Source organism: Eubalaena glacialis, chromosome 20 (assembly GCF_028564815.1).
Source record: "Eubalaena glacialis isolate mEubGla1 chromosome 20, mEubGla1.1.hap2.+ XY, whole genome shotgun sequence".
Lineage (NCBI taxonomy): Eukaryota > Metazoa > Chordata > Mammalia > Artiodactyla > Balaenidae > Eubalaena > Eubalaena glacialis.
This window is the reverse complement of record NC_083735.1, coordinates 17,767,602-17,835,196: the sequence shown is the minus strand read 5'-3', so window position 1 is coordinate 17,835,196 and position 67,595 is coordinate 17,767,602. Positions and strand designations below refer to the sequence as shown.

Genomic DNA, 67,595 nt, shown 5'->3' with positions numbered 1-67,595 from the left:
GTGGCTGCACCAATTTACATTCCCACCAACAGTCCTGGAGGGTTCCCTTTATCTCCACACCCTCTCCAGAATTTATTATTTGTAGGCTTTTTGATAATGGTCATTCTGACCAGTGTGAGGTGGTACCTCATTGTAGCTTTGATTTGCATTTCTCTAATAATTAGCAATGTTTGCATCTTTTCATGTGCCCCTGTTGGCCATCTATATGTCTTCGGAGAAATGTGTATTTAGGTTCTTCTACCCATTTATTTTGTTTTTTGGATATTGAGTTGTGTGAGCTGTTTGTGTATTTTGGAAATTAAGCCCTTGTCGGTCACATCATTTGCAGATATTTCCTCCCAGTGCATAGGCTGTCTTTTCGTTTTATGGTTTCCTTTGCTGTGCAAAAGCTTTTATGTTTGATTAGGTCCCATTTGTTTATTTTTGGTTTTACTTTTTTTGCCTTGGGAGACGGATCTGAGAAAATATTGCTACTATGTATGTCTGGGAGTGTTTTGCCTATGTTCCCTTCTAGGAGTTTTATGGTGTTATGTCTTATATTTAGGTCTTTAAACCGTTTTGAGTTTATTTTTATATATTGTGTGAGGGAGTGTTCTAATTTCACTGTCCAGCTTTCCCAACACTAGGTGCTGAAGAGACTGTCTTTTCTCCATTGTATATTCTTGCCTCTTTTGTTGAAGATTAATTGGCTGTAGGTGTGTGGGTTTATTTTTGAGCCTTTTTTTTAACCCAGTGCTGGCTCTTCCTGAGGAGAGCTAATAGGCTTTTTTAAGAGCAGAAAAATGCATGTAACAGGCTCTACAGAGACAAGAGAATTCTGTCCTCTTCTAAATAGCGCCGAAGTCTAGCTTCAAGCTCCAGGATCACTGACTCTAGCAGCCCTTGCCTGAAGCAGTGATGGAATAAATCCTCTTGGATGTTGACCTCCTCCTCCTGTGGCACAGTCGTCACTAGAGAGGGGGTGTGTGGCAAGGAGTGGAAGCTGAGGAAGGAAATGGGAGGGAGGGTTCTTTGTTTAATGTCTTTAATGTCTACAAAGACAGAGACTGTGCCTTTTCTTTTTTGCCCAACATGGTATCCCCAATACCTAGCAGACCACCCATGTTGTTGAATGTGCTCCCAGGTATATTTTTAACCTTATTTGAGTGATTATTGTGAACGCTATACAATTTGCTAAGTTTTTACGTCGGTATACACCCATGATACTCTTACCACAGTCAAGATAATAAACGTATCTATCATCCCCCAAAGTTTCCTGAGGCCTTTTGGGAATCCTTCCCTCTCACCTCTGCCCTACTTCACCTCATCTCCAGGTAACCACTGATTTGCTGTCACTATTGATTAGCTTGCGTTTTCTAGAAATTTATATATATGCAGCTGCACAGCTATGTCTTTGGCTTTCTTTACTCAGCATACTATTTTGAGATTCATGTTGTAGCATGTATCCATAGTTCATTCCTTTGAATTGCTGAATAATATTACATTGTATGGACATACTGAAACTGCTAGGTGGTGTTCTGGGGGACTCCGAGGAGCTCCAGTTCTTTATGTCTCAGCACAGAAAGAATTCAGCGAGACAAAGTGATACATAAGAAGTGACTTATTAGAATAGGATGCTTGTGAGGCTTACAAGCAGGCGGGCAAGAGGGTGCCATGCTCTGAGAACTTAGTGGGCTACGGTTTTATAATCAAAGGAAAAGTGGGGAGAGAGAAAAGACCACCTTCTTCCTCATTCTTGAGTAGACGTCTAGCTTCCATCGTCAGCTCCTCCACCACGTCGGGTGGAATTTCCTTGTCCCTACATAGTCAAGCCGAGCAAAAAGATAGTAACATATACTTAAATATGGTAAATCATCTTAGGTTTTAGTATAATGTCACCTTTTCCTCATATTTTGTTTTTAGTGTGCGCAGAAGAGCATGTGCTAGGCATCATTTAACTTACTGAGCTCACTGGGCAGGATGTGGGTCTCTTGCCACCGTTGTTGTATTGTTTTGGGGCCTGTCTCATGCTTCTATTGCATGGTTTTGTTGCTAAGCAACCCTGCTTTCTTGAGTGATCATTAACTTACAGGGGTCTCCCATACTTTACTTACAGTCCCCTAGTGGGATTAACTCTTCAATTACCTAATTTGTCCCTTTACTCTGTCCCTATCAATAACACCATTGTTTATCCATTAATCTGTTGGTGCACATTGGATTGTTTCTGGTTTGGATTTCCCAATGTGGCTGTACCATTTTACATGACTCCTCCATTACACACCGAGGGTTCCACTTCACTTGCTCCACATCCCAGCCAACACTTGGTATTATCAGTCTTTGCAATTTTTAGACATTCTAATACATATGTAGTGGTATCTCATTATGGTTTGACTTGCGTATCCCTAGTAACTAATGATCTTGAACATCTCATGTACACATTTGCCATCCATATGTTGTCTTTGAAGTGTCTTCAAATATTTTGTCTATTTTTAAAATTGGGTTGTTGGATTTCTTATTTTTGAGTTGTAAGAGTTGTTTATATATTCTAAAGTCCTTTATTAGATCAATGATCTGCAAATCTTTCCTGAGCCTTTTTATTCTTTTTTCAGTGCCTATTAAAGAAGTTCTCAATTTTGATGGAAGCTGATTTACTATTTTCTCTTATGCATCATGCATGTAGTACCATATCTAAGAAATTTTTCCGTAACCCAAAGTCACATAGATTTTTCTCCTGTTTTCTTCTAGAGGTTTTATAGCTTTAGATTTTTACATTTAGGTCACTGATTATCATTTTGAATTAATTTTTGTATACGGGGGGCGAAATGGATCAATGTTCATTTTCTGATTAGTATCCAATTGTTCCCATTCCATTTGTTAAAAATACTGTCCCTTTTCTACTGAATTGCATGTGCACCTACTGAATGAATGTTCGCTCAGCTCATTTCCTTGTCGAGCTGCAGGAAGTAAGGAGGATATAGAAAAGGGAGCCAGACCTGTTTGTACTTAGGATAAAATGTAATCATGATAAAAGCAGTACCTTGAAAGCCTTCCGAGCAGCAGAGCACCACTTAAGTATTGCCTTTATGAATAAGGCCAAGGACCACTCCAGCCTGGTTCTATCTATCTCTGAGCAGACACTGTGGAAGGACAGAATAGAATCTTTTTCTTATTCCAGTGCTGGATAAGTTGTTGTCCCCAAAGGCTTCTGCAATTCAGTGACTCAGTAGCCAGAAGGGTTGAATGTTAGGTAAGTGGTGTTTCCAGAATGACTTGATTTACGAAATGGTAATTGTAGAGCCCTGGATACACCACTCAGTGTTGAACTTGTTGACTTCAATGTGAAGTTTTTCAGTTACAAGCTGTTGATTCTGTCTAGGTGGAAAATACTGTCTTGGAACACAGGGCCAAGAGTCACAATTCCTTGATTTCTTCCCACCCTTTCAGATCAGATTTTCCAGGTTTAGAGGGTCCTCCATCGGGTTTTCCTTCTCCTTTTTTCAGTTGCTCTGACACAGGCACATGTTATCAGTACTCATAGTGGACCCTTCGTCAAATTGGAGTTGTAGCCCACCTGACCCCATCTCCCCAGGAATGTCTTTGCAGGATGCCCCAGGGATTCTCTGAAAATGAATCTGGCAATGGAAATAGAGTAACTGTACTCACTCTTACAAATGTGTTGTTCACCGATGTCATTTGACAACAATTACTGTTTTGAGTGTCTTGGGAAAAGGCATTCTCCCCACTGTTGGTGGAAGTGTATAAAGATTCAAACATTCTGGCAGGCGCTTTGGTAGTAGCATACAAAATAAGTGTGCACCTAAACACATCTTTATTATCTGCTCTGTAAACTTTCACATACTCGAAATATGTTCACTGTAGCATTACTTACAATTGCAAAACCATGAAAACAAACTAAATGTCCACAAAATGTATTTTAGAATCCTACAAAGCATTTTAAAAGTATGATGAAAATTGATAGTGACATGGAAAGCGATTCATACTGCTAAATGAAAAACAAAAATAAGCATAGGACATAGCACAGAGTATGTGTGAGGGGTTACCTCCCAGGAGAGGAGTGGAATTAGGGTGAAATAAAGAGACTTTTGTTTTTTCATTAAAAAAAAATTTTTTTTAACCAAAGGGAATAAATTACTATATTGTTTGTATATTTAAAAAAATATTAAAATAACCTAGCCCACTGGCTTCTGTACAGAAGCCATCAAGTAGCTTAGAGGTATAACTGATAAAAAGTAGGTCTGATACAAATTTAATGTGGTATTCTCTGCACACAGACAAAATCCTTTATTTTACTATACCTAGGTTACATAACTTTATTAATAAAATTTTAAAATTACTGTTAAGTAAACCTTGTGGCAGTATCTAAAGCAGAACATGAAAAACATTCCTTCTAAATCAATTTGTCATTAATGTCACTTGATAAAAATTGCACCTTCCTGTTTTTCTATGCTAAACTCTAAAATATTAACTCTGTAAAATACTGTTGTTCAGTGCTGAAAGTTTTAAATTTGTTTTAATTTGAAGGGCAAAAAAGTTGCTCTGTAGGAAAACTAATGGAATTGTCAAAAATAAAATTATAAAAAATTCTTCAGTAAAAGTTACACTTCTGTTTTCTAACTAACTTGGCAAAGCTGAAACTGGTTATTTAAAAATTTTTTTCAAAGTATTTTACACAAAATGATACACCAAAGGATAATTGCTTTGGTTAAAATTCTAATAAACGACTTGAAAATTTTATTAGCTCTTCTCTGTGTTTTTAGTGCTGAATTTGTCACTTTTAAGTAGCTTAGTTGAAAAAAGAAAAAAGTTAAAAGCGCTTGTACTCAACTCTTGAAATCTAGGATCTAGCTGGATAGCCTATCAATTCTATGATTTTAAAAAAAGAAAAAAAAATAGGAGCTATAATCTCTTCTCCTAAACAAACAAGCACTTAATGATTTAAAAAAAATCCATCATATTAGCTCTTGGCATATTGAGAGCTTAAGGAGATGAAGATTGATAGAAAAATATTTTCAGTATCAGATTATTTTGGCCATGGCAGATTTTCAACGTGAAAATGATTTGAAAAATATAAATTTTTACCTGGTTGCTAAGACAGCGGTATTGTTCAGTACATACTGATTTGTTATAGATTCCCTTATTCCACCTAGCAACTGTAAATTAATAGGAAAAAATACATAATACTGAAAATCTATTTTCTACAGTCAAGACGATAAACTTAATTCTCTACGGATAATGACAGGGCAAGCCAATCATTAGGTGTTTGTTAGGTACACAAGGAAATATTTATTTTCAGTAACTAAGATGCAAAGTCTTACTTATTCTATTTGGCGATAATGGTTCATTGTACCTGAGTATGTGAAGAACAGAAACTGTTATTAACAACTGTTATTAACATCAAGTTTTTTCTCCTTGGTCATTGCTCCTGGGGGTAATGAGATTTCACTCACCCACACACACCTGGGCATGCATGGTCTTGCAAGTTGACGTGTTAGACTCTACCCATCTCTTACCATAATATTTTGAAATAATGCTCTCACCCCAGTCTCATGTCTGTCTGTATGTGGGAGTTGAAATTGTTTGTTTAGCCCAGTGGGCTCCTGTAGAGCATAACCTGAATTGATTATGTTTTCCTGAGACTGAAATAGGGTTGGCATTGAACTCAGGTGCTACATGTTTTCAAAATTAAACAAATTTACTGTCAGTGTGTAAGATATACATATGTATTATACACATGTTATCTGTGTATAAAAATAACGTCCATTTGCAACTGACAGGCTATTTGGAGGCATCCGAGCTAGCTGCCCATGACTGCTTTAACGATGCGCATGCTTTCTGCAAATTAGTGTGTCATCATTATTTTGAAATACTTATTAAGAAAACTTTTGATTAGATTCACCCATGCATGTCTGTGAATAAAGAAAACTACAACGGTTCTGACGTCTCCAACAGCACCTGGAGGTCGGCTGCTACCTAACTGCCTCCTAACCTGAGATGCAGTTTAAATCTGGATTCATAAAGCTAGAAGAAACCTTGGAGAAAACTGGGGTTAAACCCTCACTTGACAGAGGCAGACCTGAGGGTGTTGGAAGGCTTGGTGGCTTGTCCCAGGGCACGCAGCCGCGATGAAAGGCCTCCGGGTTCACTTTCCATCCAGAGCTCTGTGATGGTGCTTTCCAACCTTTTCGCATGCCATGGCGCACACAGAAAATGACAGTGTTTTAAGACACACTGAGGTAAACTGGAGGGGACGAGGGACTTCATGAAAAATTCATGACATTTTCTATTAAAAAGTTATGAAACGTGTAAATTACAGAAGATTTTTTAAAAAATTAATCGAATCTTGTTTTCAACACAAATCCTCTTGTAATTCTCCTTGCTTCACTGAGATAATACTAGCGTCACTGCAGTCGCACCGCCTGTCGGGGGGAGAAGCTGCCTCTGGACACACACATTCGGTTGATAACCACTGAGTTAGGGTTAGTCATGTAAGACTGTGACCATTTAGTCTTAAGTTGAATAACCCACCTCCATAACCCTTGTAATGTTAATTCAAATATTACATTCAGCTCGGATTTCTCCATAACCCCACCCTCAAACCAACACGTGAGGTACACACTCAGCCAGCACACATGACTGCTGACTGACACTTCTTCCAATGACTTTACTGAATGTCACGAATACAGCTGACATTATACAGAAATGAAGTAGCTACAGTCTTGCCCAACTGGCATACATTTCAAAACTGTGAAGGTCTGAAAGGTTAACAAGTCCTATCAGCACTTCTCATAGATTCCTGAAAAACATTCTTAGTAACTGTACTTAGTTTAAAAAAAAATACATATTTGATCAGAAGGAAAAACTAAAAATCTATTAAATGAATGATACTTATGAGAGTTTAAAATAACAGTTCACCTCCCATTTTCCACTAGTCTTTGACCTGCTTATTTACTATTGATTCATAGAACCCGGGACTGTTTTTGAAATTTATTTAATAACTTCCTGGGGTTAGTGGGTGGTAGGTTAATTATGAAAAAGGAAACACTTCAATTCTGAGTATAAAAGACTGCCTTGCATACCGGTTACTTCAAGAACCCCAGAAAGTACTTCTATTCAGAGTCAAAAGCCCATGTGCTGCCCATGAAGAGAAACATAGAGCGGAATGCCTGTCTCATCCCCCTCCAATCAAAATTAGTGAAACACACTGCTGTCAGAGACAGCAAAAACAATGGTATATTAATTTTAATAGAGCCAGGAAGAAAAGACAAAAACATACAAATATGTAGATAAAAGTGAAACACTGAATAATGTGGACTATTTAACTATTATACAGATGTACAGGATTCTGTGCTCACAGAGAATCTTGCTTTATTCCATGGGGGTGGGTCCCACAATAGTTTTAATTGCCCATCCCCATCCCCAAATGAATCAGACTGAAATGAATCACTGTAAATTCTGGATGACTGTTGCACTTCACTAAAAGGAGTTATCTGTATATAAGAAAAATCAACCATTACGGCAAAAATAGCCTGTGAATTGTAAACATACCAAGCAGCACAAGCTCACACCTCAAAGAGAACCTGCCCTGAGTCTCAGTCTTTGGAAGGAGATCAGACAGCTGTACTTCTCAGCCCCGTGTGAGCTCCCATCTTGATGTCATACAGGGCGCATCCTACAGGCCAGGTGTGTGCTCACCAACCTATACAGGGGTCTGGGCAGTCCCGCAGGTATGTTTCAAACTGGCCTTTGGTGACGTCTATCAAGGCTGTGTATACCGTCAGCTGAAAGAAAAGTTATTTTTACTTTAAGGATGTCTTCAGTTCTAAGATGACCTGCCTCATATTAGCATTTCTTGTGGAATTGCTTATGAAGTTTCTTAACATTAAATAATTAGTATATAATATATATGTGAAAAGACACAAAATAAGTATCATATAATATAAAGATCCAAATATTAATAAGTCAATAACAACTAAAACAACGGACTTCAGTAGAACCATTATTCCAGGTCATGATATAAACAGGCGTGGGAGAGAATCTTCAGTTCTGTACAAGGTCTTAATTCTGAGCAGTATACTGCTTCACCACCAAAGCTTTAAGACTCACTTAACCCTCCTCAATGCACAATTTACAGAGACTAACGGTGTACTATGGAGTCTAAACAGTTTAGCTTTGGCTATCCTTATCCTGAAAGCATTTCTCACGCAGTGAGGGAAACTATGCAGGCATGCAGAAGGCACACACCCAACTCCCACAGAATGTGTAAGTAACCCAGCTGTGAGCTCACACGCAGATGGTGTGGGCAAAATGAGAAGTATGGCGGGGCCAGTGGGCATAAGGAAGGCTTCCCTCAGGGGCCAGGTTCTCAGTCACATGCCAATGAACAGGACAGTTTGTTCTGGCAGAGGTGATGGAAGCACACTGATTTTAGGGAGGGTTTAGGAAAAGGACCAAGGAAAAGAAGAGAAGGAACAAATGGGGAAAATCAGAGGAATCAGAAATACACAAGAAGGGGCTACTGGCTATTGGCAAATTGGATGATTAGGACACTTTTGCATATTTTAGCTATAGAGAAGGGATAAGATAAAAGGATGTAATAACGTTTAAGAGAAACCCTAATCCACTAAGAAAGAAAGCTGTCTGAAAACATACTTCAGACTTTGTCAAGTATCAGGTGCAGCATACAACATTCGATTCCCCGCAGACGGAGAAGTCAAGACTGACATGCTAGACTCAGTCCAAATGCCATGTAAGTAAAGCTGGAAATAACACTCTGACCAAACTGGATTATCAAGCTGCAGTGACCAACTTCTTTGTCACATTCCAAGAGTTACGGTTTTGGTCACACAAAAACATTTTAAAAAGCAGCCTTAAGCTGAACATGACTTGGGATTCTAGCTCTGATTAATCCAAGACAACAGGGAAAGGTAAAACATGGGATCAAATTCTTTTCCTAAAAGCAAATTAATTAGTTAATTATTAAAAAAAATACCTTGTTGAGGACAGGTTTTGTTGACAGGACATCGTACATGGTTGCAAATGAGATATTCTAAAACACAAAAATAGTTCTTTTCAGTACATTAAATACAGATGTTGGCAGCCTTATCCACACAAGTGGGTCATTAGACCAAGACATTCTTCAATCAACCTCCCCCCTCCCCCATAAAAGAATTTCCCTTGGGGTCACTGTTACAGGTGATGATTTAATATATCACATTTTCTTTCTTTCTCTTCCTCCCCCCTTGAATTCTTGCCATTCAACTCCACAGAGTGGTGTCCAGCATTAACTAAGAAACGAAAAAGTACGGCAAAATTTTGCTCTTTACATTAAAAACAAAACAGAAACTCGGTTGGGACTGTCCAGAGACACTGACTAACAGGAGGTTTATAAGTTCTTCAAAGGCCCATGAAAAATGCCAGAATGGAGATAACCTTTAATAGTCACCATTTCTTTCTGTATATGACACTGTGAATGTACCTCTTGGGTTGTCCGGTTTAGACACATCTTTGCAGGTGTTCTGCGATCATCAAGGAAGAAGGGATTTTTCCAACGGTCATAATTTGTTTGTACCACATACCATATACCCTGCTTGGGGTCGAGTCTAGATACAAAAAGAGAGATTCCTCCTAGGTTTCATGCCTTAAACCTGTACATACGTCAGCCTATGCTTTACTGTCTGCTTATTTTGCTTTAACAAATGTACTTACTCATATATATCCAAAGACTGTACTCTGTCTCGTGTAATCACACAACCCTCCCCAGACTTGTTGCCTCCCAGGATAAAGTATGCTGGGGCCAATATCTTGGTTTTGGTCAATATAGTCTTGGCTTCTTCATAACTATATAGAAACATTTGAAACAAAGGAAACATTTTTAGTTGACTTGGAATGGGAATTTTTTAGCTGTGGAAACGAAGGGGAAACAAATATCTGAGGAACACATTTTTTTTAAAAAGGATAGTGAACAATGGCTCAGGAAGAAACAATCCCTGACTCCTATGTGGTGAAACACTGAGATCTGAAATGTTCCCTCTAACCTGAAGGACAAAAAAAACGGTCTCAAGAGATCACCTTTCACCCTTACAGTGTATACCTTTCACTCAACAACAGAACTAGGAAAAATAATATAAATTTATATATATATATATATATATATAAAAAATAGGTGGTCACAAAGCACCAAGCTGATCTCCCTGTGCTATGCAGCTGCTTCCCAACAGCTATCTATTTTACATTTGGTAGTGTATATGTGTCCATGCCACTCTCTGACTTCGTCCCAGCTTACCCTTCACCCTCCCCGTGTCCACAAGTCCATTCTCTACGTCTGTGTCTTTATTCCCGTCCTGCCCCTAGGTTCTGCAGAACCATTTGATTTTAGATTCCATATATATGTGTTACCATACAGTATTTGTTTTTCTCTTTCTGACTTACTTCACTCTGTATGACAGACTCTAGGTCCATCCACCTCACTACAAATAACTCAATTTCGTTTCTTTTTACGGCTGAGTAATATTCCATTGTATATATGTGCCACATCTTCTTTATCCATTCATCTGCTGATGGACACTTAGGTTGCTTCCATGTCCTGGCTATTGTAAATAGTGCTGCAATGAACACTGTGGTACATAACTCTTTGCATTACGGTTTTCTCAGGGTATATGCCCAGTGGTATTGCTGGGTCATATGGTAGTTCTATTTTTAGTTTTTTAAGGAACCTCCATACTGTTCCCCATAGTGGCTGCAACAATTTACATATCCACCAGCAGTGGAGGGTTCCCACTTTTCTCCACACCCTCTCCAGTATTTTATTGTTTGTAGATTTTTTGATGATGGCCATTCTGACCAGTGTGAGGTGATACCTCACTGTAGTTTGGATTTGCATTTCTCTAATGATTAGTGATGTTGAGCATCCTTTCATGTGTTTGTTGGCAATCTGTGTATCTTCTTTGGAGAAATGTCTATTTAGGTCTTCTGCCCATTTTTAGATGGGGTTGTTTTTTTTTTTTGATATTGAGCTGCATGAGCTGATTGTATATTTTGGAGATTAATCCTTTGTCAGTTGCTTCGTTTGCAAATATTTTCTCCCATTCTGAGGGTTGTCTTTTAGTCTTGTTTATGGTTTCCTTTGCTGTGCAAAAGCTTTTAAGTTTCATTAGGTCCCATTTGTTTATTTTTGTTTTTATTTCCATTTCTCTAGGAGGTGGGTCAGAAAGGATCTTGCTGTGATTTATGTCACAGAGTGTTCTGCCTATGTTTTCCTCTAAGACTTTTATAGTGTCTGGCCTTACATTTAGGTCTTTAATCCATTTTGAGTTTATTTTTGTGTATGGTATTATTAGGAAGTGTTCTAATTTCATTCTTTTATATGTAGTTGTCCAGTTTTCCCAGCACCACTTATTGAAGAGGCTGTCTTTTCTCCATTGTATATTCTTGCCTCCTTTATCAAAGATAAGGTGACCATATGTGCCTGGGGGTATTATGATTTAAATGAAGATTTTATTATACAAATTTTTCTTTTCTGTATGGGTGGGGATTTTTTTTTTACACCAAGAAAAATTCATAGATGCCCTTCATAGGGGCACTATCCCCAGAACTTTTTAAATAAATCATTTCATTTTCTTGCTATAAACACACACACACAAAACATGAAGAACTCCATGAGTGTCAAAGGTTCACCTAAGAAATTCTGAAACAGTTCCTCAGTGGAAGATAAAGCTGGGAAATATTTTAATATGAGTAATTTAAAATAAACTATATTAAAAGGATCATACAGCATGATGCAAAGATGGTTCAGCATCCACAAATCAATTTGATACACCCATTAACAAAATGAAGGATAAAAATATGATCATCTTAATAGATGCAGAAAAAGCATTTGACAAAATTCAACGTCCATTTATTCAATATCTCAAAAAAGTGGGTATAAAGGAAACATACCTCAACATAATAAAGGCCATATATGACAAGCCCACAGTTAACATCATACTCAGCAGTGAAAAGCTAAAAGCTTTTTCTCTAAGATTAGGAACAAGACAAAGTTGCCCACTCTTGCCATTTTTATTCAATACAGTATTGGCAGTATTAGCCAGAGTAATCAGGCAAGAAAAAGAAATAAAAGGTATCCAAATCAGAAAGGAAGAATTGAAATTGTCACTATCTGCAGATGACATAATACTCTATATAGAAATCCCTAAAGACTCCACCAAAAAAACTGTTAGGAATAATAAATTCAGTAAAGTTGCAGGACACAAAATCAGTATACAAAAATCAGTTGTGGTTCCATACACTAATAACGAACTATCAGAAAGAGAAATTAAGAAAACAATCCCATTTACAATTACATTAAAAAGAATAAAATAGGGCTTCCCTGGTGGCACAGTGGTTAAGAATCCACCTGCCAACGCAGGGGACATGGGTTCGATCCCTGATCCGGGAAGATCCCACATGCCGCGGAGCAACTAAGCCCATATGTCACAACTACAATTACTGAGCCTGCACTCTAGAGCCCACAGAGCCACAACTACTGAGCCCACGAGCCACAACTACTGAGCCCACGTGCCACAACTACTGAAGCCCGTGCCTAGAGCCTGTGCTCCGCAACAAGAGAAGCCACTGCAATGAGAAGCCCGCCCACCGCAACTAGAGAAAGCCCACACACAGCAACGAAGACCCAATGCTGCCAAAAATAAATAAATAAAATAAATTTATATATATAAAAAAAAAATCTCTATAAAAAAGAATAAAATACACGGGAATAAATTTAACCAAGGAGGTGAAAGACCTGTACACTGAGAACTATAAGGCACTGTTGAAAGAAGCAGAAGAAGACACAAATGAACAGAAAGATACTCCACTGTCATGGGCTGGAAGAATTAATGTTAAAATGTCCAAACTACCCAAAACAATCTACAGGTTCACAGCAATCCCTATCAAAATTCCAAAGGCATTTTTCACAGAATTAGAACAATCCTAAAATTTGTGTGTAATCACAAAAGGCCCTGAATAGCCAAAGCAATCTTGAAAAAGAAGAATAATTATATTCCACACTGTATTACAAAGCTATAGTAATCAAAACAATGGTACTGGCATAAAAACAGACACACAGATCAACGGAACAGAATAGAGAGCCCATAATTAATTTATGAAAAAAGAACCAAGAATATACATTGGAGAAGGACAGTCTCTTCAATAAATGGTGTTTGGGAAACTGGACAGCTACATGCAAAAGAATGAAACCAAACCACTATCTTACACCATACACAAAAATCAAAATGGATTAAAGACTTAAATGTAAGACCTGAAATCATAAAACTCCTAAAGGAGAACACATGCAATAAGCTTCTTGACACTGGTCTTGGCAATGAGTTTTTGGATTTGACACCAAAACAAAGGCAACAAAGACAAAAATAAGTGGGAATACCTCAAACTAAAAAGCTTCTAAACAAATAAAACCATCAACAAAATGAAAAGGCAACCCAGTGAATAGAAGAAAATATTTGCAAATCATATATCTGATAAGGGGTTAATATCCATAATATATCTGGAATTCATACCACTCAATAGCAAAAAAAAAGACAACCTGATTAAAAAATGGACAGAGGATCCGAATTGACATTTTTCCAAAGATTGCCAACAGGTGCATGAGAAGGTGGGAAATGCAAATCAAAGCCACGATAAGGTATCATCTCACATGTCAGACGGGCTATTATCAAAGAGACAAGTGGTAACAAGTGTTGGCCAGGGTGTGGAGAAAAGGGAACCCTTGTGCACTGTTTGTGGGAATGTAAATTGGTGCAGCCACTATGAAACCACGAGTATGGAGGTTCCTCAAAAAGCTAAAACCACCATTACCACCACCACCAATCCCACTTCTAAGTATTTATCTGAAGGACATGAAAACACTAACTCAGAAAGATGTCTGCAGCCCCACATTTACCGCGGCACTATTTACACTAAGCCAAGTTATGGAAACAACCTAAGTGTCCATCTAAGGACGAACGGATAAAGAAGATGTGGTACGTATACACAGAGTATTACTTAGCCAAAAAAAAAGAATGAAATCTTACCATTTGTGACAACATGGATGGACCTTGAGAGCATTTTGCTAAATGAAATAAATCAGAGAAAGACAAATACCATGTGATCACACTTATAAGTGGAATCAAAAAACAAACAAAGGAATTCATAGATACAGAGAACAAACTGGTGGTTGACTGGGGGCGGGTGGTGACAGGTGGGCAAAATGGGTGAAGGGTCAAAAGGTACCAACTTCCAGTTATAAAATAAGTATAAGTCCTGGGGATGTCATGTATATCATAGTGACTACAGTTAATAATACTGTACTGCATATTTGAAAGTTGCAAAGAAAGGAAATCTTAAAAGTTCTCATCAAAAGGAAAAAGAAATGTGTAACTATATGTGGTGATGGATGTTAACTAGACTTATTGTGGTGATCATTATGCCATATATACAAGTATCTAAACATCTTGCAGTACATCTTAAACTAATATGTCAATCGTATCTCAAGAAAAAAATAAAATAACAAATATTAAATCTGATAATAAAGCAATCAGATTACCTTGTGCTGTTTTCCAGAACTGATCTAATGATGAACCCTATCCACTTGGCATCTTTCTTTCCCAAAATCCATTCTATGACACCTGGAAGAGATCAAACACACACAGTGTCACAGGTCCTAGAAGAGATTAAACTATTAACCAGAAGGCACAGTCTAGCCCTCCTCTTAAAACAGCTATGAAATTCCCATTTTATTTAAGAACTCTCTACTCACCCATAAAACCGCCATTTGTACTGAAACGCTCATTGAGCGTAAGACTAAATAGTCCCTGAAAAGAAAACAAAGCAACGTCAGAAACCTCAACCATCCTGTTTAAGGCCCTCTCACTGTGCTATTTTACACTGTTATATCAGGTCCTGGATTGGGGAATTGAGCCGGGGTGAGGGGAGAAAAATCAAAACCATGATACTATCACCTTCTATTAACAGAGCTTTTTTAGAAGTTCAAAGCATTTTTCACATGTACTGTGTGAGGTAAGTAGGTGGGATGTTGTTGGCCACAATTTTCTGACCAGGAAACTTAAGTGCAGAGACTTAATGACTAACTTGCTTGAGGGGCAGACCCATGGCCAGATTCCAGATTTACACTCCCAGCCCTTGAGACCCACCACATGCTTTATCTCCACAAAAGGCTCCAAAACCTCCACTTCCTACTCTTCTCTACCACGTGAGCTCAAACCTAAGAAGGAAGGTAACAACAAGTACAATGCGATGAACTCGGGCTTCATATTCTTTTTAGGTCTTCATTTCCTTAGACTCCACCTTTCTCAGAGAGCTACCTGTAAAATCATGTAACAATAGATTCCTTACTGGTTTGAATCCTGTTAACATGCCCACATAGCCAGCAAAGCCTGCCGCCTTGAAGACAGTTTTATTGTTTCTTTGGAAGTCCAAATTCACTGTTAAAGGTTTTAGTTCCTCAGTTACGACCCAGGTATTATTATTTACATTCCACCTACAAAAGACAAATTTCAGTGACATTTAATAACTATGATAATAATGATGAATATGATAACGATGGTCAGGCATTACACCATGTGCTTTATCTACCTAATCCCTAATGATCAATCCTCACAAGGAGTTTTCAATATGGGTAGTTTTAGCCTCCATTTTCCACATGATAAAACTGAGGCTCAGAGAAGTTAAGTAACTCCCCCAACATGACACAGCCTATATTAGCAAACCCCAGGTTAGTATTTAGGTCTCTAATTACAAAGCCCTGTTATATTTTTTTCAGAAAGGTCAAGAAGACACATGAAATAGAATGCTACTCTTCCTTCTAAGCAATAAACTAGACGTGCATCTAGGGCCTTCAAGCATGCTCCAGATTTCTGTTCACTGGGTGCACCTCAGCTACAAACTCTCAAATAACTGAATAAGAGTGTGCCCACCTGGTCTCAAAACTAAGGAATCTAGGATCTCTACTTCTGGTCATATTCTGGGAATGACTTGGGACTTACTTTTCATCAGTGTACTACAACCTACTCTTCTTAGGGACTGAGACACACCACATTTTTTACTTACCCAAGAAATACTCCAAAATCCATGTTTCGCGCATGTAGTAGATGACCTAATTCAAAGTAAGCAGAAGAGACATGTAACAGCAATTATGACAGTATGATTGATTCTAAACCAAAGCTGGGCACTTAATTTTGGTTAAGTGATATTCCCAACTGTTCAATCCAACAATAAGAATTAAGCAGCATCTAATATCATAGGCTGTAACAAGATGAAACTGCTGTCCCTGTCACATTGGCCAGATTCCCCCCCCAGTACCTGAGAGCACAGGGTTCCAGAAAACTGAGACTGGAATATGGGACAAGGGTAGGTGGTCATTTTGTGGTTCACTATGACACAGTCCTACTCAGACACAGCTATCTCAGCCTCATCTAATGCAACTTACCAACATGCTTCCCTTCAGGGATTGTCACCTACAGCTATACCCAGAGTACAGGTCAAAAATAAGAGTGAATCAGGGTAAATCATCCTGTGCCTTGTACACTGGGGACTTGTCAGGAAAAACATGGAAAAGTGAGCACAGGGTCCCTTGGCTGGAAATGATGGGAGAAAGTCTGTCCTGCCCCTGTGAGTACTTATATCAAATCATAAATAGGGGTATAAGTAGACTATGAAGAATAGTAAGAATGTTTATAATCCTGAAACACTTCTTCCAAGAGTTTTGCATACCTGAATTAAACTTTAATTGGCATTACAGTGGTCTTAAAATAAGAATAGCTTTCAATTCACTTTCAAAAACTTACCAAGGTCTGTAAAACCATATGCAACATGCACATGGTATTTACATAGTAAGCCTGTATTTTACAAGTTCTAATTTCATTTATTTAAAGATTTTTCTTCTACTTTGTACTTTGTACCACCCACCTTCCCTCAGCACACATTTATTTACCTTCTTTGTCTTCTGTTATTATTGAAGTACAAATGGTAAAAAATTCATAGAAAATATTGAATGAAATAATCTCTCCTATGAGAAAAGACAGGAAAATTTTGGTCAATATATAGAACCATGACATTGTTAGAAAATTCTTTTTTAAGAAAAGGTTGAAATATCATCGCCGTGTGAGTTTTTGCCTGGGCATACGTAAGTGTCCGCAGACAGTCTGAGTGAGTCTGAATGGCTGGTTGGGTGGAGGTGTCTCACTAGCCTGTACTCTCTGCAGATTCAAGATAAAACGAGTCCCCAGAGAAGCAGCTATTGGACAAGCTGAACCTCTGGGCATGTTGGAATTATACGGCAACATAATGTTCACATTTTTCGTCAATATGCTTCATTTTAGTTTTCTTTGGAGGGCTCAAATATGATAATTTAATACATCTGGGTCTTGGTTGGATGCCGAAAATGTATTTTGCCCAGGTTTTAAGAGTGTGACTAATATTTCTAAGGTGAGAAAAGAGACAATAAAATAAGTGTTGAGCTTATCAAGAAATTCCATTGTAAAACATTTTAATTTTTGAACATTTTTCCTAACCTGTACAATAATAATACCACTCAGCCTTTAATTTGAAGGTATACAACATACTTTTTCTCTGTTCCATTTCATGTTAACATGTTAAGCTTAATATGTTTTTTTCCCACCCTAATGTTTATTTTATTTCCATTTGATTTCTATTTTGGTGAAATTCCACTCTTATTTTATTATGACTCATCTGTTAACCTTCTCAATCCATTTTTCTCTTGAGATATTTATACGTGGTATTCATTTGCTAGAGTCCTTTACATAATAAAGGAATTAAAGACATTTCTCATATAGACTGAAAAAATATATTTCTAGTATGTTAATTATCTTTTTAAAGAAGCAAAAACAAAAAAAATCTAGCCACTTTTGTTGATAAATACTATTGATTTTTAGAAATTCTCAGTCACCTCTTGTAAAACCAAGGTATATAGAGTTTACTTAAAGTAACAACTCTATTGATTTGATGGCTTAAAAATAAAACTTTGGGGCGGCAGAAAAAGTCTTTTTCATTAAATTAAGTGCTATAAATTGGAAATGGAAATTTTAAAAATAGCTTCCAAAAACATCAATACTTAAGGATATGATGAATATGAAGAATATGATAAATGATATAACAAAGGATCTGATGAATGAATGATATGCAAGACCTCTTCTCTGAAAATAAAAAATACTGCTCAGAGAAATCAATAACCTAAATAAATGCTGAAATCTCATATACCAAGTTTGTGGCTTGGAAAACTCAGTATTATAATCCCACTGAAAATATCAGTAGGCTCTTTTGTCAAGTTGATTCTAAAATTTATGTGGAAATGCAAAGGGTCTAGAATACCTAAGAGAATTTTAAAGAAAAAAAGTCAGAAAACTTACACTACCTAATATTAAGACTTACTATAAAGCTTTAGTAATTGCAGTAGCATGGTATTGGTGTAAGGAAAGACAAACAGACAAATGAAACTAGGTGGAAAGTCCCCAAATAGAATCAGATACATGCAATCATGTGATTTATATCAAAGGCACCACTGCAATTTACTGAGGGAATGATAGTCTTTTTAATAAATGGTGTTGTCAATTGGAAAAAACTTGAACCTTGATCCCTAACTCATACCATATGCAAAAGTTAACTCAAGATACACAATGGGCCTATATGTAAAAAGTAAACAAAAAACATACAGAAGAAAACATAGAAGAATATGTTTGGGGGTAGGCAAAGATCACTTAAATGGGCATAAAAAGCACTACCCATCAAAAAATTGAAAAATTGGACTGCATTAAAATTAAGAATTTCTGTTCATTAAAAGACACCAATAAGAAAATAAATGCAAGCTACAGTGTGGGAGAAGATGTTCGGCATACATATATCTGACAAAGGACCTGTATCAGTATACATATAAAGAATTCCTTCAAACCAATAAAAATGGGCATTAGATTTAACAAGCACAATGAAGGAAGGAGGGAGGGAGGAAGGCAAGAAGAAAGGAAGGAAGAAAGGAAAAGGTCAATAAACTGTTCAATCTCATTAGTCATCAGGGAAATGCAAATTATACAATAATGGGTGAATATAACACACTCGACAAAATGGCCCAAATAAAAAAGACTGAGACTATCATGCGGAGAATTAGCAAGCGGAGAAAACGAAAACTCTTGTACTAGGTTGACTGTCAGTGGGTACAATCACTTTGGAAAACTGGCTGGCAGAGTGTACAAGGCTAAACATATAGCTACCCTATGACCCAGGACATAGCGCAGAGAAATGAGTGCGTATGCCTATCAAAGGACATGTACAAGAGTGCTCATAACTGCTTTATTCTTAATATTCCAAATCTGGAAACAACAAATATCCTATTCATACAACAGCCTACTACCTATAATGATAAGTGCAAGAAACCAGACAACAGTTCATACTGTTCAGCTCTATTTGTAAGACGTTCAAGAGGCAAAATTAATCTACAGTGAAGTCAGAAGAGTGGTTAACAGGGGACTCAGAACTGTGCGAAAGTGCAGGATGGAGCATGCTGGATTGCTGGAATTTATTTCTGTATCTTGTTCTGAGTTGTGATTACATGCATGTATGCGTTTAAAAAACTCTACTGCGCTGTATACTTAAGATCTGTGCACTTTATTGTATGTATACCATACCTCAATAAAAAAAATTTTAAGTACTTTATTCAATTTTTTAAAAGCCGCGAAGTGAACTTTACCTAAAGGTATTTCAGTAACTGCTGCAATCCCCTTCATTTCCTCCTCGAAAGGCCCAGGAAAGTTGCCAAGTAGACCAGGCTGAAAAACAAATACATTAACAGTCATTCAGCCCAAAGCGTGGCTTTGAGATTTGGTTCTTTTACATATAATTTGTACTAGCTATTGCTGCCATAATAGGTGATCAAAGCTTACTTTTGAAAGCACTTTCACATCATGTATTTCTAAAAGATTCTACGTAATACTCAATATTGGGTCCCTATAACTCTTGCTTGTGTACCCCATAAACTCATCTCAAGTACTAGGCAGAGACCTATGATTCTCAGATTGTTTTTTCCTGCCTTATAGTTCACCCTATTCTCTAGAGAGATGAACTGGAGTAATTCCACTTGGATGTCCTAACATGGCTCACAACACAGGAACATCACAACAAGCCCTCCTCATCTCTGCTCAAACTTGCCCTCCAGCCATTAGCATCACTCCCTCATTACTGCTGTCCTTCCTTAACCGTGGTTTCGCTTTCTGAGGTTTCAGTTACCCGTGGTCAACCACAGCCCAAAAATATTAAATGGAAAATCCCAGAAGTACGCAATTCATGAGTTCTAAATTGCATGCCATTCTGAGTAGCACGATGAAATCTCCTGCCATCCTACCCTGCCCCACCTGGGGTCCCCAGCCACTGACGCTGTCTGCTCCTGACATTCAACCATCAGCTTTGTCATGGCTTGATGATCCAGGATCACCAGAAGCAGATGCTCCTCCTTCTGAAGTAATGTCACGTCACTAGTAGCCTAATGGTACGTCACAATGCCCACTTCATTCACCCCACTTCATCTCATCATGTAAACATTTAATCATCTCACATCGTCACAAGAAGAAGGGTGAGTACAGGACAGTACGATAGCTTGAGAGAGAGAGCACATTCACATGACTTTTATTACACTGTACTGTTATAATTGTTCTATTTTATTATTAGTTGTTGTTAATCTCCTACTGTGCCTAATTTAAAAATTAAACTTACAGGTGTGTATTTATAGGAAAAAAATAAAGTACACTTAGGGTTCAGTACTATCTACGGTTTCAGGCATCCACTGGGGGTCTTGGAATGTATCTCCCAAGGATGAGGGGTACTAGTGTACTATTCCCTTCCCACACTCATAGCAACAAATCTGTATTCTAGTGATTCACAAAACATTTGTCACGGTTAACAGCCAATCTTAGGCTGAGATGCATTACCACATCCTGTTAGCAAACACTGGACGCATGAGCAAATTCAATGGTGGACATACATACATTTTTTTTGCATGGTTTGATTTACATACATCATTAAGCGATTACCAAAATAAGTTCAATGAACATCCATCATCTCAAATATAAAATTTTTAAAAAAAGAAAAAAATTTTTTTCTTGTGATGAGAACTCTTAGGATTTTCTCCTTTAACAACTTTCATATGTAACGCACAGCAGCGTTAATTACAATCATCATGCTGTACATTACATCCCTAGTACTTATTTATCTTGTAGCTGAAGTTTGTACCTTTTGACCACCTTCATCCAATCCACCTTCCCAAATCTGATCTCTTTTCCTACGAGTTACTTTGTTTTTGAAGTATAATTGACCTACAACACTATGTTAGTTCCCAGTACACAACACGGTGATTCAATATTCTATACATTTAAAAATGATCAAGTCTAGTTATATCTGTCACTATAAAAAGATGTTAAATTATTATTATTAATTATATTCCCCACACTGTGCATTTTATACCCATGACTCTTTTATTTTGTAACTTTAAGTTTGTACCTCTTAATCTCCCTCACCTGTTCCTCTCCTCCCCCCAACCCCTCTCCCCTCTGGCAACTACCTGTTTATTCTCTGTATGTATGACTCTGTTTCTGTTTTCTTAACGTTTGTTCATTTGTTTTGTTTTTTAAATTCCACATATAAGTGAAAACTACAGTATCTGTCTTTCTCTGACTTATTTCACTTAGCATAATACCGTCTAGGTCTTTCCATGTTGTCGCAAACGGCAGGATTTCATTCTTTTTTACGGCTGAGTATTATTCCATTGTATGTATATATATGCCACATCCTCTTTACCCATTCATATATACTTTTATTCTCAACTGCAACTATTCACTAACAATTAGATCAAGAATTAAGCTTACAGCCTCTTGCTAAGATAATGTGTTTAAGATTCGCAAGTCTCATTTTTCACCAACTTGGTATTTATATGTAATGTAATCTAACTAAGCAAATCATTTTTCCGCCTAGGAATTCAAAGCATTGCACAAGTGGAATACTCCTGCCAATTTAACAAACGAAAATGACTTATTGAACATTTGTTTACCATTTTTTACATGCAAGCACTGGGCTTTACATACAGTAAGTCGTTTAATCCTCACAACCACCATATGAAATATGTATTATTAGTAAATTCTCCCTGGTGAGAAATCTGAAGTTGCATATGTTAAGAAACTTGTCGAAGGACACACAGCTAGTGTGTGACTGATCTAACCTTAAAATCCAATGTTTAAAGAACAAACAAAACCCCTAATGTCTGATTGCAAAGTCTGGGCACCTAAACCTGCATGCTGCCCTCTCTGCTGACATGCAGGTTAGGGGGATTAGGGCACCTGGGGCATCTGGGGGCCTCTTCTGCTACTGCTTCTGCCAACATTTGTATTTTGGGGAAGTCTGGTGAGTATGAACACAAAGGATAGCCTTAATCAAAGGCTCTGCGAGCATAAACATGAGGAATAACAGGTTTGGTGGTTGGCAGGTACAAGTGTCATAGGGATGGTGTGCCCAGAACGTCCAGCCTCTAGGACAATGATTCTCGACCAGGGATGGCTTTCCCCCCAGGGGAGATCTGGTGAAGTCGAGAGACATTTTTGGTTGTCACAACTGAAGGGGTGCTACTGGCATCCAGTGAGTCGAGGCCAAGGATGCTGCTCAACATCCCACAATGCACAGACAGTGCCCACAACAAAGTATTATCCAATCCCACATGTCATCACTATTGAGGTTAAAACAGCTGCCCTAGGGCCTTGGTTTCCTCCCCAATCCTTTGCACCCTGCCAGCCAGTGAAGGCCCCAAAGCAAAGACTGAAAGAGGATGATGAGGATCTCTCTGGGGGTTCTAGGGGCCAGGCCCTAGATTTTCCACTGGTTTCATCTAAATAAAAAAAGGGTCTGAGAAATGGAATCTTCCTGCATGACTAAGAAATGAAATGGTCTGGTGAACGCACAAAGACACGAAACACACAACCCAAGTGCATTTCAATGGTCACAGCTACTGAGGGGCAGGGCTGGGCTGAGCATGTCATTTGGTCGTATCTAGAACATCTCTCAGTGTCTTGACATACTCAGGCAAAGTACTTAAGAAAAACCCAAATTTTCAATAGTCAACTTGCAAACCTAAGTACACATAACAGAAGGAAATGCTGTACTCCCAGATGAAATATGGATATTTGCCCAATGCTCTGTAAAACAGTTCATACTTTTATAAAACAATAAAGAGCAGCTAACCGCCAACATTGCCATGCTATTTTATGTCATCCTATTACTGTCATATTACCAAGCCCCAGAATTTTAAGTCCCTCTGAAGTTTTGACAGTAGTCTGGAATAAAAGCAAACTTGTCCAAATTATGCCTTTAAATAAATAACAGAGCCTTTGCTGAACTCTTGTGTGTATATGTGTACCTGTGTGTGTTTAACATTTACTGTAGGAAATAATATTTCTTACCAACTTTTGATCCACTAACTGCACAATTTTTCCACTTGGCTCAAATGCATTTATCATATTTTTCAGGGAATTCACTATAACTTTTAGCTGAAAAATAAATTTAAAAATTGATAAGAGACATAAAGAAGTGTTGACATTTAAGATTAATACTGGTATAATGAAAACAGATATAGACCTTTTGACTTACCAATATGCAGCTAAATAAAGGAGTACTATTTAAAAACGTATATGTAAACACATCTTTAACATGACATTTGATTAACCATTTAGATGATGCATATGATATGAGATAAAGAAACAAAGGCAAAGGCTAGTAAAAAGAGCAAGACACTACAGAGAAATGACATCTTTCCTCTACTATCATTTATTGTAAATGGCAGAGAACCATGGAAAGCAGATTCTTAAAATACTTGGTACGTAATATCATGACGTGTTCTTTCAAATGCAATTATATCCAGTAAAGTCAGAAACAAAAGATTTAAGAATCATAGCATACCGCTGGTGCCTTGTCAACCATCAATTCATGCCATCTTTTGTATGGTGGTAAATCGAGATTTATAGTGTACCACGGAACCGGACCCCTATAGCTGTAATGAGAGGTGTATCATCTTGAAACGTTAAAAGCAGTTTTTTTGATGATGGTTAGATAGTTACATCTATATGGACATGTTAGAGACATATTCTTAATAACAATAGAGAAACTGGTACTCAAACCAAAACTCGCAAAAAAAGCTCATTTCCCACGCAGTGCCTCTGCCCTATGTTGTATATACAATCACAAGTCATTTTAGAAATCCTAGAATAGAATTATATGTTCTAGAAGGTTAATGTGTCATGGTGATAGGCAAAATAATCAACTTGGGCTCAAGAGCTATATGTAACCTGAATATCACTGCTAGAAAATATCTGCCCTTTTTTCCCTCCTAAATCTCTACGAAGATTTAGTCTAGGCTCTGGGCACTTCTCCAGTTGGTTTCCCAGTCTCAGAATTCCCTCTTAGACAGTCTAACACTACTGTCAAATCACTGACTCCAGCGCTGGCTTCAGTAAGGTCACTTTTTAAGCCCCCAGAGTGGCAACACAGTGTATGAGTTTCCCATGACTGGCTTAAGAAACTTCACTATTCCCTTGGTCATGCTACTCTTCCTACTGTACTTCCTCTCTTTTCTCTCTTCTCATTCTTCTGTAGTAAGTCCAAGCCCAAGCACTGTTTGATCATACCCATTCCCCAAAGTCCTACTCCTCAGTTTACACACAGCAATTTCTACTATGAGGATATAGCAACATCCACTCCCATACCAGTGGAGCTGGGCCGTATTCCTGACGGATGAACTCTACAACTATTCTCTGTCGCCCCAGAAACATTATCTTCTGGCACTTGTTACTGAACTAAAATAGCCTCTAAGGATGTGCCAGTCAGTGACTCATCAGCTTAAAGTGGCCTAAAAATAGCCAGCATTTGCTCCCTTACTGCCCTGCTCCAGAGAAACAGAGGTGGGGTCTGGTGGGTACTACACTGTTACCAGGCTCTTAAACATACAGACATAAATCCAGACTTACGTGCACAGTGGGGATGGGTTAAGGGAGTATGAGTTAGTCCCTAAAAGTCAAGAGTTGGGGTCCTATCTATACTTCTAGAGTCATGAATAATTATTTGATTCACACTGCTGAGCTTGGGCCCTGGGTGTATGTATACGGTTCTATGAAACTGTTAACCAGAAGCCACTCACGCTGTGATTTAGACAGAAAAGGAAAGCACATGCAATTCTGGAAACATACATTTAAACCAAATCACAAGATTGAATTTTGTTTTTCTCAAAGCACTTTTTAACCTCCCATTTCCTTAGTAGCTGATCTCTATATTAAATACTGTTACACTTAAATCTCAGAAAAAAGCTTTACATAAAAACAAATGAATTCAGCTTCTAACCGTGATTTCACACGTGAAATTCTGTCTCACAATTCAGTAAAATAATGACTGTTCCTCCTGTTATGGCAGGGGCTACAACCCCCTCGCCTCTCCGCCAGCACGCATTTGGATTTCCGTGTCTAGTAGCAATGATAAATCAGCGGCCCACTGGAGGCAGGCACGTTGGTGGCACTGTCATAAGATACGTGTTTTACCTGTGAACTCCAATCAGCTGCTTCTCCCCGCGTAACTTCCAACAAAACCCAAACCATGCCCCTGTATCTGCCCTAAACTCCTGATTCTTTTTCAGTCTAGGATTCCAAAGAAGAAATGGAGAGGACAAACTCATTACAGCAGAGGATTATGATTAAGTGGGAATGGGAAGACCCCAGAAGCCTCTCTACAGTAAAATCTCCACTCATCAGAATTCTTTGACAAAACTGTTATTAATCTGATTAAGAAAATTATTTTAATAGCTAAAGCTTACTATGATTTTGGCTAACTATAATCCCATGTTTCACTTCTCATTCAATACTTTTCTAAAATATTTCAGTATTAAACATCTGCACCTCAATTTCCTAGAGAAATAAAGAGTATTTACCTTATGAGAGCAGTGAAGATTACATGAAATATGCAAAAAATACTTAGCAGCATCGGTATTTATTTATCTATTTAGGCTGTGCCCTGCAGCACGCGGGATCTTATTAGTTCCCCAACCAGGAACTGAACCTGTGCCCCCTGCATCGGGAGCTTGCAGTCTTAACCACTGGACTGCCAGGGAAGTTCCACAGCATTGGTATTATTATTTTGTTTTTGAATTTTATTTTATTTATTTTTTTATACAGCAGGTTCTTATTAGTCATCAATTTTATACACATCAAATTGTGTATCAAATATATCAAAATATATATAAATTATATATCAAATTGTATACATGTCAATCCCAATCTCCCAATTCATCACACCACCATCCCCACCCCCCCACGGCTTTCCCCCCTTGGTGTCCATACGTTTGTTCTCTACATCTGTGTCTCAACTTCTGCCCTGCAAACCGGTTCATCTGTACCATTTTTCTAGGTTCCACATACATGCGTTAACATACGATATTTGTTTTTCTCTTTCTGACTTACTTCACTCTGTATGAGTCTCTAGATCCATCCACGTCTCAACAAATGACCCAATTTCATTCCTTTTTATGGCTGAGTAATACTCCATTGTATATATGTACCACAACTTCTTTATCCACTCGTCTGTCGATGGGCATTAAGGTTGCTTCCATGACCTGGCTATTGTAAATAGTGCTGCAATGAACATTGGGGTGCATGTGTCTTTTTGAATTATGGTGTTCTCTGGGTATATGCCCAGTAGTGGGATTGCTGGATCATATGGTAATTCTATTTTTCGTTTTTTAAGGAACCTCCATACTGTTCTCCATAGTGGCTGTATCAATTTACATTCCCACCAACAGTGCAAGAGGGTTCTCTTTTCTCCATACCCTCTCCAGCATTTATTGTCTGTAGACTTTCTGATGATGCCCATTCTAACTGGTATGAGGTGGTACCTCATTGTAGCTTTGATTTCCATTTCCCTAATAATTAGTGATGTTGAGCAGCTTTTCATGTGCTTCTTGGCCATCTGTATGTCTTCTTTGGAGAAATGTCTATTTAGGTCTTCTGCCCATTTTTGGATTGGGTTGTTTGTTTCTTTAATATTGAGCTGCATGAGCTGTTTATATATTTTGGAGATTAATCCTTTGTCCGTTGATTCGTTTGCAAATGTTTTCTCCCATTCTGAGGGTTGTCTTTTTGTCTTGTTTATGGTTTCCTTTGCTGTGCAAAAGCTTTGAAGTTTCATTAGGTCCCATTTGTTTATTTTTGTTTTTATTTCCATTACTCTAGGAGGTGGATCAAAAAAGATCTTGCTGTGATTTATGTCAAAGAGTGTCCTTCCTATGTTTTCCTCTAAGAGTTTTATAGTGCTCGGTCTTACACTGAGGTCTTCAATCCATTTTGAGTTTACTTTTGTGTATGGTGTTAGGGAGTGTTCTAATTTCATTCTTTTTCAGGTAGCTGTCCAGTTTTCCCAGCCCCACTTATTGAAGAGACTGTCTTTTCTCCATTGTATATCCTTGCCTCCTTTGTCACAGATTAGTTGACCATAGGTGTGTGGGTTTATCTCTGGGCTTTCTATCTTGTTCCATTGATCTATGTTTCTGTTTTTGTGCCAATACCATATTGTCTTGATTACTGTAGCTTTGTAGTATAGTCTGAAGTCAGGGAGTTTGATTCCTCCAGCTCCGTTTTTTTCTCTCAAGACTGCTTTGGCTATTCGGGGTCTTTTGTGTCTCGAAACAAATTTTAAGATTTTTTCTTCTAGCTCTGTAAAAAATGCCATTGGTAATTTGATAGGGATTGCACTGAATCTGTAGATTGCTTTGGGTAGTTTGGTCATTTTCACAATATTGATTCTTCCAATCCAAGAACATGGTATGTCTCTCCATCTGTTGGAATCATCTTTAATTTCTTTCATCAGTGTCTTATAGTTTTCTGCATACGGGTCTTTTGTCTCCCTAGGTAGGTTTATTCCTAGGTATTTTATTCTTTGTGTTGCAATGGTAAATGGGAGTGTTTCCTTAATCTCTCTTTCAGATTTTTCATCATTAGTGTATAGGAATGCAAGAGATTTCTGTGCATTAATTTTGTATCCTGAAACTTTACCAAATTCATTGATTAGCTCTAGTAGTTTTCTGGTGGCATTTTTAGGATTCTCTATGTATAGTATCATGTCATCTGCAAACACTGACGGTTTTACTTCTTCTTTTCCAATTTGTATTCCTTTTCTTTCTTTTTCTTCTCTGACTGCCATGGCTAGGACTTCCAAAACTATGTTGAATAATAGTGGTGGGAGTGGACATCCTTGTCTCGTTCCTGATCTTAGAGGAAATGCTTTCAGTTTTTCACCATTGAGAATGATGTTTGCTGTGGGTTAGTCATATATGGCCTTTATTACGTTGAGGTAGGTTCCCTCTATGCCCACTTTCTGGAGAGTTTTTATCATAAATGGGTGTTGAATTTTGTCAAAAGCTTTTTCTGCATTTATTGAGATGATCATATGGTTTTTCTTCTTCAATTTGTTAATATGGTGTATCACACTGATTGATTTGCGTGTACTGAAGAATCCTTGCATCCCTGGGATAAATCCCACTTGATCAGGGTGTATGATCTTTTTAATGTGTTGTTGGATTCTGTTTGCTAGTATTTTGTAGAGGATTTTTGCATCTATATTCATCAGTGATATTGGTCTGTAATTTTCTTTTTTTGTAGTATCTTTGTCTGGTTTTGGTATCAGGGTGATGGCGGCCTCATAGAATGAGTTTGGGAGTGTTCCTTCCTCTGCAATTTTTTGGAAGAGTTTGAGAAGGATGGGTGTTAGCTCTTCTCTAAATGTTTGATAGAATTCACCTGTGAAGCCATCTGGTCCTGGACTTTTGTTTGTTGGAAGATTTTTAATCACAGTTTCAATTTCATTACTTGTGATTGGTCTGTTCATATTTTCTGTTTCTTCCTGGTTCAGTCTGGGAAGGTTATGCCGTTCTAAGAATTTGTCCATTTCTTCCAGGTTGTCCATTTTATTGGCATAGAGTTGCTTGTAGTAGTCTCTTAGGATGCTTTGTATTTCTGCGGTGTCTGTTGTAACTTCTCCTTTTTCATTTCTAATTTTATTGATTTGAGTCCTCTCTTTTTCTTGATGAGTCTGGCTAATGGTTTATCAATTTTGTTTATCTTTTCAAAGAACTGCTTTTAGTTTTATTGATCTTTGCTATTGTTTTCTTTGTTTCTATTTCATTTATTTCTGCTCTGATCTTTATGATTTCTTTCCTTCTGCTAACTTTGGGTTTTGTTTGTTCTTCTTTCTCTAGTTCCTTTAGGTGTAAGGTTAGATTGTTTATTTGAGATTTTTCTTGTTTCTTGAGGTAGGCTTGTATAGCTATAAACTTCCCTCTTAGAACTGCTTTTGCTGCATCCCACAGGTTTTGATCGTTGTGTTTTGTCATTTGTCTCTAGTATTTTTTTATTTCCTCTTTGATTTCTTCAGTGATCTCTTGGTTATTTAGTAACATATTGTTTGGCCTCCATGTGTTTGTGTTTTTTATTTTTCTTTCCCTGTAATTGATTTCTAATCTCATAGCGTTGTGGTCAGAAAAGATGCTTGATATGATTTCAATTTTCTTAAATTTTACTGAGGCTTGATTTGTGACCCAAGATGTGATCTATCCTGGAGAATGTTCCATGTGCACTTGAGAAGAAAGTGTAATCTGCTGTTTTTGGACGGAATGTCCTATAAATATCAATTAAATCTATCCGGTCTATTGTGTCATTTAAAGCTTCTGTTTCCTTATTTATTTTCATTTTGGATGATCTGTCCATTGGTGTAAGTGAGGTGTTAAAGTCCCCCACTATTATTGTGTTACTGTCGATTTCCTCTTTTATAGCTGTTAGCAGTTGCCTTATGTATTGAGGTGCTCCTATATTGGGTTCATATATATTTATAGTTGCTGTATCTTCTTCTTGGATTGATCCCTTGATCATTATGTAGTGTCCTTCCTTGTCTCTTGTAACATTCTTTATTTTAAAGTCCATTTTATCTGATATGAGTATTGCTACTCCAGCTTTCTTTTGATTTCCATTTGCATGGAATATCTTTTTCCATCCCCTCACTTTCAGTCTGTATGTGTCCCTAGGTCTGAAGTGGGTCTCTTGTAGACAGCATATATATGGGTCTTGTTTTTGTATCCATTCAGCAAGCCTGTGTCTTTTGGTTGGAGCATTTAATCCACTCACGATTAAGGTAATCATCGATATGTATGTTCCTAATACCATTTTCTTAATTGTTTTGGGTTTGTTTTTGTAGGTCCTTTTCTTCTCTTGTGTTTCCCACTTAGAGAAGTTCCTTTCGCATTTGTTGTAGAGCTGGTTTGGTGGTGCTGAATTCTCGTAGCTTTTGCTTGTCTGTAAAGCTTTTGATTTCTCCATCGAATCTGAATGAGATCCTTGCTGGGTAGAGTAATCTTGGTTGTAGGTTCTTCCCTTTCATCACTTTAAGTATATCATGCCACTGCCTTCTGGCTTGTAGAGTTTCTGCTGAGAAATCAGCTGTTAACCTTATGGGAGTTCCCTTCTATGTTATTTGTAGTTTTTCCCTTGCTGCTTTCAATAATTTTTCTTTGTCTTTAATTTTGGCCAATTTGATTACTATGAGTCTTGGCATGTTTCTCCTTGGGTTTATCCTGTATGGGACTTGCTGTGCTTCCTGGACTTGGGTGGCTATTTCCTTTCCCATGTTAGGGAAGTTTTCAACTATAATCTCTTGAAATATTTTCTCAGGTCCTTTCTCTCTCTCTTCTCCTCCTGGGACTCCTATAATGCAAATGTTGTTGCATTTAATGTTGTCCCAGAGGTCTCTTAAGCTGTCTTCATTTCTTTTCATTCTTTTTTCTTTATTTTTTTCCACAGCAGTGAATTACACCATTCTGTCTTCCAGGTCACTTATCCGTTCTTCTGCCTCAGTTATTCTGCTATTGATTCCTTCTAGTGTAGTTTTCATTTCAGTTACTGTATTGTTCATCTCTGTTCTTTTGTTCTTTAATTCTTCTAGGTCTTTGTTAAACATTTCTTGCATCTTCTCCATCTTTGCCTCCATTGTTTTTCTGAGGTCATGGATCATCTTCACTATCATTATTCTGAATTCTTTTTCTGGAAGGTTGCCTATCTCCACTTCATTTAGTTGTTTTTCTGGGGTTTTATCTTGTTCCTTCATCTGGTACATAGCCCTCTGCCTTTTCATCTTGTCTTTCTGTGAATATGGTTTTTGTTCCACAGGCTGCAAGATTGTAGTTCTTCTTGCTTCTGCTGTCTGCCCCCTGGTGGATGAGGCTATCTAAGAGGCTTGTGCAAGTTCCCTCATGGGAGGGACTGGTGGTGGGTAGGGCTGACTGTTGCTCTGGTGGGCAGAGCTCAGTAAAACTTTAATCCACCTGTCTGCTGATGGGTGGGGCTGGGTTCCCTCCCTGTTGGTTGTTTGGCCTGAGGCAACCCAACACTGGAGCCTACCTGGGCTCTTTGGTGGGGCTAATGGCGGACGCTGGGAGGGCCCACGTCAAGGAGTTCTTCCCAGAACTTCTGCTGCCAGTGTCCTTGTCCCCAAAGTGAGCCACAGCCACCCTCCGCCTCTGCAGGAGACCCTCCAACACTAGCAGGTAGGTCTGGTTCAGTCTCCCCTGGGGTCACTGCTCCTTCCCCTGGTTCCCAATGTGCACACTACTTTGTGTGTGCCCTCCAAGAGTGGAGTCTCTGTTTCCCCCAGTCCTGTCGAAGTCCTGCAGTCAAATCCCATTAGCCTTCAAAGTCTGATTCTCTGGGAATTCCTCCTCCCATTGCCGGACCCCCAGGTTGGGAAGCCTGCTGTGGGGCTCAGAACCTTCCCTCCAGTGGGTGGACTTCTGTGGTATAAGTGTTCTCCAGTCTGTGAGTCCTCCACCCAGCAGTTATGGGATTTGATTTTACTGTGATTGCACCCCTCCTACCATCTCACTGTGGCTTCTCCTTTGTCTTTGGATGTGGGGTATCTTTTTTGGTGAGTTCCAGTGTCTTCCTGTCGATGACTGTCCAGCAGCTAGTTGTGATTCTTGTGTTCTCACAAGAGGGAGTGAGAGCACGTCCTTCTACTCCACCATCTTGGTTCAGTAGCCTCACTGCATTAGTATTTAATCAGTAGTGATCACTATAGAACATTTTCCTCCTTTACTCTGAACAATAAACATCATGAAATTATTTTTGAAACTTAGCATTTCCTGTGCCCAGGTCACCACAAGCAACATTAACTATTGACTGAACCCACCTGGTAGCGTGGCAACTAGTCCAAGTGACACAACACACACACACACAAACAAGACAGCAGATGCTAAGCACCAGTGAGCAGTAGTAAAGAAATGATAATGGGATTCAGTTGGATACAGGAGTGCCCCTGTTGTCAGTCCCTTGATCTCCAGCACTGATTTGACTGGTCAGGCTGGATAAACAGGTGTTTCTCTCCTCCCTCACAACTGCCAATGCATACCTCCAGAATCTGTGCACTTGATTAAAAAGGATGGTCTTAAAGGTACAGGAGGGATTTCCCAGTGGCGCAGTGGTTAAGAATCCACCTGCCAATGCAGGGGACACGGGTTCGAACCCGCATGTGCGCGCGTGCACACACACACACACTAACATGGAACCAGTTAAATGCCCAAGCAGGGCGTTTGCAGGGCAATCAATTCACTGACACCTACACACAAAAGGGAGTAGGGACAAAAAAGCCTTAAATGTGGCAGGTACTCATTAAATGTTCAATGTGCTGGGGCAGAGAGAGCAGCCAAGAGACACTTGCAATCAATAAGGCACTGAAGATCAATACAATGCCAGTGGTAATGAAAAGGAAGAGCCTCAGAGACCGAGCCATGAGAGAGGGCTGGAGTGTGCACTGGCTTCATAGCAACACAGAAACTGGTAACTTCTAAATACTTCCTGCGAAATATTTGCTTCTTTCTACAGAAAGGTGAGTAAATACAAAGAATTTAGTTTATTATGGTTTCACTGTATCTAGGACAGAGGCTATTTAGAAAACATAATTCAGACAAGTGTAGCACAATATATATATACTTGAAGTGCCATAAAAACTGAAATGTCATCTTGATATTACTGGTTAAAGTTGTACGTACTCTGCCTTCCCTTCCCTGCAGCAGGCTTTCAGCGAGAGGGAAGAGCAGGGATAGTACGGTTACCCTTCCCGACACACCTCTTCCTTCTTTTTCACATTCTGTACCCTCTGGACCAGTGAGCTGTTTTTATGTCTTTCCCACAGGCTTATTTAGCCACATAGGATCTGAAAAGGCCAAAACCCTAAACTAAAAATATTAATGTAAACACACTAAAACACGATATTGGCCCATCCCTATGTTTTGCAATCCTGTTTTGTCCTCAATAGCTTTGATTATCATGCCAGGGTTAATTTTTTTAATGTTTCACATGAGACCCTACACTTCTTTGTTTCAGTATGATCCAGTAGTTTATACTCAGGCACCACAGAAAATCACAGGTCACCTCTGCATTTGTCATGATAAGAAAAATACTCAGGGGTAGACAGAAGAATTTAGTGGAGAATGGAAATCCTTTTTTTTTCTCCTCTGATTTTGAAAGGCTAGAAATGGACATTTTCATCATGGGGTATTTTCATATTTGTTCAAAGTCTTAGCCAAATGCATAATACACAAACCTGAGGGAAGAAAAATTTGTCTCAGGATAGAAGACATGACTTAAGTTTTTATTCACTGTCATTATTATTATGAGATCATCACATGGAGAAAAGTCTCCATGAAGGTCAGAGTGAGTCTTGATCATCTGATGTTTACTCACGTTGGTCCAGAGGGAGGATAGGTTGATTTTCTGCAGTCTTCTGTCCACTAAAAAACAAAGACAATTAAGTTTCAGAAAAACAAACTGAGTAGGCAATCTGCAAAAACAGTTAAAGCTGGTGAAGACAAAATCAAGTATGATCTGCCACTTTAGACCATTTCAGTGCCTCTTAAAAGTCTTTTCCTCCTCTGAAAACTTCTAAAATCTCAAACCTAAGTGCATTTTCATTCAATTTGCACTATTTACCAGGTATTGTAATTTCACTTTTCTACTGCAAATATATTGAGTAAAGAGAAAATATAAGAACGTAGATGGACAGAGTTCCCTGGTGGTCCAGTGGTTAGGGTTCCGGGTGTTCACTGCTGAGGCTCAGATTCAATCCATGGTGGGGGAACTGAGATACCCCACAGTGATTTATCATTCTTTTATTACTAGTTCAAGATGCCAAGGCATGTTCATCTCCTTTCTGCTGGAGACCCAATATTGTAAAAGAAAAAAAAAATTTTTTTTAAGAAGTATAAATCCACAATAAGAGGAAGGCCAAGTAGGGAAGGAAACTACTAGAACTGTAGTTTGAGCTCAGAAAATATATCTGCAGCAAATTTGTGTGGGAATGGAGATCTCACATCCTGTTTTAACTTTTGATTGTATGGGAAGTGTATAAGGTAGCTTGACATTACCTGAGATTCAAACATTAATTGTTGTCAAAATACTACAGTATGTTTCCCATATAAGTACTGTTTGCCTTGTAATTTTAGGTTGACCTCATTAACAGCATCAAGTGTAAACTTAAATTATCAAATGATAATTTAATCATTAGCATTTATATTCTATTTCTAAGTTATTAGAATATAAAATATTAGATATTAAATAATATCAATTTGATAATTCAGTATCAAATTAGCAAAAGCTAATTTCCAAAGCCATTCAGTGTTCAATAACAGTGATTGAGGGTGGTTCTTCTTATTCAGAAAAATTTCAGTCTCAGCCTTGAGCTCAAAAGTTGTAGTAAAACTTCACTGCTGCCAACCTATCTAACTATTGAGTGGTAAGGGCAGTCAGGATATTCAGCATCTATTTCTTACAAAATTCACTCAAGTGAAAATCTATGAGAGCAAAAGAAGTTCATGGTTGAATATTAACAAAATGATAGATTTAAGTATTGTCCACAAAGGACCTGCCAATCAACAATATATTTAATAACCACAAGCTTTAAACATCTTGCATTTTCAGAAGTTTTGTACATTTGTCCAACTAAGCTTTTTTTTGCTCCACACATACTTTTACCACTGTCAACTGTTACACATCATAGCAGATTCCACTTCAGGTCTTTCTGAATTACTCAATTCTCAACTTCTTTGAAAACATCCCTGCCTGTTGTTGTTTTATGCAGACTATTCATAGAGACTAATTCTTTAGTCTCAAACTTGGCATCGGATGCTCTAATAAATGTTGATAACTGATCAGTATCAAGAGTCAAGAGAAACAACTAGGAATCATTTGCCTTGTTCTTTAATTGATGTTGATGTTGCTGCCAAAGTCCCAGGCAACTGTTCTCGGCTAAAAGCTAATAGTGTGAAACAAATTTTCTCAGGACACATTTCTTCAACTTCTACAAGCAAATGTGATTTCATCAACTCATCTTTGGCAAATGGCTTTCCTTGCTTTGCTAACAAATAAGCTACCTGGAGACTTAATTTGGCTGCAGCCTCATTTTACTTTGTAAAATTTGTAAATAAATTCTGCTGTGATGAGATACTCTAGATCTTGTTTTTCTAACCACTTTTTTCCCTAGGAGTTGGGAATACTGTGATGACTGATCGGTCTCGTAATATCAACATACACTGTATTCTTTTAGCACAACTCTAGCGTCACTGTGTAATAAACACAATGCTTTGCCAGCTAATTAACAAGATAATCCCTACTCCGCTTGGCCTGAAGAGAACGTCTGAAGTCCACTTTTCTCTTCTTTTCTTGTTTTGACGTGATAGGTCTAGACTAGTAATTTACTTAAAGATTAAAATAACCTGGTGCATTGATACATGCGGCACTTAAAATGCAGTTGAGTTATAATTGCATAAGCGTCATCTGAAGTGTGCAGAGCAGCAGTGAAAGCCACGAGCACACTGCATTCAGGCTCTGCTGCAACAACCCAACTGCCATAGTGCTGAAGCAGCCAGACAAAATGCAAACAAACAAGTGTAGCTGTGCTCCAATACAACTCAGTTTATGGACCCTGACGCGTGAAATTTACAAAATTTTGACATGTTACAAAATATTAATCTTCTTTTGAATTTCCCCCCAACTTCTAAAAGACGTAAAAACCATCCCTCACTCGCAGACTTTAAAAAAACAGGTGCCAGGCTGTAATTTGCCAACCACCACTCAGAGTACTAACACCCATACAAGTTGCCCTTGCTCTTGCTAGATGATTTCTTCAGTTTCTGTCAAGGAAAACCCTTTGAGGTGGTATGTATGTGTGAAAAAAAGAGAGAAGAGGGAGAGAGAGTGTGTAGGTTTAGTCTTTTGCTTAGCTATAATGTTATATGCAGTTCTCTATGCAGAGGTTGGGATAGGGGTTATTTTCTGTTTGCTGGACCCTCAACTAAACTCTTTTCATCCTCATTTATTATTCTTACTCTCCAGAATAAATGCTACTCTGAGCCAGGAACCTCTCTGGGATCTCCTTTCCTCAAAACAGCTTTGTCCACTTTGTTTCATCAGTCAAAACTCCTTCACCTACTACCTAAATGCCAAGAAGTAACTAAAAATCTCTCGGACATACAGAGACTCAATTAAAATCATACGCTCTCGGACTGATACTAGTCTTTGGTGGCACTTAGTTGTATTAGTTTCCTATTGCTGCTGTAACAAATTACCGCAAACTTAATGCTTAAAACAACACAAATTTATTATGTTACAGCTCTGAAGGTTGGAAGTCTAAAATGGTTCTGCACAGCTGAGTTTCCTCTGGGGCTCCAAGGCAGAATCTGTTTCCTTGACTTTTCCAGCTTCTAGGGGTCACCTACATTCGTTGGTTTGTGCCCCACTTCCTCCATCTTCAAAGTCAGCAGTATAGCATCTTCTCTCTTCTGTGGCCTCCTGCCTCCCTCTTATAAAGATGTCTGTGATTATATCGGCCCCCTTGGATAATCCAGTACAACATCCCCATCTCAAGATTGTTTACTAAATCACATTTGCCAAGTTCCTTTTGCCATAAAAAATACAAGATGAATGTACAACAATCAAATGTATTTCTATACAGTAACAATGTGCAAACTGAAATGAAACTAAGAAACTACTCCACTTACAACAGCATCAAAAAGAATAGAATACTTAGGAATAAATCTAACCAAAGATGTGTAAGACTTGTACATTGAAAACTACAAAACACTGTAGAAAAAAAATTAAAGACCTAAATAAATGGAAAGATATACATTGTTCATAGATTGGAAGACTTAATATTGTTAAGATGGCAATGCTCCCTAAATTGATCTACAGATTCAATGCAATACCTATCAAAATCCTAGATGGTTTCTTTGCAGAAATAGACAAGTGATCCTAAAATTCACACTGAAATTCAAGGGACGCAGAACATCCAAAACGATCTTGAAAAAGAATAACAAAGTTAGAGGACTGACACTTCCTGATTTTAAAACGTACTATCAAAGCTACAGTAATTAAGATAGTGCACTACCAGCATAAAGATATAAATCAATGGAATAGAATTGAGAGTCCAGAAATAAACCCTTACATTTATGCCGATTACAAACCATATATTTGGTAAAAGATTTGTCTAGAATATATAAAAATCTTACAACTCAATAATAAAAAGACAACTCAATTAATAAATGGGCAAAGGATCTGAACAGACATTTCTCCAAAGAAAATATAACTCAATAAGCAAATGAAAAGATGCTCAACATCATTTGCCAGTAGGGAAATGCAAATCAAAAGCACAATGAGATACCACTTCACACCCAATAGGATGGCAGTTATAATAATAAAACAAGTGTTGGCATGGATGTAGAGAAACTGGAACCCTCATGTACTGCCAGTGGGAATATAAAATAGTGCCGCTGCTTTGGAAGACAGTCTGGCAGTTCCTCAAAGAGTTAAACACAGAGTTATCATGTGATCCAGCAAATTACTCTCCTAGGTATAAACCTAAGAGACATGAAAACATGTGTTCACACAGAAACACTGTACACAAATGTTCACAGTAGCATTATTCATAATAGCCAAAAGCAGAAACAACCCAAGTGTCCATTAACTGATGAATGAACAAAATACGGTATATCCATAAATGGAATATTACTCAGTCATAAAAAGGAATGCACACTTACTGTACTGATAGATGCTACAATGTGAATGAACCTTGAAAACATTAAGTGAAAGAAGCCAGTCACATGTATTGTATGATCCCCTTTATAGAAAATGTCCAGAATAGGTAAATCTATAGAGACAAAAAGTAGATTAGTGGCTGCCTAAGACTGAGAAGTAGGTTTCAGGGTTAAGGCTAAGTGGTGAGGGGTTTCTTGGGGATGATGAAAATGTTCTAAAATTGATTGTAGTGATGGTTGTACAACTCTGTGAATATACTGAAGCCATTAAGTTGTACACTTTTAGTGGGTGATTTGTATGGTGTGAATTATATCTCAGTAACACTGTTAAAAAAAGAAAAAAGAAAGGTTCAGGGAAGATTGTTGAAAGTAAACTACATTTTTATCCATCACTGAGATGGATATGTATGAGAGCAGACAATGCCTCAAGTGGATTCAGACAAATTCAGCATAAACACATTATCAACAGCAGTATTCATAAAGCTAACCAGGGGTGATGTTTGGATCTTTCAGCACCCAATTTGGCATGGGCACCAATTAATCAAAACAGACTGAGCTGCAAACAACTAGTAGGACAGTAGAGGTGGTATCTGGCTGAACATCACTTGGGTACGAACAGTTAAAAGTGCCTGCTTCCAAGTTGAAAACTCTAATTCGAAAAGATACATGCACCTCAATGTTCACAGGAGCACATTTACAATAGCCAAGATGTGGAAGCAACCTAAGTGTCTATCAACAGATGAATGGATAAAGAAGATGTGATTTATATATACACAATGGAATACTACTCAGCCATAAAAAGGAATGAAGTATTGCCATTTGCAGCAATATACATGGACCTAGAGATGATCATATTAAGTGAAGTAAATCAGAAAGACAAAGACAAGTATCATGTGATATCACTTATATGTAGAATATAAAAAGTAATATCAATACAAATGAATCTACTTACAAAACAGAAACAGACACACAGACATAGAAAACAAACTTATGGTTACAAAAGGGGAAAGGGAGGGAGGTAGGGAGGGATAAGTTAGGAGTATGGGATTAACAGATACGTAATATTACGTGTAAAATAGATAAGCAACAAGGATTTACTGTATAGCACAGGGAACTATATTCAGTATTTGTAATAACCTATAATGGAAAATAATTTGAAAAAATGTATATAACTTAATCACTTTGCTGTACACCTGAAACGCAATATTGTAAATCAACTATACTTCGAAAAACACAACAACAACAAAAACAAAAGTGTTTGCTTCCAGAGAAGGGGTATGGGGTAGAAGGAATAAGCCTGGAGACGGCTGGGTTTTTTTATCATAAGCCTCTCTATATTATTTGATTTTCTTTAACTATGTACACTTTGATACCCATTTTAAAATATCAAACTAAAAAACTGCATGATTTCATTTACATTATGTTGAGGATTTTCAGAGAGTGATTCCCTGACATGATTTTAAGTTTGTTTTTTTTAATTTATTTAATTTATTTATTTTTGGCTGCGTTGGGTCTTCGTTGATGCACGCGGGCTTTCTCTAGTTGCAGGGAGCAGGGGCTACTCTTCCTTGCGGTGCGCGGACTTCTCATTGCGGTGGCTTCTCTTGTTGCGGAGCACGGGTTTCAGTAGTTGTGGCACGCGGGCTCAGTAGTTGAGGCTCATGGGCTCTAGAGTGCAGGCTCAGTAGTTGTGGCGCACGGGCTTAGTTGCTCCGCGGCATGTGGGATCTTCCCGTACCAGGGCTCGAACCCATGTCCCCTGCATTGGCAGGCGGATTCTTAACCACTGCACCACCAGGCAAACCCTGATTTTAAGTATTTTTAGTTGTCAGTATCTAAAATTATGTTAAGATAACAACATATGACTGCATTGGAGGGCAGGGTATTCTAAATTCACTAGTCCTTGCTTAGTGAAATTGGAAATGGGACACCAAAAAGCAAACTCTACTTAAGAACATCTTGATTTAAAACTACGAATTTTCCAAACAGCACTTAATAAGAAGGGCAAGTATTAACTTTAGAAATACAACTCTTACTTCATTCTAATTTATTCACTATAAGATTCTTCTAAATATCAGAGCTTTCGGTGAGTTTAAAATGTGATTTGATTCACAAAAATCTAATTTATGCCCTTTTTACTGAATTTCAAGTTTTCAGGAACTTTAGGGTCATGGGGTCATGTTCTGGATGCAAGGCCCAGCTCCATTAGTGACAAGGTTACACAGCAGGTGACAGAGCCCCAGTTCAGGCTCCCCCTGATCTCTCCCATAGCTTCCCACAGAGATAACAAGAAAACCTCAATTTAATTCCTAATAGGGAACAATCTGCATTTCCTTCAGGGCTTTTGATGATCACTAGAATCAACTCAGTGAGTAAATGAAATGTAATGACGCTCATCTTTCCCTAGTAATTTTATCTGCATGACCTGGGTTCCAAAGCCAATATAAAATTAAACTACAAGGCATATTTCTTACGACTGTAGGGAAGTTACAAGTGCTCTATCAAATATTAGGAGAGAGTTCAACTGCCCCAGAGGTAACAGAGCAACCTAATCATACATGCAAGAGACTGAGGTTGATAAAACATTTTACTATGATAATGCTAACAGCAATAAATAAACATGAAATACAAAGACATGAAATCTGCATAGAAATTGGCTGTAAGAGTAAAGCGTAAATGTGATTTTAAGTTTTAAAGCTAGCAGCCATAAGATCAGGGTATTTCAGGTGTTCATAAGGTACTGACACTGAAGTCATTTTTTTTTGTTTTTAAAATTTTTTAATTTTTTTATTGAAGTAGAGTTGATTTACAATATTATATTAGTTTCAGGTATACAGCATAGTGATTCAAATTTTTATAGATTATACTCTATTTAAAGTTATTATAAAATATTCACTATATTCCCTGTAGCTTATTTATTTTATATATAGTAGTTTCTATCTCTTAATCCCCTACTCCTTATTTGCCTCTCCCCCTTCCCTCTCTCCACTTGTAACCACTAGTTTGTTCTCTATATCTGTGAGTCTGTTTCTGTTTTGCTATATTCTTTTGTTTGTTTTATTTTTTAGATTCCTTGTATAAGCGATAACATACGGTATTTGTCTTTGACTTATTTCACTAAGCATAATAGCCTCTAACGACAGTCATTTTAAACAAAAAGATTAGATTTGGGGTAGAGTGGAGACAGGTACATCCTTACTTTCAAGGGAGACCTCAACAGGGAAAGACAGCTTCAAAAATCTATGTACAGACTTGAAATAAAATTACAGTGAGCTCATTTGTTATTTAAAGTTTCTTACTATCTCCAAATTTAACTATACATGGTTTTAATAATAGACAACCTTATCAAGGTAAGTAAAAATTTAAACAGATGATAGGTATAGAATGTAAATAGATGAAAGGGAGCGATATTAGGTAGTCAACTTGGTATACTGTGCTACCTTGTCAAAGGGTGAAAAAATACAACCAACTTAAAATCTCAATCTTTCACGTATGTGCGCTCTCATTTTTGCTTCCTAAAGCCAAAGAAAGTGGTGAAAATCTCTGTAAAATGTTTTCTTAATATTTCCTGAGTCAGCGAATTATCTAATTATTCTAGTTATTTCATAAGAACTTGAACGTCTTCAAAATTAATCAGTCTTTACGTCCTCCCCACTCACTAAAAAGAAACTAACTACAGAGCTACTTGACATAACTATATTTAGGAAAATAAAATATAAAGTGAAAATTATTCCGTTAGCAACCCGAACGCTCCATGCCTAAAAGAAATGAGATAATTCATCCAGCTCCCTAAAATATTTGAGTCCTCTGGAATGAGAACCTCAATGAAATGTATGCTTCTAAGACTGTACAAAAGAGTTCAGAAAGCCCTCATGTGCTTGTCTTATTCACATAACCAGAAAAAGGCAATGAAAGGTGATTTAATTATATAGCTCACACCAGTGTTCTTACCATCAGAAAAGAAGCTGAACAATTTCAGCAAGACTTCTTTCTTCCTTCCTTCCTTCCTCCCTTCCTTCCTTTCCTTCCTTTCTTTCCTTTTCCTTCTTTCTTTTGTTTCCTTCCTTCCTTCCTTTTAGTCCTTTATTCATTTATGGCCGCATTGGGTCTTTGTTGCTGCGCGTGGGGGCTATTCTTCGTTGTGGTGCACGGGCTTCTCATTGCGGTGGCTTCTCTGGTTGCGGAGCACGGACTCTAGGAGCGCGGGCTTCAGTAGTTGTGGCACGCAGGCTCTAGAGTGCAGGCTCAGTAGTTGTGGCACGGGGGCTCAGTAGTTGTGGCACGGGGGCTCAGTTGGCGCACGGGCTTAGTTGCTCCACAGCATGTGGGATCTTCCCGGACCAAGGCTTGAACCTGTGTCCCCTGCATTGGCAGGTGGATTCTTAACCACTGCGCCACCAGGGAAGTCCAGCAAGACAATTTCAATTCAATTCTTTAATTCACCGACAACTATTTTCTAAATAAGATTTGTTTCTTAAAGTGTTCTCTATGTAAGACAGAGCAGACACATATTCAAGACACACTTGAATAAGAAAAGGCACGTTTTCTTGCATATATAACAAATTCAAATGAGCATGCAAAGTTTTTCACTTGTTTTCTGACCTCTGATGGAATGGTACCCTATTAAATTGAGAATATTTAGGTAAAAGACATGTGAACAAACTCTCCATAAGGGCAAAGACCTCTCTATCTTGTTCACTGACCTGTTCCCAGCATCTGTAACAGTCTGGCACAGAGTAGGCGTGCAGTATTTGTTGACTAACCAAACATATGGTATCTGCGTATTCCTTCCTTTAAAGTACTGGGTGGAAAGCAAATGCAGTACAGTAAAACTGGCCAGGCCAGATGGGGTTTAGGTGATTTGGGAAAACTTTGTAAAAATCATTGCTAAAACCTGATTCAGTGGCTAATGTCAACAACGTTATTACTCACTTGAAAAGCTAATGCATAAAAATAAGTTCGATTCAGCAATTCACTACTGAGCCAGTGTGTTTAATTTTCACACATTTTAGGGATCTGCTTAGATTTATTACTGAGAACAGTCATCTCGTCTACTCTGATTCCTTTCCTTCTGATCACTCCATAGGCTACTGCAATCTATTTTCTGCTCCCAACATGCTCTGGCCAAGGTGACCAATGACCTCTAGGTGCCAAGCACAACAGATACTAGACATCTCAATGGCATTCAACACAGGTGACCTGTCCCTCTCTCCCCTGAGCTTCCCTAACACTCGCTCTCCAGTTCTGGCTGCTGCTTTAACTTTGCCAGTTCTTCCTGACCTGACACATGCCTGTCCCCTGAGCCTTTGACTAAGCCTCTTCTTCTCTTCTCTTCTATCTGCTCACTGTTCAATCCAGCGGGCTTCAAATAATATGCCTACAACTTCCAATATCCTCTTCTGAGCTCCTGTCCCAAAGGTCTGCTGGGTATCCTGGTGCCATCTGAAATTCGACATAACCAGAGTGAAAAATGATCTTCATTCTTCCCTCCTCATATTCCTGGGTAGTGATGCCACCATTCTCCCAGCTGAGCACTTCAGAAAGGTGCCAGTATCTCCTCCCCATCCAACCCCTCCTTCTTCTCATTCTACCTCCGAATCTTCTCCAGAACCATCCACTTCTTTCCTTTTCCACTAGCACAACCCTCCTGTAAGTCACCCCTGGACCAGTCTCCTCAGATCCACCCTTGCTCCCTGCCAATCCAAACTGATCTTCTGAAAGTGAGAAATTCATCACATCTTGTTTAAAACCAGTCAACAGCTTCCCATTGTTTTTAGGATGAATTCCAAAATCCTTAACAAGGTCTACAGGGCCCTGGATGATGTCATCTCCATCTCCCTCTCCAGATTTTCTTGCACCACTTCTGTCACCACCATCTCTCTTTTTAAAATATTTTTTAAATTTATTTTTTATGGACATAATATTGGTTTATAACATAAGTTTCCAGTACACATTATATTTCTACTTCTGTATACACTACAGCGTGCTTACCGCCAAAATTTTAGTTTCCATCCATCACGATACAATTGATCCCCTTTACTCATTTCACCCTCCCTCTGCCCCTTTCCCTCTGGTAACCACTATGCTGCTGTTCTCTGTATCTATGTGTTTGTTTTTGTTTGGTTTGTTCATTTATTTTGTTTGTTTGTTTCCACATTTGAGTAAATCATACGGTATGTGTCTTTCTCCGTCTGATTTATTTCACCCAGCATAATTCTTTCAATATCCGTACATGTTGTTACATATGGCGAGATTTCATCTTTTTTTTATGGCTGACTAGTATTCCATCGTGTGTGGTGGGTGTGTGTGTGTGAGCATGAGAATCACATCTTCTTTATCCATTCATCCATTCATGGGCACTTAGGTTGTGTCCATGTCTTGGCTCTTGTAAATAATGCTGCAATGAACATGGGGATGCAAATATCTTTTCAAATTAGTGTTTTCGTTTTCTTTGGATAAATACCCAGAAGTGGGATAGCTTGTCACCACCATCTCTTAATAGAATCAAATAACTCAAGAAGACCTTAAAATATGCCATAGTCTGAAATGCCTCAAAAACAAAACAGAACAAAATCCACAGACATTCCAAATCCAATTTTTGTTTGTAATTTAAAGCCAGTTCCCACTATCATATTTATCAAAAGTAGTTTTGAAATATATTTTGTTACTATGTGTGGCTACAAACAGTTTATCATAGAACAATTCAAAATGAAAAAAAATGCTTATTCTTGTCAAAGGATGAGATCACTGAACTTCTGTGAAGTTCCCAAAATCCTGTCAGCCAGTGGCTCCCAGATTTTCCAGATCAGTTAAAAAACTGAGAGCGGCCCAGCACAGGGGAGTCCCAGTTTTTGTTCTCCAAAGTGAAGATGTTAAAACAAACAAAACAAAACAACTCACACACATAAAAGAACATTTTAACAACAAAAATTGGAAGGTCAAAAAAAAAAAAATTGGAAGGTCATAATCAGAATAAAAGCTAACATTCTAAATTAATAATTTCAAGGCCTCATTTTTCTCATTTCATTAAAGACTTGTGAAAGCAGCTTCCCAAACTGACACCAGAGGCCAGACTAGAATTTGACAACCACTGTTCCAGATAAGAACTATTAAATTCATGGAGGGGTTGTTGTTTTTTCCTGTTCTACAAATACCTTTTAAAGTACTTTTGCTTGAAAAAATAAAGTACTGAGAAAGAAAATAAAAGGCAGACATTGACATATGAAACTGTTCTGAGGTCCACAACTAGACCTCTCAGTATTATCACTTGCTGATCCGACACTCAAAAGCCAGGCCATTTCTGTTCTCTTGTTAGACACAACCAAACTCACAGAATACCTACCTCACTGAAGGTGAATCTGAGACATGATCAAATGAGACAAAGCAAGGCCACTTCATGACTCTGTCTAAGCACAGACAAAAACAAAGGTACCTGTAACACGCAAACACCTCCTTCTCTTGCTAAACAAATAACTGTTTCTTCTTTACCCATAGTGTTGCCTCACTTTCTAAAAGCAACCAATCTAGAGCAAACCACCGATTCCTTAGACCTGCCCCTGAAACACACAAAGTCCAAATTATAAAACAGGTTTTTCCTAATGCCCTTTTACTGAGAGGCCCCACGGTTGCCCATGGCATGCATTCTCATTCACTGCAAAATAATAAACCCAATTTCTTCAACTACAGGTGTTTCCTGGGGTCTTTGGTTGAAAGCATAGACAGTATCAAAGTATAAAATTCTTTAAAAATTCCCATAATCCCAACCACTTTAAAGCAAATTAATTCCCTACCCACACTAAAGCAGACTAATTTTATTTTTCCTTATACCCTTCCAATCCTCACCCACATGTATATACTGTGTATTTTTCTGTTACTGAAATCGCTGTGTATACTATTTTGTATTCTATTTTTACTTGCTTTATCTTGCATCAATTTTGAATGGCTGAGTAATATCTCACCACGATCTTATTCTTAAAGCTTTTCTCCACAGAGAAATAAAAGAATAAAAGAGGAGAATGCACATCTTGCTCCCAATGTCAATGTTCTACCTAAACTATTCAAAAACACCCTCACCTAGTCTTAGGTCACATGCACCCAAGTTCCTATTTATCTGATCTGTTGATAAGAAAAATGCAGTCTTATTGCTTTTAAAGAAGAGAATTATGCAAGAGCACCAGACCGGGTGTCCAGAGGCTTGAGTTCAATCATGCTTCCAAAAACAATACTGTGACCTCTGGCTAGACATTTTCTCACTCGGAATTTACTTCCTCCCTTGCAAAGTAAGAGTGAAACTGGTCCCTCATTGTCTCTTGTAGTTATCAAGTCTGTGTTCCTGCTACTTCCCTCAAGGGGAAATAGCCACAGGCCCAGTGTTCTCTTGACTCGGCGATAAAGGCCAGGCATCCACATCTGGGTTGGCCTGGGCTGCTCCCATTGCCCTGACTGGGGATGCCTCTTGCCCTTTCCCAGGGCCCTCAGGATCCTTAGCTAATACTTTTCCTTCAGCACCTCGTCACCAGGCAGAGGATGCCAAAGTCCTCAGAAAGTTCGTCATTTAATCATGTACACAAATCAACTGTAACTTTTTCTCTTACAGTTCTGGATGCTCGAGGCTGGTACTGGTAGAACAGAGGCAATCCATCAAACGTGAGGGTATGCAAATCATAATCACCAGTCGGCAGAGATAGGATTTCCCCAAAAGGTTTCCTTGTTCCAGCTTGTACCGAATCAACCCGCGGTGAAATTCGCCAGCCCGCTCTGCACCCACACCTCTGCTCAGGAAAACACCGACCCCTGTAAAGATGCTGCCGGGACTAGGTGTCCCTCAAGCCCCGCCGACCCCGCACCTGAGCCCCCCGCTTCTCCGTGCTCCCGCGCGCCCCTCTCCGCGCCCTCGACTCCAGCTCACCCACCGGTGGCACATGCTGCGCCACCGAGCAGGTGACGGTCACGCTCAGTAAGACGAAGGTTAGGCGACTCCAGCCCAGCATCGCTCCTGCCGCGAACGCCGCTGCAAAGGACGCCAGATGAGGCCGCACGAAGTACCACCTGAGCTCAGAGCAGACCACGCCCCCGCCGCCGCGTGACCCGCGGGCTGGACCGCACCACGCGAGGCGGGGGGAGACGGGCGCGCAGGAGATGGAGAGGGCCGGGCTTTTCGGTGACACGGCAGGACAAGGGAGCCTTCAAACAGGAAGAACGAACCCACAGGATGGGGGTCAGCGCTCGCGTTAGGACCGTGGTGTTTGTCGGTCCCCTCCACCCCCCCCACTGCTCCGCGGGCAATGGTTTCGCCGAGCCCGAGCCCCAGCCTCAGCTCCGCCCCGGCGGGTGGGGCTGAGGAACTTCTAGCCGGAGAGCTGCCCCACGAAGGGCCGCGCCCACCCCTGAGCTTGGGGATGGGCGCCTTCTTCTCCGACTCCTCTGCCGGCCAGGTGCGGCCGTGCAGCGTACGCAAACGGCCCAGGGCGAAGTCTGCCTTCGGGCAGCTCGGTACCAAAAGCCCACGAAACGGGCGCAAGCCACGAGAGTCTCAAAACGCGGCGTATCACGCGAACGCGACCCGTCTTTGCGCTCTAAGGAGAGCAGGGCCGAAGTGAGTGAGGTTTTTCGTCCTGACCGTGGGGTCACCGGACAGGTGTCGAGGTGGGGGGATACCCGGGAGGGGGGATAATTAATTCTCACGGATAGTAAAGACTGTGAATTACCCATTTAGACTTTAGCAGCCGAGCTGACAAGACACAGAATTTAGGCTTCAGTTCCTTGCACTTACACAACAGGTGGAATGTTCAGGTAGAACCGCGAACCTTCCTTCACTGATGGGAAGCAGCTGTGTGTTTTCACTTAACTGATGAAACGCTTCAGGTTGGCAGAGCCGGGGGTGAACCTGGGAGGAGGGTAGGCTTTCGCACCTGAAAAACAGCTTTGCAGATGTATTTGCTTGGCCTTCGTCCCTTGTATGGACGCCGTCGCCCTAGTAGGATGAGTTACTTAAAAGTCCAACAGGAAATCCTACCCTCTGGGTTCCACTTTCTGATTGAGCCTCTTTGACATCCAACTAGCTTTTTTCTTTAATGCTTCAGTAAAACTCAGAGTACTATCATTAAAATCTTCATATATTCTTTTTTTTCTTGTGTGTGTTTGAAATTGCAATTTTACCCATTTGTATTACTTCGTTAGAAAAACCAAATAATCTTTTTGCTGGAGATTGGGAAACGAGAATTTGATGTTTGAAGGCTGTTTTCCTAGGGTTTTTTGTTTGTTTGTTTTTTTGGTTTTTGGTAGATGACAGGGTTCCTCTCTCTGAGGAGGAAGTTTGACTTTTGAAACATATCACATGATTTTGAAACATATCAGTGGTTCCTGATTCAACAGTGAGCAAGCAGATCATAAAAATGTTCATTAATTCAAAAATATTTACTGTCCACCTACAATGTGCTAATCATTTTCCCAGACATTGGAGATAAGCAGGGAACAAAAAAGACAGAAGGTTCCTCCCTCATGAGGCTTACATTCTAGATGAGAAATGGGCAATAAACATCATACCCGAGAAAATTTATATAGGATGTTAGAAGGTAATAAATGTTATAGAGAAAAAGCAGAGTAAGGGGGATCAAGAGTAGGGAGAGTCACAATGTTAAGTAAGATGGACAGGACAAGCATTATTGAGAAAGTGATGTTTGAGCAGAGATTTGAAGGAGGTGAAGAAGTTAGTTTTGTGGATGCCTAGGGAAGAGTATTCCAGGCAGAGGGAGCAGCTGGGGCAAAGGGTTGACAGTGAGAATGTGCCTGGCATGTTTGGCTACAGCGAGGAAGTCAGTGTGTGTGGAGAAGGAAGAGGGGGTAAAAAAAGTAGAAGAAGTCTGAGAGGTAAGGGGGGTAGGGCAGATCATATAGGGTATAAGGAGCTATTGTAAAGACCTGGGCTTCACTCTGTGCAAATGTGTAATGTGTAAATAGGTTGAATTATCTTGGACCTTAAAATAAGTCCGAAAAAAAAGAAAAAAGAAGTAGAGGATTCCCATCTTTTATATAAATAGTTATTTGGTTTGAAGATCATTCATCTTTAAAAAAATTTTTTTTTATTGAATGAAAGATTCTTTAAGTTCTATGGTGCTTTACAGTTTTCAAAAGTTTCACGCACATGATTTCATATAATCCCATTATTGTCTCCCCTTTCCCTTCTCCCCAGCTGGTAACCACTAGTTTGTTCTCTATATGTTTGAGTCTGCTTCTTTTTTGTTTTATTCCCTAGTTTGTTTTATTTTTTAGACTCCACGTTAAGTGATATCATACAGTATATGTATTTCTCTGTATTATTTCACTTAGCATTATGCCCTCAAAATCCATCGATGTTACTACAAATGGCAAAATTTCCTTCTATTTTATGGCTGAGTAGTATTCCATTGTATATATATGCCACTACTTCTTTATCCGTTCACCTTGATGGATACTTAGGTTGCTTCCATACCTTGGCCATTATAAATAATGCTGCTATAAACATAGGGGTGCATGTATCTTTTCAAATTAGTGTTTTTGGTTTTTTTGGGTATATAGCCAGGAGTGGAATTGCTAGATTATATAGTAGTTCTATTCTTAGTTTTTGGAGAAACCTCCATACTCTTTTCCACAGTGGCTTCAGCAATTTACATTCCCACCAACAGTGTATGAGGGTTTCCTTTTCTCCACATCCTTGAAGATCATTCATCTTAAATACTACAGAGAGCACTTTAAACATGTCACCAAACACATTTTTTCCCTATGAGAGGATATTAATTGCTGGTTAGATGGTATGGCAAAATCAGAATCTTTATACAGAAAATTTACGTCAATTGGCATGATATTCTTAGGCATGAAAAATTCTAATTTTCATATAACTTTGCATTTAACTTTCAAAGCCCTATTATATACCATTGATTCTATTTTCAGGCAAATTAAAATTTCAATCTACTTCCCTAAAATTATACCATTTTATGCATTTTTTTCTTACACCTACATCTTTTTTCTTAATCTACTTGATTCTTCAGTACTAGAAATGTACGGAAGGCCAAGGCAAAGCATGTGGCTATAGGAAACTTTGCTATGGTTTATGGCACACAGACATATTCATAGAAATGGTATTTAAGTGTACAAAGGAATGATTATGTCGGCGGGAAGGGTGGTTCAAATACTATCTTCACAGCAAGCATCAGGTGTAAGACTTGGATGACATATTTAATGTGCAAGAGTCAGTATCAGTAATCGAATTGTTTATCAGAATAGCTGAAGTTCTTGGCAAGCTGTGGACCTTTTCTAATCTCCTACCTGACATTCCTGGGTTCCTGAGGTGATTTAAAATCATTGCAGTCTAATCACCCAACCCTTAATGAAATCTACCGCACATAACACATTACCCAGAACAGGTATGACTTGATTTAATAAAACTGAATATTCAAAGGTTTGCACTAAAAAAGAAAGAAATATGGAAATAATGTTCCAGTTCAAAAAAAAAAAAAATTTTAGGGAATTCCCTGGCAGTCCAGTGGTGAGGACTCCGAGCTCTCACTACAGGGGACCTGGGTTCGATCCCTGGTCAGAGAACTAAGATCTTGCAAGCCACGTGGTGCGGCCAAAAAAATAAATAAAAATTTTAAAAAATAATAAATTAAAAAAATTTTACCAGAAGTATTTACCAATGAATTGTTTAATTAAGAAGAAAAGACTTAGTATATCTAAAATGTAATCTGAGTTTCAAAGCTTTGATTTTTGTCCGTATTTTCAGGAGGGAATCTAGAGAATGAAAGATGAAATAGATGGAAAATCAGAAGTCTTGCAAAACTGTTACATGATACTTTTCCTCCAGGAGCTTTATTTATCACACTAAGCAAGATTACTTGCTTTATATTTTACTTTTATAAAGAAAAATATGTCAAATTATTACCTTTGGCTCAAGGTATAATGATATTATATTCTATTACAAAACTATAAATTAATTGCTCACATTTAATCTAATTGGCCCCCCATGTAATGTCAAAATCAAATAGTTATCTTAATTATCCTTTACTTTGCACTTATCTTTCTGTTTCTTTGTGAAACATTTTTGATGTCTTATTGAACCCCTGGTACCACAGACATGTAAGAATCTGAAGAGCCACTTTACAAAAAAATCCTTTTGTCTATTTCTACTTTCTTTGATAAGACATATAGTTCTGACCTGAAAATTATTCATCAATTCGGTTCAAATCCAATAATTTCTAAATATTTTTTTCTTGTTCTGATTTCATATTCCTGCATAGTTCCGTTTTACATAAACCATTATAATTACCTATTTAATGCTTCACCAGTTGTTTCTCATAAGTTTGTGGTAAATTTATTTTTCCCTCAATAAACTCTGAGTACTTACTCTAGGTGCTGGGTAACTAGCGAACAAATGATCCCTGCCCTGGGGCTTTGTCTTGTGGGAGAGAAAAATGAAGATGGAAGGGAAAATGTAAATCAAATGACTATTTTGTAAAATATCAATAGATTTAACTCATTCCATGCTCTACCCTCTGGTTTATTTATTTATTTATTTATTTATTTATTTATGGCTGTGTTGGGTCTTCGTTTCTGTGTGAGGGCTTTCTCTAGTTGCGGCAAGTGGGGGCCACTCTTCATCGCGGTGCGCGGGCTTCTCACTATCGCGGCCTCTCTCGTTGCGGAGCACAGGCTCCAGACGCGCAGGCTCAGTAATTGTGGCTCACGGGCCCAGTTGCTCCGCGGCATGTGGGATCTTCCCAGACCAGGGCTCGAACCAGTGTCCCCTACATTGACAGGCAGATTCTCAACCACTGCGCCACCAGGGAAGCCCTACCCTCTGGTTTAATATTGTGGATGTTTTACCAACCTCAGTTCCACGCCTCCGTTATACAGCAGATGTGCGATTTGGATGAACCGTGTCCTCATCCTTAGCCTCATCTCTGGAGGTGGGCCCTGGTTAGCCTGATGTTTAAGGTTACCCTAGTCGTCTTGCCCCCATGCCTGGCTTCGGCCTTAGTCACTCAGACTCTTTTTTTTTTTTTTTTTTTTTTTTTTAATTTATTTTTATTTATTTATTTATGGCTGTGTTGGGTCTTCATTTCTGTGCGAGGGCTTTCTCTAGTTGTGGCAAGCGGGGGCCACTCTTCATCGCAGTGTGCGGGCCTCTCACTATCGCGGCCTCTCTTGTTGCGGAGCACAGGCTCCAGACCCACAGGCTCAGTAATTGTGGCTCACGGGCCCAGTTGCTCCGCGGCATGTGGGATTTTCCCAGACCAGGGCTCGAACCCGTGTCCCCTGCATTGGCAGGCAGATTCTCAACCACTGCGCCACCAGGGAAGCCCACTCAGACTCTTGAATTCAGTAGGCCATGGTTTGAATCTCAGGGTTTTTGCTCTATGATTGAGGCAATTGTCCTTTCTCTTCTAACAGGAAAGAGTAAGCTATTAGTCCCCATTGCTGCTGGCATGCATGCTGTAAACTTGAAGGGAGCTGCCTAAGGATGAATAGGTACTGTGGACAGCACAGAGGAGAGAAGGAAAGAAACTGAGTCATTATGGCATTAAGCTGATAGGTGACCAAACACGGAGCCTGTCCAACAACTGGACTCTTAATTACGGTAAGCCACTACTATTCTTTATTATTTAAGCCCGTTCAAGTTGGTTTGCTTGCAAGTTGAATTGTTGTATCTGATAGCATCCTAAGTGATGCACACATAAAAATAGATGTGTCTGCCTTCTCAAGAGCAGAGGAGAATTTATAAAGCTATATATTTATAAAGCTGTAACGCTTAAGTTTCAGGACCTTCACTTGCTCAGGCATCTTCCAAACCTTCTACCCAATTTTACACTTGTAATTTTGTATTCTTTTCTTTAAAGAGGACCATCCAAATTGTATAAGCTTTAGGCCTTACAAAACCATCAGATGTTTTGGGGGAGAAAATTTCCACTTTTCTCCCCAATCCCTTTAATTCATGTTTCTCTAGGGGAAGAGTGACTTACCTAATTGGTAAATAGCTGGATGGGTCACTGCACATGTGTGGCCTGACTTCTCTAGCTCTCTCACTCAGATCTGTGTGCCCACAGTGGTAAGTCCTGGATGACAAGAGTGGAGGGGGAAGTAATTGCTGTCTTTGACTACATCTTCCAAAATTGGCACCTATCCACCAGATTTTTAAAATACTATGTTAACGTCATGGCTGTGAAGACTTTGAAGAAAGCATCATGAAAGGGTGGCTCTGAGAGACACTGAGAGAAGGTAGTAAAAAAAATGGAGCCTTTTGTATGTACTTGCATCTGTTGCCCCCCACCCTGGCCTACTCTGCCCTCAGTTTACTCCCTGTCATGTTAGAAATTGGCTGTGCCCCTGGGAAGCAGTTTGCATTTGTCAAATGACTGAGTGCATAAATTCATCCCAGAGGAGAAGGAGTTGGTATCCCATCTTGGCCTCAGGTCCAAGTTGTTTTCTCTTTTCCAGCTTAATTAGCAGTAGAGCTGATGTTTATTGCCACCTGATGCCTGTGTATATTTCTCAGTCATTTCCCAGCCAGGAAAGGTGAGGAGAATGATTATTACCCTGAAATGACAACATATGTCAGCAGTAGCAATTATAGTAATATATATATTAAAAGTACTAAATGACCTATTAAAAGTACCAAGCAGACCACTAGGTGCCGTGAAAGACACACATGCAGTAAAATAGGAATTCCTGACCAAAGGGAGTTTACAACTGAAAAAGAAAATACCACGAACATAAATATATATCAACTTATGAGGCCAACTACAATTCAAATGTATGTTTTATATATATTGGGTTGAATCATATGAGATTGCCATTTTTGTAGGTTAATAAGTACTTTCATATGGCCTACCTAATGTTACCAACACCCAAAGCATTCACAGTTATTTGACTTGACTTGGAAGCTGGTGCCATCATACTAGGTCATCTGTAGACCTCTGATGGCTCCTGCTTTTCCTCACCCCTTGAAGATTTTTCACATCTGGCTCACTGTCACTCTTTTAAATATGATACCTGTCAATATTCTTGGTGATTGCAATTTCCACAAAGACAATTTTTCCAATATTCTGGTTTTTCTCGGTTTCTTGACCTATTCCCTTGCAATGTTCTTAGCCTGTATTTTACCTCAAATGCCCAATTCCATTATCATATCTTAGACATTGGAACACTTGCTTGATTTTGCTTCTGGAATACCACTCTTTTTTGATTCTTATATTCCTCACTGGACACGTCTTCAATATCTTCCGTTGGTTTCTACTCATCAACTGACCTCTTTATGTGGGGTGCCCCAGAGCCTGGTCTTCAGATGTCTTTTCTTCTTTACGCATGTTCTCACTTCCCCACCTAATATCTTTCAGTGATTTCCCATTACCCTTACAGTCAAGTCCAGCATTCTCAACCATGGCTCAGAAGGCTCTGCTTAGAAGCTGGATTGCTTCTGACTTCCTCTCTGGAAGGAATTATTGCTTATCACACCCCCTCACTCATTGCCTTAAAGCAGTTTTTCCAAAATACCATGCTTTTTCCCGCCTTAGTGTCCCTACTCACTGGCTTTCTGTGCATGGAATGTTCTTTCTCACGCCTGCCTTCACACGTATAACTCATGAGAGTTCTGCTTAACTTATGTCTTCCTTAGCAGAGGCTTCCCTGACTTATATCTTTCCAAACCAAGTTTTGTTACCCTGTTAATCAATTCTCAGATATCCTGTACTTTTCCTTGTCCTTTGCACACGTAGTTATTTGATTAATTACTATTTGTTTAAAGTCTGCCTTCCTTAACTATAAACCCTTTCAAGACAGGGGTCATGTCTATGTTGTTATCATGGTATCTGCAATATGTAGCACAACTCCTGACATAATGATGGTATAGAATAAATATATGATGATTAAGTGACTTATTACTTACAGAGCTCAGGATCCTAACTTCTCTAAGTAACAATACTTTGTGGGGAATGCATTCAGGTGCTAACTGGGGTTCTACAAGCCTATCCTTCCCTTCTCTTCCCTCAATCACACTTCTTTCATTTTCTCTCTCTTTTGCTTTCTGTGGTTTTCACAGTCTCCAACCTTCTTGTAGAAAGTCTCCAATTTGTGATGGGCTTTGGAAGAAGTGTGAGTTCTAGAAAAAGGACTGGGTCAAGGACCTAGGGTGAGACACCTTGGCTTTTATCTCAGAATATCTCAGAGATAAGCTGTCTTTCTATTCTTCAGGCTCTAAAATAAAGCTTTAGGGATCTTGTTGTTGTTGTTCTATTAAAGATACAAGAAGCACAACCAAACCAACCATAATCCTATACTTCATTTTATCAGGATCATGTAGGAAAAGACCAAGTCTAATCCTGGATGTTAATATTGCATCTGTATCTAAAATACAAAGATCTGAAGGAGTAGTATCTATGAGTTGTAGGATATGCATATATTCAGCCAAAGAGATTAATCCTATTTACTACCACAAACAGTGGATTAGAGTTCCTAGTGTTTCATATATTTGCCAACTCTGGTATTGACTGACTTTTAAATTTTTACTAGTCTGGTGGCTGCAAATGCTGTCTCACTGTAGTTTTATTTTGCAGTGTTGGCGTGGGCTCTCATGAGCCAGTGACATCACAGTGTGAATGTGTTCAGTGACATCACGTTGGTAGTTTGATTCATCATATGATATTTACCCCATGGAAATCAGCAAACATTACAAATCAGGGCTTTCCCCTCTGGAGAGCCAAGTGTTAAAGATTACCTATATACCATTGTTGATAAGGTTAAATATTTTCTCATGTATTTATGGGCTTTTGTAATTCTTTGAATTGTTTTATCTTGAGTGGCTTGGGCTGTTATTACAAACTACCATAGACTTGGTGGCTTATAAACAACAGAAATTTATTTCTTGCAGTTCTAGAGGCTGAAAAGTGCAAGATCAAGGTGCTGGCACGTTTGCTATCTGGTCTGGGCCTGCTGCCTGGTTCATAGACCACCGTCTTTTCGCTATAACCTCACCTACAGATACCATCACATTGGCAATTAGGTTTCAACATATGAATTTTGGGGGAACATAAACATTCAATCCATGTCATATCTGTTTGTGTCTTATGCCTATTTAAAAATTTTTTTTGGCTATCTTTTTTTTTTTGATTCATTCACAATTGTTTTTCATATCTTATAAATACTTTACTCACTATTATCTTCAGTATATTTGCTTCACATTTCTTATTACACCTCTGACCTTCCCTCTGGGATCATTTTTGCTCTACCTAGACTTCTCTTAATGGTGATGTATTGGTGATAAATTCTCTCAATTTTTATGTGTTGACAGTGTCTTTATTCTGCTTTAGTGCTTTTCTCTTAATTCTTGAACGATAGTTTCATAGAGTATAGTATTCTAGGTTGACAATTTTTTTCTCTCAGCTCATGGAAGATACTCCTCTGCTGTTTTCTGGCTTCATATCTGCTAGTGAGAAGCTAGCAATTAGCTGAATTGCTGAAATTTTGGAGTGATCACTCTTTTCTTTCCAGCTGCTTTTAAGATGAAACTTTTTTCTCTGTAGTTCTGTAGTTTCACCATAATGTGTTTAGGGGTGTATCTTTATTTATCGTGTTTGGGATTCACTGGTATTCCAAGATCTGATGTCTGAAAAGTTCTCAGTTGTTATGTCTATTATCTCTTTCTCATTCTTTTTATTACCTCCTTTTTGTACCTGAAGTAGGCATATATTAGACATTCTCATCATGTTCTCTGTCTCTCGATCTTTATTTCATTGTATATTCTATCTCCTTGTCTCTGTGAGCTGTATTTGGGATCAATTACTCAGTTATATTCTGGCTCATTATTTTTTTCTTTGCTTTTGTTTAATCTGTTTAATCCATCCACTGAATTTTTAATTATGTTTTTTATTTTTTGAAGTTATTTTTTTTTCAAATCTTCTTAGTCTTTTTATAATCTTTTTTTTTAAATGAGGGTTTTTTAAAAATTAATTAATTTATTTTTTGGCTGTGTTGGGTCTTTGTTGCTGCGCACAGGCTTTCTCTAGTTGTGGTGAGTGGGGGCTACTCTTCGTTGCACTGCATGGGCTTCTCGTTGTGGTGGTTTCTCTTGTTGTGGAGCACGGGCTCTAGGCACACGGGCTTCAGTAGCCGTGGCACGGGGGCTCAGTAGTTGTGGCTCACGGGCTCTAGAGCGCAGGCTCAGTAGTTGTGGTGTACGGGCTTAGTTGCTCTTCAGTATGTGGGATCTTCCCGGACCAGGGATCGAACTCATGTCCCCTGCATTGGCAGGCGGATTCTCAACCACTGCGCCACCAGGGAAGTCCTATAATCTCTTATTTCCTGCTTATATCCCAGCCTAAGTTTTATTTCTTTAAACATGTCAAGTATAGTTATTTAATATTATACATTTGATGATTAAATTTTTTTTTTGCTTCTCCTGATTCTCATTAATGTTGCTTTGTTTCTCTGTGTATTTTTTTTTTCACACACACACACACTGTATTTTATTTTTACAAGAGATAAATAGACTGACACCAAGCATTGTACATGGATGACCACAACAAAAGCAACAATGATTGCAATTACCAAACATGAAACACACTCATACTATGTCATAATATTGACACTCAGTCCAGTAATCCTCCACTGTAACAGCTCCTTTACTTTGCAGTGAAAATTGATTTGTATATTCTTTGCCTCTGAGTCCTTGTGGGATTTTTTTTTTTAAATTCAAACAGAAAGTCACAAAAATTATACTCATCCTCATCAGTTCACTCAGTCCCATGTAATTAATTTTTTTTTTCATCTTGATCTTTTGTTAGCACTTTTATGAGTTCATCAGTTTTTCATTAGAGTTCTGAAAATGCTTATTCATTCAGTTCAGCAGTATAGTCAGTTACCAGAAACCTGTACTTGTCAGAGTCTTTTCCATGAATTTCTTGAAGATGAAACCCTTTTATAGGAACATATTTGCAAAAGCATCAGAGTACACCCAGAACTGTCTGTAAATGACAAAAGACTTAAAAATGACCACGGTTAAAGATTTGATGAAAGTTCATAATAATGCAGTTGACAAGAAAATTAGTTATTTCTGAGATATACATTTTAAAGTAATAACTAGGATTATGACTTATAACATTATACCAGAACATATAAGATTTTTAGAAATTTCATGTAATGTCTGAAACATTTATATTAACATATTTCCATACAAATAACCCAATGAAAGTTTAGTATTAGTTGTTTTGTTTGTTTGTTTTTTTATACTGCAGGTTCTTATTAGTCATCAATTTTATACACATCAGTGTATACATGTCAATCCCAATCGCCCAATTCAGCACACCACCATCCCCACCCCACCGCAGTTTTCCCCCCTTGGTGTCCATATGTCTGTTCTCTACATCTGTGTCTCAACTTCTGCCCTGCAAACCGGTTCATCTGTACCATTTTTCTAGGTTCCACATACATGCGTTAATATACGATATTTGTTTTTCTCTTTCTGACTTACTTCACTCTGTATGACAGTCTCTAGATCCAACCACGTCTCAACAAATGACTCAATTTTGTTCCTTTTTATGGCTGAGTAATATTCCATCGTATATATGTACCACAACTTCTTTATCCATTCGTCTGTTGATGGGCATTTAGGTTGCTTCCATGACCTGGCTGTTGTAAATAGTGCTGCAATGAACATTCGGGTGTATGTGTCTTTTTGGATTATGGTTTTCTCTGGGTATATGCCCAGTAGTGGGATTGCTGGGTCATATGGTAATTCTATTTTTAGTTTTTTAAGGAACCTCCATATTGTTCTCCATAGTGGCTGTATCAATTTACATTCCCACCAACAGTGCAAGAGGGTTCCCTTTTCTCCACACCCTCTCCAGCATTTGTTGTTTGTAGATTCTCTGATGATGCCCATTCTAACTGGTGTGAGGTGATACCTCATTGTAGTTTTGATTTGCATTTCTCTAATAATTAGTGATGTTGAGCATCTTTTCATGTGCTTCGTGGCCGTCTGTATGTCTTCTTTGGAGAAATGTCTATTTAGGTCTTCTGCCCATTTTTGGATTGGGTTGTTTGTTTCTTTGATATTGAGCTGAATGAGCTGTTTATAAATTTTGGAGATCAATCCTTTGTCCGTTGATTCATTTGCAAATATTTTCTCCCATTCTGAGGGTTGTCTTTTCGTCTTCTTTATGGTTTCCTTTGCTGTGCAAAAGCTTTGAAGTTTCATTAGGTCCCATTTGTTTATTTTTCTTTTTATTTCCATTACTCTAGGAGGTGGATCAAAAAAGATCTTGCTGTGATTTATGTCAAAGAGTGTTCTTCCTATGTTTTCCTCTAAGAGTTTTATAGTGTCCAGTCTTACATTTAGGTCTCTAATCCATTTTGAGTTTATTTTTGTGTATGGTGTTAGGGAGTATTCTAATTTCATTCTTTTACATGTAGCTGTCCAGTTTTCCCAGCAACACTTATTGAAGAGACTGTCTTTTCTTCATTGTATATCTTTGCCTCCTTTGTCATAGATTAGTTGACCATAGGTGTGTGGGTTTATCTCTGGGCTTTCTATCTTGTTCCATTGATCTATGTTTCTGTTTTTGTGCCAGTACCATATTGTCTTGATTACTGTAGCTTTGTAGTATAGTCTGAAGTCAGGCAGTCTGATTCTTCCAGCTCCATTTTTTTCCCTCAAGACTGCTTTGGCTATTCGGGGTCTTTTGTGTCTCCATACAAATTTTAAGATGATTTGTTCTAGCTCCGTAAAAAATGCCATTGGTAATTTGATAGGGATTGCATTGAATCTGTAGATTGCTTTGGGTAGTATAGTCATTTTCACAATATTGATTTTTCCAATCCAAGAACATGGTATATCTCTCCATCTGTTGGTATCATCTTTAATTTCTTTCATCAGTGTCTTATAGTTTTCTGCATACAGGTCTTTTGTCTCCCTAGGTAGGTTTATTCCTAGGTATTTTATTCTTTTTGTTGCAATGGTAAATGGGAGTGTTTCCATAATTTCTCTTTCAGATTTTTCATCATTAGTGTATAGGAATGCAAGAGATTTCTGTGCATTAACTTTGTATCCTGCAACTTTACCATATTCATTAATTAGCTCTAGCAGTTTTCTGGTGGCAGTTTTAGGATTCTCTATGTATAGTATCATGTCACCTGCAAACAGTGACAGTTTTACTTCTTCTTTTCCAATTTGTATTCCTTTTATTTCTTTTTCTTCTCTGATTGCTGTGGCTAGGACTTCCAGAACTATGTTGAATAACAGTGGTGAGAGTGGACATCCTTGTCTCGTTCCTGATCTTAGAGGAAATGCTTTCAGTTTTTCACTGTTGAGAATGATGTTTGCTGTGGGTTTGTCATATATGGCCTTTATTATGTTGAGGTAGGTTCCCTCTATGCCCACTTTCTGGAGAGTTTTTATCATAAATGGGTGTTGAATTTTGTCAAAAGCTTTTTCTGCATCTATTGAGATGATCATATGGTTTTTATTCTTCAATTTGTTAATATGGTGTATCACACTGATTGATTTGCGTATATTGAAGAATCCTTGCATCCCTGGGATAAATCCCACTTGATCATGGTGTATGATCCTTTTAATGTGTTGTTGGATTCTGGTTGCTAGTATTTTGTTGAGGATTTTTGCATCTATATTCATCAGTGATATTGGTCTGTAATTTTCTTTTTTTGTAGTATCTTTCTCTGGTTTTGGTATCAGGGTGATGGTGGCCTCATAGAATGAGTTTGGGAGTGTTCCTTCCTCTGCAATTTTTTGGAAGAGTTTGAGAAGGATAGGTGTTAGCTCTTCTCTAAATGTTTGATAGAATTCACTTGTGAAGCCATCTGGTCCTGGACTTTTGTTTGTTGGAAGATTTTTAATCACAGTTTCAATTTCATTACTTGTGATTGGTCTGTTCATATTTTCTGTTTCTTCCTGGTTCAGTCTGGGAAGGTTATGCCGTTCTAAGAATTTGTCCATTTCTTCCAGGTTGTCCATTTTATAGGCATAAAGTTGCTTGTAGTAGTCTCTTAGGATGCTTTGTATTTCTGCGGTGTCTGTTGTAACTTCTCCTTTTTCATTTCTGATTTTATTGATTTGAGTCCTCTCCCTCTTTTTCTTGATGAGTCTGGCTAATGGCTTATCAATTTTGTTTATCTTCTCAAAGAACCAGCTTTTAGTTTTGTTGATCTTTGCTATTGTTTTCTTTGTTTCTATTTCATTTATTTCCGCTCTGATCTTTATGATTTCTTTCCTTCTGCTAACTTTGGGTTTTGTTTGTTCTTCTTTCTCTAGTTTCTTTAGGTGTAAGGTTAGATTGTTTACTTGAGATTTTTCTTGTTTCTTTAGGTAGGCTTGTATAGCTATAAACTTCCCTCTTAGAACTGCTTTTGCTGCATCCCATAAGTTTTGGGTCATCGTGTTTTCATTGTCATTTGTCTCTAGGTATTTTTTGATTTCCTCTTTGATTTCTTCAGTGATCTCTTGGTTATTTAGTAACGTATTGTTTAGCCTCCATGTGTTTGTGTTTTTTACGTTTTTTTCCCTGTAATTCATTTCTAATCTCATAGCATTGTGGTCAGAAAAGATGCTTGATATAATTTCAATTTTCTTAAATTTACTGAGGCTTGATTTGTGACCCAAGATATGATCTATCCTGGAGAATGTTCCGTGCGCACTTGAGAAGAATGTGTAATCTGCTGTTTTTGGATGGAATGTCCTATAAATATCAATTAAATCTATCTGGTCTATTGTGTCATTTAAAGCTTCTGTTTCCTTATTTATTTTCATTTTGGATGATCTGTCCATTGGTGTAAGTGAGGTGTTAAAGTCCCCCACTATTATTGTGTTACTGTCGATTTCCTCTTTTATAGCTGTTAGCAGTTGCCTTATGTATTGAGGTGCTCCTATGTTGGGTGCATATATATTTATAGTTGCTGTATCTTCTTCTTGGATTGATCCCTTGATCATTATGTAGTGTCCTTCCTTGTCTCTTGTAACATTCTTTATTTTAAAGTCTATTTTATCTGATATGAGTATAGCTACTCCAGCTTTCTTTTGATTTCCATTTGCATGGAATATCATTTTCCATCCTGTCACTTTCAGTCTGTATGTGTCCCTAGGTCTAAAGTGGGTCTCTTGTAGACGGCATATATGTGGGTCTTGTTTTTGTATCCATTCAGCAAGCCTGTGTCTTTTGGTTGGAGCATTTAATCCATTCACGTTTAAGGTAATTATCGATATGTATGTTCCTATGACCATTTTCTTAATTGTTTTGGGTTTGTTTTTGTAGGTCCTTTTCTTCTCTTGTGTTTCCCACTTAGAGAAGTTCCTTTAGCATTTGTTGTAGAGCTGGTTTGGTGGTGCTGAATTCTCGTAGCTTTTGCTTGTCTGTAAAGCTTTTGATTTCTCCATCAAATCTGAATGAGATCCTTGCTGGGTAGAGTAATCTTGGTTGTAGGTTCTTCCCTTTCATCACTTTAAGTATATCATGCTACTCCCTTCTGGCTTGTAGAGTTTCTGCTGAGAAATCAGCTGTTAACCTTATGGGAGTTCCCTTGTATGTTATTTGTTGTTTTTCCCTTGCTGCTTTCAATAATTTTTCTTTGTCTTTAATTTTTGCCACTTTGATTACTATGTGTCTCGGCGTGTTTCTCCTTGGGTTTATCCTATATGGGACTCTCTGTGCTTCCTGGACTTGGGTGGCTATTTCCTTTCCCATGTTAGGGAAGTTTTCGACTATAATCTCTTCAAATATTTTCTCTGGTCCTTTCTCTCTCTCTTCTCCTTCTGGGACCCCTATAATGCGAATGTTGTTGCGTTTATTGTTGTCCCAGAGGTCTCTTAGGCTGTCTTCATTTCTTTTCATTCTTTTTTCTTTAGTCTGTTCCGCAGCAGTGAATTCCACCATTCTGTCTTCCAAGTCACTTATCCATTCTTCTGCCTCAGTTATTCTGCTATTGATTCCTTCTAATGTAGTTTTCATTTCAGTTATTGTATTGATCATCTCTGTTTGTTTGTTCTTTAATCCTTCTAGGTCTTTGTTAATCATTTCTTGCATCTTCTCAATCTTTGCCTCCATTCTTATTCCGAGGTCCTGGATCATCTTCACTATCATTATTCTGAATTCTTTTTCTGGAGGGTTGCCTATCTCCACTTCATTTAGTTGTTTTTCTGAAGTTTTTTCTTGTTCCTTCATCTGGTATATAGCCCTCTGTCTTTTCATCTTGTCTATCTTTCTGTAAATGTGGATTTTGTTCCACAGGCTGCAGGATTGTAGTTTTTCTTGCTTCTGCTGTCTGCCCTCTGGTGGTTGAGGCTATCTAAGAGGCTTGATGGGAGGCTCTGGTGGTGGGTAGAGCTGACTGTTGCTGTGGCGGTCAGAGCTCCGTAAAACTTTAATCCACTTGACTGTTGATGGGTGGGGCTGGGTTCCCTCCCTGTTGGTTGTTTTGCCTGAGGCAACCCAACACTGGAGCCTACCTGGGCTCCTTGGTGGGGCTAATGGCAGACTCTGGAAGGGCTCACGCCAAGGAGTACTTCCCAGAACCTCCGCTGCCAGTGTTCTTGTCCCCACGGTGAAACAGAGCCAGCCCCCGCCTCTGCAGGAGACCCTCCAACACTAGCAGCTAGGTCTGGTTCAGTCTCCCCAAGGGTCACTGCTCCTTCCCCCGGGTCCCGATGCGCACACTATTCCATGTGCGCCCTCCAAGAGTGGGGTCTCTGTTTCCCCCAGTCCTGTCGAAGTCCTGCAATCAATTCCCACTAGGCTTCAAAGTCTGATTCTCTATGAATTCCTCCTCCTGTTGCCGGACCCCCAGGTTGGGAAGCCTGACGTGGGGCTCAGAACCTTCACTCCAGTGGGTGGACTTCTGTGGTATAAGTGTTCGCCAGTCTGTGAGTCACCCACCCGGTAGTTATGGGGTTTGATTTTACTCTGATTGCGCCCCTCCTACCGTCTCACTGTGGCTTCTCCTCTGTCCTTGGACGTGGGGTATCCTCCTTGGTGAAGTCCAGTGTCTTCCTGTCGATGATTGTCCAGCAGCCAGTTGTGATTCTGGTGCTCTCGCAAGAGGGAGTGACAGCACGTCCTTCTACTCCGCCATCTTGGTTAATCCCTCTCTGTGTATTTTTAATTTTTTCCTTTCCTTCTACTCAGTGCCAAACATAAGAAAAACTTTGTCACCCACCTCTGTGCAATAAGATTTATTTCTCATGCACTGTTATCCTTGAAGGCATAGCCCTTTATAGCCATAGATTCCCTCCTGGGTGAGTCCAGGCTCCTACCTCCCATATCTTGGACACTTGTCAAAGCAAAAGCTCAAAGTCTCCAGGATTTGGCAGAAACTTCCAGGTGAGAGTGAGGTTTGGTCCTCATTCATCTCTGCGGGTTCCTATTTTCCTTTTGTTTGATATCTGTAGATTCCTTTCTTTTGTGTGGTTGAACACCTGCAGATTTTAATTTATAAGTCCTTGCTATGCAGTCTGAAAAGAAAATCTATTTTTTTTTATGAAATACAAAGGCAGGGTTGAAACACAAGGCCAAATGGAAAGAAGGCTTATTGTTTCTCCATCATGGAAAATAAGCCTCAGTAATGTTTTAAGTAGCCCAGTGGCAAAAAATTAAACAGAAATACATCAAATAGTGCCAGAGATTTTCCTGGGGCAAAGTACACAGGAAATGTTGTAAAGCAAAACCTGCCCTAACACCATCCAGTTCACTTAATGAAATACGCATTAAAGAAAAAAGCCTGTAAACTAGTAGGTGGGTGAGGGAAGGGGAAGTAAAGGTATGAAATTGTTCTTTTTCTCATTTTGTTTCTAATCTTTTAATTAAATGAAATGGATTTCAAGATGAGTGAGCTTGAAAAAATTATCACAGAGGTTACCTGCATTAATCCCTTTAGGCTAATATTGATGATAATAATACCATAAAAGAACAATATCTTGAAAAGTAATTTTTGATGTTTTTCACCCGTTATGAAAGCTATCATGTCATGATAATTTGGTTAATAAAATATGATGTTAAGCTAGCATATTTTAATATATTCTTCTGTGTTATAAGAGTTTAGAATAACTGAGTAAATATAATTCCTACAATAAGGAGTTGAACCCATGGACTGATTAGCTCTACACTAGAGTGGACCCAGGAACTCCGTAGCATTTGGGTGGGTACTGGGTCATCTGATATGCTGAGTCCATTTTAGGAATTCAGGCCTATTTTAAGATGTATGAATGTATTCATTGATTTTAATGATTTCTTTATTAACTTCTTTCTGTAGGATGTTGGTGAGTTTTGTATCTGTATCTAGGAAAGTCCAGGCAGGTCCTTAATTTGGGAAGAGAGGGCAAGGAAAAAATAAGAGTTTGAGCATGTCATGGTGGAGTAGCTTGACTAGACTAACCCTCTCACATACACAAAAATTAAACTTTGGACAAAATATTAAAAATTATCTAAAGGTAATGGAGAGTGACCAAAAGTATGCAGAAACTTGAGGGGAGTTAATTCTAGTAAGAAGGAAATCATATTTTCAACATTTTTTTCAACTTAGGGCAGGCCCCAGGCAGTGCCACTGAGAGTCATTAAAACTCATATAGAAACCTTTAGTCTTAGTAGTTGAGGAATCTGAGGACAGAGTTCAGAGTAACCAGAGTCTAGAAAGTGAGGCGGAAATCCTGAAAAAAGAAGAAAGCCACAGAGGGTAGCCATACTGCCCAAATCTCTCACTGATCTCAGAACTCCACATCTTTGGGGCAGACTTCAAGCAGCCCAGCTAAAACTGAAAGAACTAAAAGGATATTTCAGCTGTTGCCCACTGTGGGGAGATAGAATTTGGAGCTTGAGGTCAACCATGTTAACTGCCTACTAAACAACAAAGATTCTTCAGAAGGACAAAACAGAATCCACAGTTTCTATAATGTATTATGCACAATGTCCAGGATACAGTCTAATTATATCAGACATATGAAGAAACATACTAAAAAGAGAAGGCAATCAGTGGTGACTGATCCTGAGATGACCCAGATGTTGGAATTAGAAGACAAGGATTTTTAAGGTAGCTATTATAATTCTGCCTAGAAACAAAAACACCAAAAAAAGACTTTTAATGAATGGATAAGAAATTTCAGCAGAGAAAAAGAAATTATAACAACAATAGCAATAACCACAGGATCAAATGGATTCTAGAAGTGAAAAATAGTGTCTGAGATTAAAAAATCACCAGATGGGTTTAATAGCAGTTTAGAGATGATAAAAGAGTCAGTGAACTTGAAGATAGAAAAATCAAAATGATCTAATCTGAAAATGTGTGAGCAGTCAAAATTGGGTGTGGGGAGCTTTTTGTTTGTGCTTTTATTGTATATAACCTTCCTTTTGATAAGGTTACTAAACTAGTAAATCAGGGGAATGTTTGATCAGAATGTATCTTGATTTTGATAGTGCTTTAAACAAAATTTCTCATGATATGCTCATGCACAAGATGGAAAAATGTGCACCACATGACTATATGTAGAAACATTCATTCTTTTTTTTTTTAACAGTTAACATTATTTATTTATTTATTTATTTATGGCTGTGTTGGGTCTTCGTTTCTGTGCGAGGGCTTTCTCTAGTTGTGGCAAGCGGGGGCCACTCTTCATCGCTGTGCGCGGGCCTCTCATGTTGCAGAGCACAGGCTCCAGACGCGCAAGCTCAGCAATTGTGGCTCATGGGCCCAGCCGCTTCGCGGCATGTGGGATCTTCCCAGACCAGGGCTCGAACCCGTGTGCCCTGCATTGGCAGGCAGATTCTCAACCACTGCGCCACCAGGGAAGCCCCGAAACATTCATTCTTGATCTCTGCCACTCTCCCAGACTAACTTCAGTGCATAATGGGGGTTGTATAAAGTGCAATGCTGGAAACAGGGAAGGAATACTCACCTATTACCTGAAATTTTTATTCATTTGTTGTCCTCCTTCACTAGTGTATAAACTCCATGAGGGCAGGCGATGCTTGTTTTTAATCTGTATCCTCCAGTTGCCAGGACCTGTAATTAGTCCTGCTCTCTCAAATGGGGGCAGGAACTGGGTGAACATGAGGGTGAGCATGGTGACAAGGAGTCCAGGAATATACTACGTTCAGAAATTCAGGCAGACAGAATGTCTGTTCCAGGGAAATCAGTTGGCCGGCAGATGGTCTTTGGTACCAGGCTACTGTTGGAAATAAGACTTCAGTCTCTTGAGGGTAGTGTTTCTCAAAGTGTGGTTCAGATCGCTTGCTTCCGAATTACCTGGAGTGCTTGTTAAATGTCAGTTTTGGGGACTAATCCTAGATATGCTAAGCCTGCACCTCTAAGGATGGGTCTTGGAAATCTACATGTACCCTAGGCGATTCTTACATATATAAATTTGAACTATTTCTTT

General features: G+C 38.7%; 1 protein-coding gene across 1 annotated transcript; it reads right to left on the bottom strand.

Moving 5' to 3' along the window:
* Nucleotides 1-7,223: 7,223 nt before the first annotated feature.
* ASAH1 (N-acylsphingosine amidohydrolase 1) lies at nt 7,224-47,239 on the bottom strand. Its single transcript, XM_061177227.1, has 14 exons — nt 47,110-47,239; nt 33,855-33,901; nt 23,992-24,082; nt 23,496-23,582; nt 19,748-19,826; nt 16,982-17,056; nt 16,099-16,144; nt 15,385-15,529; nt 14,789-14,843; nt 14,576-14,657; nt 9,706-9,837; nt 9,476-9,599; nt 8,990-9,046; nt 7,224-7,778 (listed from the first exon to the last, which is right to left on the bottom strand). Exons 1-14 carry the CDS (start codon nt 47,185-47,187, stop codon nt 7,689-7,691), a joined length of 1,188 nt encoding a protein of 395 aa, XP_061033210.1. The 5' UTR covers nt 47,188-47,239; the 3' UTR covers nt 7,224-7,688.
* Nucleotides 47,240-67,595: the final 20,356 nt, after the last annotated feature.

Bases quoted from the DNA above. Each gene is read 5' to 3' on its own strand.
- ASAH1 (XM_061177227.1), bottom strand. From the start codon at position 47,187: ATGCTGGGCTGGAGTCGCCTAACCTTCGTCTTACTGAGCGTGACCGTC. The intron at 16,145-16,981 runs GTAAATAAATGT...ACTTTGAATTAG, and splicing joins AATAACAGAAGACAAAGAAG to GTCATCTACTACATGCGCGA. The intron at 15,530-16,098 runs GTAAGTAAAAAA...TGTCTTTTGTAG, and splicing joins GATTTTGGAGTATTTCTTGG to GTGGAATGTAAATAATAATA.